Source organism: Metopolophium dirhodum, chromosome 1 (assembly GCF_019925205.1).
Source record: "Metopolophium dirhodum isolate CAU chromosome 1, ASM1992520v1, whole genome shotgun sequence".
NCBI classification, from domain to species: Eukaryota; Metazoa; Arthropoda; class Insecta; order Hemiptera; family Aphididae; genus Metopolophium; species Metopolophium dirhodum.
Window position 1 is genome coordinate 30,374,941 of NC_083560.1, and position 55,829 is coordinate 30,430,769.

At 28.3% G+C, this 55,829-nt stretch overlaps 4 protein-coding genes across 7 annotated transcripts; 2 read left to right on the forward strand and 2 right to left on the reverse strand.

Annotated features, from left to right (window-relative positions):
- Window positions 1–10,999: 10,999 nt before the first annotated feature.
- Window positions 11,000–21,886, reverse strand: LOC132936023 (cell surface glycoprotein 1-like). Its single transcript, XM_061002688.1, has 13 exons — window positions 21,731–21,886; window positions 20,807–20,890; window positions 20,448–20,738; window positions 20,188–20,253; window positions 20,010–20,087; window positions 19,856–19,909; window positions 19,702–19,755; window positions 19,548–19,601; window positions 19,394–19,447; window positions 19,240–19,293; window positions 19,086–19,139; window positions 18,896–19,012; window positions 11,000–11,236 (listed from the first exon to the last, which is right to left on the reverse strand). Exons 1-13 carry the CDS (start codon window positions 21,884–21,886, stop codon window positions 11,000–11,002), a joined length of 1,353 nt encoding a protein of 450 aa, XP_060858671.1.
- An 11,029-nt stretch (window positions 21,887–32,915) lies between these two features.
- Window positions 32,916–35,181, reverse strand: LOC132936034 (small ubiquitin-related modifier 3-like). Its single transcript, XM_061002697.1, has 3 exons — window positions 35,161–35,181; window positions 34,012–34,194; window positions 32,916–33,035 (listed from the first exon to the last, which is right to left on the reverse strand). Exons 1-3 carry the CDS (start codon window positions 35,179–35,181, stop codon window positions 32,916–32,918), a joined length of 324 nt encoding a protein of 107 aa, XP_060858680.1.
- Window positions 35,182–43,306: 8,125 nt separating this feature from the next.
- Window positions 43,307–45,856, forward strand: LOC132936042 (uncharacterized). Its single transcript, XM_061002709.1, has 8 exons — window positions 43,307–43,507; window positions 43,629–43,742; window positions 43,820–44,102; window positions 44,175–44,442; window positions 44,516–44,902; window positions 44,997–45,382; window positions 45,466–45,699; window positions 45,783–45,856. The coding sequence occupies exons 1-8, from the start codon at window positions 43,307–43,309 to the stop codon at window positions 45,854–45,856; spliced, it is 1,947 nt and encodes a 648-aa protein (XP_060858692.1).
- A 2,192-nt stretch (window positions 45,857–48,048) lies between these two features.
- LOC132936509 (kelch-like protein 2) lies at window positions 48,049–52,706 on the forward strand. Of its 4 annotated transcripts, none has more exons than XM_061003246.1 (11): window positions 48,049–48,167; window positions 49,244–49,391; window positions 49,450–49,678; window positions 49,752–49,927; window positions 49,996–50,092; window positions 50,211–50,367; window positions 50,455–50,552; window positions 50,615–50,920; window positions 51,002–51,145; window positions 52,104–52,356; window positions 52,441–52,706. In XM_061003246.1, the coding sequence occupies exons 2-11, from the start codon at window positions 49,285–49,287 to the stop codon at window positions 52,626–52,628; spliced, it is 1,755 nt and encodes a 584-aa protein (XP_060859229.1). In that variant the 5' UTR covers window positions 48,049–48,167; window positions 49,244–49,284; the 3' UTR covers window positions 52,629–52,706. The 4 variants fall into 4 exon arrangements, with proteins under 4 accessions (XP_060859229.1, XP_060859231.1, XP_060859232.1 ...); XM_061003248.1 differs by having other exon boundaries at window positions 50,461–50,552; XM_061003249.1 differs by lacking the exon at window positions 52,441–52,706 and having other exon boundaries at window positions 52,104–52,427.
- Window positions 52,707–55,829: the final 3,123 nt, after the last annotated feature.

A 55,829-nucleotide genomic window follows, 5' to 3' on the forward strand; every position in this document is an offset into this window, starting at 1 on the left:
ATTAATCTACAATTCCCATATTGCAATAAAGTTTTTGGCCAAAATGGTGTTTTATATAGAGGTTTGAAATAATGTCAAGCGTTTAATATTACATGTACACAATTATTATAGTTTGAAATATTTGAAAAGGGGAAAATATTTTGAATATTTTTTTTTCAGGCGTTTGGTTTACCTATTCTTTAATTTCCATATTGTAATTTTAAATATTATATATGTAAATTCTATATTAAGTATATTACATTTTAAATATATAAAAGTAGGTACCTACTTTATTTTTATTTTTAATCCACCTGATTATTGTATTACAAAATTAGTTATTTTATATCCGAATCATAGAAACCCAATTTGTATAATTTTTGGAATATTTGTATTAGTTAATCTAAATATGGAATTATTATTTTAAAATATTGAACACAGACCAATGAATGCGTATTTCAGTGTTTAATTATTATTATAAGTTATTATTATTAGTAACTTATTATAAGTTTGCTTTCAAACATTATGCCATTATGGGTACTAGAAAGTCTAGAATATGATGAGCCTTTGATTAAGGTCTAACAATTATTATTTTCAACTTTCTCCAACATTTTTAGATTTTAACCTAATTGACTAACTGATTTCACAAAATAATACTTCTTTAGTATTTGACCAAAAATCCCTTCTTTTATATATAGATATATAGGTACTAATATCTATCTACGTTTTAAATTATAATCATTAGTTATTATCAGTCTCATATTCGCATATATCTCTTTTTTTTTCACTCTAGCTCTGTCAGTAGGTTTCTAGCATTTAAATTGTGTTACATTTATGTAATAAGATGATTGTTTTATGCCAAAATCCATCAAAATTACTTTTTACTTTTGCATATTATCAGTTAAATTATCTGGTTTTAATCAAATTAATCAAAGTTTTTGTTTTTATATTACTATTATCATAACAATTTTAAAAAAACAATAGGTACAATATTATTAAAACATTAACATCAATATAGTTAAAAGTATATTGTTTAGTAATACAAAATATAGTTTTTATACATATTAACTTTCATTTTGTTAGAATATATTATTTAAAAAAAAAACCTTAAAATAAAACTGTGAAAAAAATTGACCAATTAAATATTTATAACATTATACATAACATAATATATTAATATGTTGTATTAATAAATACATAAATTATATGTTAACAATAACAACATAAAATATATATTTATTAAAGGGCTCTGCGCAAGAAGCAGACAAGTCCATTACAAAAGTAAAAAATAACAATCATATAGCTGGTACCTAATTAATTAGGAACTTATTCAATAACTTCAATTACATCTGTGACTAGTTCATAGTGGGTATTATTTTGGTTTATTAGGTACAAATATTTTACTCCACGTTTGGGTTCATCTTTTAGATTAATATTCTGACTAAAGAGCTGCCAAGTGTTTGTTTGAGTACTAAATACATATATTGAAGTTTTAAAATAAATAGCAGCAACAAATATTTCGGTATCAGTAGCCCAAACTCCTATTACAATGCTCTCTAATTTGTTCAGAAACTCGATGAAATGCGTGAACAATACATGTAACGTGAATCATTTTCGTATAAAATATATTAATCGATTTTCCCGCTTTAACCATGTATGGTGCCGCGTCGCTTAGAAATAATAAAATATCATCATGTCGTACACCTTCAGGCCATAATATATGCATAGAATTATCAAATAATTTAGCGATTGTAATGTGATTTGATTTCTCTAGTTCTGCACAGTTTAATAAAAACACGTGACCAGGGCCATTAAGTTCGAGCGTTCCTACAATGAGATTTGCGATGTAACGACCTGCGGAAACTGTCGTCTCATCGATCGAAACCCAGATTTTTTCCCAAATATAAAACTTCTAATTTTCACTAAAGTGTTTTAATAAATGTCATTCACATAACCTTTATGAAGTGTAGTTTGATTTGGAATTTCTTTCGAACTATATTTTTCCAAAAATGACTTAAAATTATGATTATTTAATTTATTTAATGGAATGTTAGCCAACAACAAAGCATAACATAAATCTTTATTAAAAAAAGGCTTTTTTGTGTTGCTTAAAAGTTGTTGAGTTTTTTGATAATCAAATTTGCTTTGTTTTCGTTTAATAGCTGCCTTATGTTTAGGTATGTTAATGTGTTGTTGAACGTTGAATTTTCTGTCACTTCCAACTTTTGAATCGCACATTTTACAATACAATATTCTGCCGTCAGTTGTAAATACTGGACCACTACATTGACTAAATTCCGACACATAACTATTTAAACGAGAAGCCAATGATTGTTTTTCCTTTGGCATATTTGACAAAAATAAATAAATATTACTAAAAAAATTTGAAAGAAACGAAATAATTACTCGACGAAAGTATTTCACGCAGTGTGCACAATAATACGAGTACGCGACGAAATACGACAGACAACTGAAATTCATTACTTATACGCGTTTCGGTTTTATCGATTTTATCGATTTTATCGGTCAGATAGTAAATTACCTAACCGATACTAAAAATATTATTTTGAAATGAAAAATTTACCACTTTGTTCTTTTTTGTCCGAGCTAATTTAAGAACTTATTTCGAAAATTGCCAAATATGTTCTTAATTTTTCTAATATACTCAAATATGCATTTTTAATGCAATGATGACAAAATATGCAAAAATATGTGAAATAAAATTTTTAATTTGATCTCCTGGTGTTATGAAACATATTTCTTATTCACTAGAATTTTTCTACGATCTTTCCTAATTATTAAGTATTCATCGACTATCGTATTTAAAGATAAAAGAAATTATTCATATTATATTCATTAATAATTGTATATAGTATATAGTATATACTTAATACTTATATTATATCATGATTAAAACATTTTAATTTTGGTACTTACCCTTTACTGAGTCGTAGATTAACGTTGAAGATCCTTATGAAAAATATTTAACAATTTAAATACCGTAGGTACACAACAAATATGTTTACAATAAAACATACAGATTAAAAAATGGACTGTTAAATGAAACGCGTATGAAAATAATAATCTAAAATTAGACTAAATTCTAAAATATCCTTAAATGTAAGTATATTAGTATATCATAGTATAAATAGTATTATAATAATATTATTTTTGCTTTCGTCATTTAATTAAGTATACTACTATTTTTTTAATGACCTACGAAAATATACTTGATACGTGGGCAACGCGCGTAACTTACTACAAGACACTCAACGTGTTCAACTTCAACAAACATCGCTTCGATTCGGTTAAATATCTATTTACCATGCTATCGTATTGGACTTCACCTCAGAGGCTTTTATTGACATTTTAATTAAAACGCAAGTTATGAGCATTTTAAAACTGTAATTGTTTTGTACAAATTATTATCTGTATTTTTTCCCCACACAAAAAGTAAACCTCAGATTGAACCAGCTACTATGAATTGATTTCGACTACCCATAAATAATGTATAAAATTAATATTCGAAAAATTAATCATAATATAAGTACTATTAATAACAAGTTTACCTTCCAAAAATGTTAGCTTCTTTGTTGTCAAAAATAATACAATAATTATTACTATGACCAAAATGATATCGACGATGGTAATTTTTTTCAACATAATATTCCATCACCAGTAGGTACCACCTTTGCATGCTGTTGCGTGAAAGCTCCACCAGAAAAGTCAGTCGCGCGAGCTACGAAAGTACGAACCACAAAACGTCGCGCGTCGGTCGCGTACTTGTCAGCCGTCGTCCCGATTCGTCCGTCGTCGGTCCACAACAGCCCGTCGTCTCACTGGCCACTCTCGTAGTCTCGTCGCTCGTCTAGTCGTGTGTTCCCTCGACTGTCGTCGTCTCTGGTGCACCTCGCGTACCGGCAATCGGCATTTCGGCGTTTTACTTTGAACCATGTGGTTTCGCGATTTTCGGTATAATAGTCGCCCGCGGGCTTTGCTTTTTTTCTCCGCTGTGAATTGGCTTGCGGTCCGCCAGTCACACGACCGATGCAGAAAAATGATTTTCGTGCGGTTTTTTTTTTATTTTATCGGACGTTTTAATGATCGCACATTTGCCCGAAGCATGCCGAACCACTCGCGTACACGTTTTTTAAGTTTTGTTTAATCCGCGACGCGACGTATATTATAACTGCGATTCGGCGATATTTTGCATACCGTTTTTGTCGCCGTCCACCGTACCTACCATTTGGCCCGTTCCCGAATCCTGCGGAATCAAACGCCGCTGTAACGTCATGTAATGCTTGTGGTATAATAACTGATGCACAACTATCTAATTCATCTTCAGGTAATTTTTTTAATACACAATCTCTATCAATAGGATACAATCCGGTTGCTTTAAAACCTGATTTTATGTTGTCTGACTGAGAAGCTGATTTGTTTTCCAGTGTTTTTTTTTAAAGTCTGGGAAACATTTCCTTTGCATTGGGCCTTTCTTACTCTTTTTATGAACATCTAATACCTTACGCCAAGCAATTTTAAGTGGTCTAAAACAAGACACATCTAATGGTTGAGTCAAGTGGGTACTATTAGGGGGCAGAAATATAAATCTAATGTTATTATCTTTACAAAGCTGAATTATTTTAACTGATATGTGACTAGCTAAATTGTCTCCAATAACAGCTTGGGCCCTTCTAAACGTCGACAATGAGGTATAATAATTGATATGAACCAGTCTTCGAATAGGTACTGATCAAACCAACCAGAAGGTGATCGGTTATACCTGCATCCATCAGGGCCACCTGAAATCCAAGAGTTCCATAATTATTGTAAAGATTTATACACTAAATACGGTGGTAACATAGAACCAGATGCATTGACGGCAAACATAACAGAGACTGAGGATTTTGAATAATCCGCATAGTTCTGAAAAAAATATGGACATTTAGCGGATTCCAATAAATTATTAATATTTTGATTTCCAATTAATTTGTCAGATTCTTTCAGTGGTGAGATAATTAAATTAGTATCATCTGTATCATAATCAGTAGATTCTAAACTTTGTAATTCAATTTGTATTTTTCTTCATTTATTACTATAGCTAGTGATGAAAATTTAAATTATTATTATAATCTGTAATCAAAAAAGAAATCTACTTTAAATTTTATTTAAAAAGTCTATGTATTATCCTAGTAACTATTAAAATATGAGAATAAATAAAATATAAATTATAAATACAGATTTAATTTAAATGAAAAAAAATTAATATTAAATAAATAATTAATACAATTTATAAAATAACAAACTAGGTATATACTTATAATCTCGCTTATAATGTTATATTGAAATTATTTCTACTTTCATCACTATATATAATATTATTTTAATTTCAGTACTACACATCACATAGCATATTATAATATTATATAGGTACTTTTTTTATCAATAAAATTATAAAGAACTAAAGTACTGATACAATTTGTTTTCATCCATCAAAAATCTTAATTATTTTTGGACTTTTGTTAAAACATAATATATTTAGAATAATAATTATAATGAATAATTAAATTAACTTAACCCTGGTTTTTTAATAACAAATTGCCATTGGTTTTTGATATGGAGAGTGAACTGCTGGCCAAATTATTTACATATTTACTTACATAACATAGTTTTTTACAATGAACCTAAATTAAGAGCTGACACTTTGACAATAGACACATTTTGAAGTGTCGATACTTTCGTATACTTTCGATCTAATAAGAAAAAATATTTTATACTTCATACAGACATACTGTTAGGTTATTATAATTTGTTGTATTATGCTCGTTTTAAATTATTAATTAAAAAATGGTTAATAAGTCACATATTATAAAAGAAAAAAAATTATGTACCTACCTTTCTTTTTTTATTACCAAAGATGTTCATTTGTATTATCAATTGTTTGGCCTATAGTTAATAATTTATAATTACATTATTAAAACTATTATAAATATATTATGCACTACTTTTATTTATGTTATTATTACGTATAAAATGTATTTTTTGTTATGTTTGAATTATATTATGTTTAATGCTTATATTATAATATGTTGATTCTCATCTATCGTCACAAGGTTTACTTTTTAGTGATAGGCAAAGCCATAACAATAATAAAAAAAAAAATGTTAAATTTACCTACTGTAAACTCTATTAGGTACCTACGGCTAATAAATAAAATTAGAGATAATCATTATAAGATGATTCCTATAACATTGTAAAGCATAGTTGGGGCCATACTTATAATTTATTTGTTGCAAACATTATTGTTGTGTAAAAAAAATAAAAAAAATATGAAAATTATACTTATTATTAAATGAATAATGCATTAAACAAAAAATACAAATTATAAGGTGGTGCCTATGCTATAACTTATAGTTAATTTATTGAAAACATTTTTGTGAAAAAAAAAAAAAAAAACAAAAAAAAAAAATTGTAAAGTGATTGATTAAGATAGAAAGTAAGGTAGGAATTATATGATATTAGAAATTAAGTTATTTTAATTGTACTATTGTAGGATAATTAGTCATAAAGCAAATACATCCTCAATTAATTACCACTGTTTGTTGATAAGTTTGAGAACCTTTAAAAATACTGTAAAAAGGCCATTCAACTGTAGAGCATAGATGGATCATACTCATAATTAATTTATTGAAAACATGAATTATAAAAAAAAAAAAAATATATGAAAATTATACCTATTATTAATGTATATTATAATAAGTAATAAAAGAAAAAATAGAAAAAAAATAATAAGGTGATTCCTATGCTATTAATAATTAAGTAATTTGAATTGTATACATTGTAGGAATTAGTATTGAAGTAATCGTCCTCGACCAATCACCACACCTTCAAAAAGATCATAAAGACCATTCAACTGTTTGATTTTGTTTTTGAAAAGAATTTATCATGAATTGTCAAAAGAGAAGAAATAAGCTTGCGTGAATTAATAGTTATTTATTAATTTGGGAACATAAGACTGCAATAAAAAAACAATTGTACAAAACTTAGTGTTTTGAGCACGTATAAACTCAACTGAATAACTTCAATGAACTATAAACCGTATCAATATCTTAGGACAATGATTTAATTAATAGCACAGTAGCTGGACAAACATTTAATGTTGGTATTCAAGAGTGGGAATCATATTTTATTTATTCGTACAGATGTTATGTTCCACAATAATACCCGTTTGACAATTTTACAGTGTACTGCAATGGGTATACTTAGTTAATAATATTTGTGTGCTATTATGTGACAAGTGGATTTTGAACTACAATTACCTGTCATATATTACCAAAAATGAATGTTACTGCTGTTTCAACACAACCTATTGATACTTGGATGGACATACATCAGTATATTTCATAACAACAGTTAATAAAGTCATGTCAACAGTTAATTAAGGTTACCTTTCAAACAGTGGCCCAGTAACTTTGGGTAATCAAGGGTAAATATTTTGCAGTACAGTTCTTAAACAACCTTGTAAAGGACTACTCTACCAAACGTGTGACATAAGTTCATGAAAGAGTACCTTGACATAGTAATATAAAACAAATTTGAAATACTATGCTTCTCTACATTACCGGTTTGTTATTTACCTCATCATGCCGTGTTAATGTAGGACATCCTCACTACTATAACATATTAACAATTACGCATCATCAGTTTTTACATCATGTCCGTCTTTGAATGACATCTTGTGTAATGGGACTGAAAGATTGGCCACCGCTGTGTCGGAGATAAAACTTTGATTCTGAAAAACTGTGACACATGGGACTAAATTGACTCCATTTTTAGCCACAATATGTAAAGCAAACTTTGAAAACAAAATATGTGACAAACCTTCAATAGCCAGAATCATTATAAATGATTTTTGCAAGATCGAATATCGTCATAACAGTCAATAACAGTATAATAAAATATTAAAGTGTAATTGGAATATAAAAAAATCACATCTCACCTTGAGTAAATGATGTTTAAACTTGTCTGATAGTCTTATGTACTGTCTGACCGTCCATTGCTGGTGCAACTTATATTCAAACTTCACCAGAATGATATGGGCCAATGCTTAAAGTTCAACATGACAACCTTGTTACAATTTGTCAAGATGACCAAACATAAATTGCTTTCAGTTATACTTAAAAAATATGATCCATTGGTATATATTACATCAATATTGAACAATGAAAATATATTTTTGCAACTATTATAAGCAATGCGGATACTATGCTGTCCGCAGACCTTCAAACATGTTGGTCTTTATGTTATAAGCGTACCTATAAGTCAGTAGAAACTCTGTATTTCACTTCTAGTTATACAACGCTGATATTATCATGGTGTATACCAGACAAGTCTTTTAGATCTTGAATATATTTTCAATTAAATGCCACTTACAAAGGAAAACAGTTGAATGTCGTCATTAATATGAAACCAAATATTATCATTGTGAATTTTTATAAAGTTCAATATCATCAGAATATTATTATTTGTTATTATTGTGTATTATATAAACTGTAACTGCATTTGCATTTTGTTTTTTTTTTTAGATTTAGTCTTAACTGGTAGATAAGGTAGGTTTTTTAATGTGCAATAAACTTAATATGGAAAACATAATTTAAACTTTGGTCATACCTAAAAAAAATTTTAATTTAGTGCAAATATTATTGTTAATATTAATGTTGGTGTCAAATGTGATATCTTTGGTTTCGCAAACAGTACTTTTTTTATAATAAACAGGGTTGTTATATTTTAAACAACTTGTTGAAAACATTAATTTTAAACATTTGCTTACAACATTTTATAAATTGACCAAAACTGATTAAAGTTAAATTAAATATTCCTTTTTGTTTTTAATATTTTATTAATTTTATTGGTTATTTCATCAAATACAACTAAATAATAAAATAATAGATATAACATCTTGAATCATTATTAATTTATGTAAACTACCTAAATAATAAAACTTAAAAATTTAAAAAAAAAAATAATAAACTAAAATTATCTAACATTAACAATTCAAATAAAATAATATGTCAAACAACTTTATTAGTCTTTATTGGAAAATAAAAGTTGAATAGTAATAAATTGATAAATGGCCACTAGTCTTCAATTTAATAATAAACATAATCATATCATAATATCCAAGTATATTTTATATTTTATTGGTACGGATTTTTTTTTTGTCAGTATTTAAATAAAAAAAATACAATTTATATTTCTCTTGGATTTATAATATTTGGTATTTTATAACATAAAAAATCATTGCTAAAAGGTAACTTAAAAACTATGTAAATACCACTGAAACTTTATGAAATATTATGAGAGTGCAGAATTTGCATTTTTAGGGCCTTTCTTTGATACCATCAGGAACACTCATAGGGTTGCCGCGGTCTCACTATTTTTCACTATTATTCTCACCTTTTTTTTAATGTTCTTAATATGAATAATTTAAATGGTACTTGTGATACATTTTTTATATTGTTAAAAATGTATGTGATAAACACTGTACATAATCAAATTGTGTTATTTTCTATGATTGCCACAGTTGCATTTGTTTTTTGATTTCTTTATCTTTGTTTTTGATATAATTTATTGTATTAATAATATGAGAACTTCTGATATATGTTTCATGTTATACATTTAACAAAGCGTTTATAAATTGATAAATGTTCATATTTTTTTGGAAACGTAAGTTAGTACTTAGCTAGTTGAATAATTTAAAAATATTTTAAACATTTTAAATTCAGTTTTTTGTATTATTTTAACAATTACATTAAAATTCTTTAGATTTTTATCCTATGATTGTAATCCTTATGATTTCCGAAATATTTTTTTTTTGGTATCATTATTTTTAAAACGTTGAAATACAAAGGTTCCCTAAAAACAACTAAAATGTTGAGTGGGTGCTAAACAAGTTCTGCTTGACACAAAAATGTTCCCTCTATAGATGCAAGTTGTACTAGCACTGGGCGGTTCATTCTAATCGCTATCAGTAACCTCCAGAAGATTCTTACTCAATATGAGCTGCAGTCTCATGACTGATAAAATTTACCAATAAAATAATACAAATTTTCGGCATTGGTCTAACATGTAAAAAGTCAACTGTTCACGATTTCACATTTTGAACATTCAGAGATAAACAATAGTTTTATTATTATTGGTACTTAATATTAAATATATTGCTAGATCATACATCATTCTGTAAACGTTAAAATGCAGATTACCAACAATTAGAGCTATAAATTTTCATGAACATTTTTTTATTTGAAAATTTTCAATAATCTTGAAAATGTTGAAAAAATTTTTTCATATAGATTTTTTAATTACAGACCATTTGTTAATTGTACATTTATACACCAAAAACTTAAAAACTTACCGACTTACTTGAAAAAATATAAATACTAACTGGTTAGTATATTTTAATAATTAAAAATGTTCTGTTCCAAATTAAAAAAAAAAAATTGAATTTCAAATTAATTAAATCTTTATTAGGTAGTTAATTACAGTTAAAGTTATTACATCTTACATAATATGTAAAATTTATTAAGGTATTATATAATACCTTAACGACTTAACCTTATGTCCTTATATATTATTTTAAAATAAATTTTGAAATTTGCTTAAATCATCTGAAAATGTATATAGTTTTCTTCTTCCTATAGTTGGTGTACTTAAAACACATTTTATTTCATCAACAGTGATTGATGATGTTTCTTCAATGAGTGGAAAAATGAAAGAATTAGTTGATGGCTTCTTTTTCATAAACTTCACACAGTACTCTGAACAAGAATCTTTTTGTTCAATCAAACCAATGTATTGCTTAGTTGTTTTTTTTGGGGGCATCTCAATCACTATAAAATCTCCTACTTTTAAAGTGCTCATATTTATATAATCATCAGTGACAACCATTTCTTGTTGATTCACAGTTGAGTTTAATTGTGGTTAGTTTTCACAGTCTTCTTGTATATCATCAATGATCGAATCTGATTCAAGTACATGTTTTTTTTTTGTTCTTGGGTACTGAAACAATAGCTGATGAACTATCTGACTGATTGTAAGAAAACGTATCAATAGACATAGTGCTTGATGAATGGTCACTTGATTCTGAATCATTTACATTGATAGTGTCTATATCCAAAATATATTCTTTTGCTGAGGTAGATGTCTTAAGTGATAATACAGTTTGAAAAGTTGTAGGCTTATTTTCAAGATTTTTTGTAAGAGTCTTAAGTTGTGGTTTATATATACTAACTTACCAGCATGGTCATTTGTCAGACAATTTCGTTTTACTGTATGAATATTGCTGTAACTGCTAAATGTTCGCTCACATGTGGCTGATTAAAATGTTTTTAAATTTTAAAAGTGCATCGGTAAAGATTAAAAAGTAAAGACTTAAGTCTTAAAGACTAAAGTGAAAAACTATTTCAGATTTCTGGAGTAAATAAATAATAAAAATAATCCAGAACTCAGAAGTTTAACATACAATTGTAAAAAAAATAAAATTATAAAATACATATAAGAATCAAAATAAAAAAATTTGCACTTAGGCATTGATACAAAAATAATAAATACTAAATACCAGCAAATAGTAAGTACTAAGTACTAAGTACAAAATAAAGATAAACACTGATAAAAATAAAATAAAAGAAGCTGTTTTTTATTTAATGTACCACATGATCAACAAAGAATGATAATTACGAGTTACGGGCAGTTATATTTGTTTTATAATTTTCCCTCGATATATTAACGCTCGTAACAAAAGTTGAATTGGTGCTTGAGTAAGGAAACTGTATAATCCTAAGGACACTGCTGTTTTGTTATTATTAAAAATGAATGAATCAAAGTCGTCTTAAAATAGTAAAAATTTGTAAATATATAAAAAAATTGATTGAGTCGTACAATAGCTACCCATTATATGTGACCTTATATTGTAATTCATTAGATATGTATTGTTCAAATCAAATTTTTGATCTATTTTACGCTTCGAAGAACCACGAGAACATACCCAGACAAAATATGTACCTGCTGTTGTATCGTGTATCATTAGAGAGATGGAGTAATACTTAAACTTAATCCTTTACAGTTGTAAAGACATCATATTTTTCCCACTAAACCAACTTACTCCCTTTGTACATGATCATCTACGAAATGTTCTGCGTCCTGCACAACCATGGCGACGAGAAGCAGATGTACAACATAATTCTGTCTACAGAAGTTATCGTAGAGACATTTTTCATAATTGTAATATCAACTGGTATAATCAACTGATGTGGAAGATAGTAGCAGCGATGCTTCTACGACAAACAATGTTCCAGTCAGTTCAAGTGAAGAAAAGTTAAGAAGGTGTTAGCTGACCCAATAGTGAACATAGTAGTGTAGCTTGTTTGACCTAACGGTACACTAGCTGCCACATCCAAGAGAAGAGAAACGTTATAGATTTCATCACGATAAAACACGGCAGGTATTGCAAGTATTACTCACAATTAAAATAATTACACATATCATTCAGATAATGGTATTAAACTGTTGTAAACCAATTTTTGCAAGAAAAAGTATCCATATCATTTAACCATTGGACATTAACCACTGGTATTTTAAACTATGTAGTAAATTATACAATTTTTAATAACTATTATCTAAATTCAAACTGTGTGTAAAATACTTTTCATAGGTAATTAACCTGTCTCATACTCATATCCATCATCACATATCTATGCTCTTAATATTTTAAAGCTTTTAGTTCCCTCAGTTCCTAGTACATTTTCAATAATTTATTCTCGAAAACAGTTGTTCAATACAAAATTATTATGCTACTAATAATTTATATTTAAATTAGCTGTCCCGCCCGACATACAGTAGTAAAAATACGAATAAGTAATTTTATTAGTGTTTACTACCTAACGACCCAACATTATACTTTAGTTGTCACAGTGTTGTACCGTAACAAGGTACCACACTACCACCACAGTTAGTCCATGTATTTGTTACGTCCCAACCGACGTCGATATATACATCAACGCGGAGATAAAATACGTGATGTACTAGGTATGATGAATGTTTATTAACGTAATACAAAAATACAATGTTATAATATAAAGATAGAATATAAACTGTGAGTGGTGTTACGACCTGACTCTGAATGTCCCTAACCGTCTGAAGAGCTCTTGTCCTGTGCTTCTATATATATGATTATGTCCTTTGGAGTGGGTGGTTGTAGTAGTGGCTAAGCTCGGTCATGAGACAGAGTTCGGGTCTCGTATTTGGTATGCTGGTCGACTCGTATCCTGCGTATGGGCGTTGGCTTTCCAGGAAAGATGCGTATGTGACGGCACCTTCTATAGGTTAATTGTTTTCTCTACGATTTTGCAACGACCTCCGCATGTTATACTATACTAATTGCCTTATTAGTTATAGTGTCGAATATTATTAGAAACGTGCGGCGCGCTGTACATAGTTAATATATAACTACTTAATACGTGGGTACGTAACATATTCACATTTCACATTCAGATTTCAATGTTCGGTGTGTTATTACAAAATATATATTATATACGATTTCCTGAATTTAATTTAAAAATGCATATTTTGGGTAAGTATTTTCATCTTCAACATTGAATTTTCTTTTTTTTATCGTTGAAAATTTCTTTGATCATTTCTAACCCAGTAATTCTTACTTCATATTCTGGATTTAACAAACATAATTTGATTCCATAACTCAATGTAACTATTAAAATTTTGAAATCCAGTTAACGATGGTCTGTAAACCATTATTTCGTGTTTCCCTTTTTTTCAAATTGTTCAGTATGCACACAAATTCATAAACTATTTTCATTTGGCAATATCTAATATGCAACAATATTGCTTTATTTATTTTAAGCCTTAATTCATGTGTATCATAGTTGCAATATATTAAAAAAAATAAATATTGAAATTGAATATAACACTTTTATAATTTCAAACGCTCTTATGCTTGAACACGAGACAGCCGTGTTCGTACGCTTACCGCAGTACGTAGATGTTCCCCCAGCTGCCGCGCTGACTCGTACGTAGATTCGTCCAAGGGACACGTGTTGTCTCAGAGGTACTCCAGACACTCGAGTTGGCCATTGCCGGCTGCTTTCTCGCACACATCTTTCATGGATAACCCTGTTCAAACAAAAAGAGTACGATACCGCACAGATTTATAAAAAGATATAGCCAATTGCGCACACATCAAATAGTACCACATAAATGTATTAAATATTAACATTTAAAAAAATATTACTATGAATTAAATAATTTAAAATAGCATCTATACAGTTATAATTTGTATTAATATAGTAACAGTAGTAAAAATGTAATAATTTAAATATGAATATTGTAGGCACCTATAACGGTTTAAAATTTAAACTTGTTTTTATATATATTCCATTGTAGTCAGTTTGTTTGTTAATAAAATCGAGTACTGATATACCAAATTTGCTTCTCGTTCTCGATCACATTTCCGCTGTATTGCTTCAGACCCCGTCATAAAATACCCAAATAGTTTCATTTGTAGAAGAAAAATGGATAAAAACGTGGATTAAAAGTAGATCTTACTAGGTACGAAACTTTTAAGTTGCGTAAGAGTATGTCGTGCACATTTTGAAGGATACTGTTCTAATTACAGGAATAAATGTTGGGAATGAAATCAAAGATCCTGAAATTAATGTAATGTCTCCTCAAAATAAACGTGTACAAGATACGGGGTTGGCAAACATCGAAGAAAAGCCTCATAAATACGATATTTGTAATCAAGCTTTTTTTCTGAAAAAAAATGTAAAATGTCATATAATTACATACCGGCGAAAGGCTATACAAATGTGAAATAAACCATAGTAGGTATTAAACACAAGAACTCTTCAGTATTTTTTCAAAATGTAAATTTAAAATTGCATACTGCACGGTGTCATTCCATCGAAAGTCCTTAAATGTCAGTTTGGTACAAATTATTTGATCCTCAGTTGTTATTCTGTGTAACTAATGTCACTATTATATTCATGATTATGTTCGCAAGCTGAACTTAAGCAACTTAAGTATATAAGGCTATAATAAATAATAAAAATTTAAAAAATCCAGACTGATAAACTGTCATTAGAAAAACTATATTTATTTTCCCAACCAAACTTTATGAATTTATATTTTTCTGATAGATAATATCACACTGTAGTACGATAGATATTTTTTTCCTAAATTACTTCGAAAAAATGTATATTGTGATAATCCAAAATATCGTAATTACAGTGGTTTCTTTTTTGAACATAAGTCTATTTACCCTTTAATTTTTACCCAAACTTTATGAAATTATATTTTTCTGATAGACCATTTTATGACGAATAAATACATATGATTTTTGTCATAGTACTATAGTTATTTTATTTTTTTAATTACTACGAACCATAATAATTTGTGACGATCCAAATTAACGTCATTTTCACCCTATAATTTCGGTCTTAGGGTTGATAAAAATTTTCCAACGGTAAAATATGAGTAAGAATACCATTCCGAACATTAAAAAAAAAAAATCAAGTCGATATGTGCAATATTAAAAAAAATAGGTTTTCATAGATTTTTGTTTAAGTCCAGGCTGCTTACGCATAGCTGTGAATACGTTGATTTTTACCTCTGCGCACAAAATGTAGTAGAAAAACTGTATTTCTCAACAAAACTCTATATAATTATATTTTTCTGATAGATAATATCACACTGAATCTTTATATGTACAAAACATGCCTTAACTTCAAATATTTTCACAGAAATCACATTTTGAACGTAAATATTTGGCATATTTTCATCGTTTTAGAGGGTTATTTTTTGTTTGAACATAAGACTATAAAACATTTATTTCTTACCTAACCTTTATGAAGTTGTACTTTTCTGATAGACCAGGTCATGACGGTTAAGAAAATATACTTTTTGGTATAGTACGAAAGATATTATTTTCCTAAATTACTTCGAAAAAATGTATATTGTGATAATCCAAAATATCGTAATTACAGTGGTTTCTTTTTTGAACATAAGTCTATTTACCCTTTAATTTTTACCCAAATTTTATGAAATTATATTTTCCTGATAGACCATTTTATGACGAATAAATACTTATGATTTTTGTCATTGTACTATATTTATTTTATTTTTTTAATTACTACGAAAAAATATTTTTTATGACCAACCAAAATATCGTAATTTTCACCCCATTTTTCGGTCTTAGGGTTGATAAAAATTTTCCAATGGTAAATTATGAGTAGGAATACCGTTCTGAACATTTTAAAAAAAAAATCAAGTCGATATGTGCAATATTAAAGAAAATAGGTTTTCATAGATTTTCGTTTAAGTCCAGGCTGCTTACACATAGCTGTGAATACGTTGTTTTTTAACTCTGCGCACCAAATGTAGTATAAAAAACTGTATTTCTCAACAAAACTCTATACAATTATATTTTTCTGATAGATAATATCACACTGAATCTTTATATATACTAAACTTACCTTAACTTAAAATATTTTCACAGAAATCACATTTTGAACGTAAATATTTGGCATATTTTCATCGTTTTAGAGGGTTATTTTTTGTTTGAACATAAGACTATAAAACATTTATTTCTTACCTAACCTTTATGAAGTTGTACTTTTCTGATAGACCAGGTCATGACGGTTAAGAAAATATTCTTTTTGTCATAGTACGAAAGATATTATTTTCTTAAATTACTTCGAAAAAATGTATGTGATAATCCAAAATATCGTATTTACAGTGGTTTCTATTTTGAACATAAGTCTATTTACCCTTTAATTTTTACCCAAACTTTATGAAATTATATTTTTCTGATAGACCATTTTATGACGAATAAATATATATGATTTTTGTCATAGTACTATAGTTATTTTATTTTTTTAATTACTACGAACCATAATAATTTGTGACGATCCAAATTAACGTCATTTTCACCCTATAATTTCGGTCTTAGGGTTGATAAAAATTTTCCAACGGTCAAATATGAGTAAGAATACCATTCCGAACATGGAAATTGTGGAATACCCGGTGTATATTAAAGAAAATAGGTTTTCGTAGATTTCTGTTGAAGTCCAGGCTGTTTGCGTGTAGCTGTAAATACGTTGTTTTTTAAGTCTGCGCACCAAATGTAGTATAAAAAACTGTATTTCTCAACTAAACTATATAAATTTATATTTTTCTGATAGATTATATCACGCTGAATCTTTATATATACAGAACTTACCTTAACTTCAAATATTTTCGCAGAAATCACATTTTGAACATAAATATTTGGCATATTTTCATCGTTTTAGCGGGTTATTTTGGTATTGAACATAATCCTATAAAACTTTTATTTCCTACCTAATCTTTATGAAGTCTTATTTTTCTGATAGACCAGGTCATTACGATTAAGAAAATATAACTGTTGTCATAGTACGATAGATATTTTTTATCCTAAATTACTTCGAAAAAATGTATATTGTGATAATCCAAAATATCGTGATTACAGTGGTTTCTTTTTTGAACATAAGTCTATTTATCCTTTAATTTTTACCCAAATTTTATGAAATTATATTTTTCTGATAGACCATTTTATGACAAACAAATACTTATGATTTTTGTCATTGTACTATATTTATTTTATTTTTTTAATTACTACAAAAAATTATTTTTTATGACCAACCAAAATATCGTAATTTTCACCCCATTTTTCGGTCTTAGGGTTGATAAAAATTTTCCAACGGTAAAATATGAGTAAGAATACCGTTCTGAAGATTTTAAAAAAAAAATCAAGTCGATATGTGCTATATTAAAGAAAATAGGTTTTCACAGATTTTCGTTTAAGTCCAGGCTGCTTACACATAGCTGTGAATACGTTGTTTTTTAACTCTGCGCACCAAATGTAGTATAAAAAACTGTATTTCTCAACTAAACTATATAAATTTATATTTTTCTGATAGATTATATCACGCTGAATCTTTATATCTACTAAACTTACCTTAACTTCAAATATTTTCGCAGAAATCACATTTTGAACATAAATATTTGGCATATTTTCATCGTTTTAGCGGGTTATTTTGGTATTGAACATAAGCCTATAAAACTTTTATTTCTTTTCTAAACCTTATGAAGTTGTACTTTTCTGATATACCAGGTCATTTTCACCCAATAATTTATTACATATAATTTTTGTCATAGTACGATATTAAAATAATTCAATATTCATATTTCATAAAATGTACTAATTACTAATGTCTAATACAGAACAATAGATATTTTAGGTTCATTTTTTAATTTTTTTGTTAATTGTTGTTATTATTAGAAAGAACTAGATTTAACAAGTAGATATACAACATTAGTACCTAGTACAAATCGTATTAACTAATGTCTAATAGTAAAAAATAACAATGGCTCTAAGATTTAGCTATTTTACCATATTTACCACATTATTGGAGAATTTACGTAAAAAAAAATATCGGTAACCGATATTTTTTTTTACGTAAATTCTCCATCTCTAGTAATTACAAAACTTAGCTCATCTACTACTACTACTACTAAATAGGAAGAAGAAGAACAGTTTTGGTTATATTTGTTTATTTTTATTAAAAACATTTTTTTCCCATTCAAATATTGTTTTCAAAAGTTTTGACGTAAGATTTTTTTTTGATGTGACATGGGTTTCCTATACAAACAAATTCATTGAAATAAATTAATTATTTAGTTTATTAATATACAAATTCATTGCAATTAATTAATTATTTAGTTTATTAATATAATTTTCTACATTTCGTTCATAATCTTTAATACATCGTCGTTGATGTTTTGATAGGTCTTTTGCTTTCCATTTTATGGGTTTAAATTTTCCATTAATTACCTGTGTTTTAAATTTTTTTAAATTTTTCTTTGGATATTTGTACGGCGTTGTGTCTGTTGATTCAGGAAATATAACTGTTACAAATTTTTCGTCACATCCTTCCTCAAAATCATCACTCTAAAAGGTAAGAAAGAGCTGTAGAGATATCTCATATACAATTTGATAAATATCTTATATACATTATACTTACATTTTCAGTCTGGTTTTTTGTAGGCGGTGGTTCGTCGGGTTCAAATGCAGGCTCCTGTTAAACATAATGTCTAATTATTAATACTGATTTTAACATACATTTTATTTAAAAAATAAACCTGAGCTGATAAATATCTTATATACAATATACTTACATTTTCAGTCTGGTTTATTGTAGGCGGTGGTTCGTCGGGTTCAAATGCAGGCTCCTGTTAAACATAATGTCTAAGTATTAATACTGATTTTTACATACATTTTATTTAAAAAATAAACCTGAGCTGATAAATATCTTATATACAATATACTTACATTTTCAGTCTGGTTTTTTGTAGGCGGTGGTTCGTCGGGTTCAAATGCAGGCTCCTGTTAAACATAATGTCTAATTATTAATACTGATTTTAACATACATTTTATTTAAAAAATAAACCTGAGCTGATAAATATCTTATATACAATATACTTACATTTTCAGTCTGGTTTATTGTAGGCGGTGGTTCGTCGGGTTCAAATGCAGGCTCCTGTTAAACATAATGTCTTAGTATTAATACTGATTTTAACATACATTTTATTTAAAAAATAAACCTGAGCTGATAAATATCTTATATACAATATACTTACATTTTCAGTCTGGTTTTTTGTAGGCGGTGGTTCGTCGGGTTCAAATGCAGGCTCCTGTTAAACATAATGTCTAATTATTAATACTGATTTTAACATACATTTTATTTAAAAAATAAATCTGAGCTGATAAATATCTTATATACAATATACTTACATTTTCAGTCTGGTTTTTTGTAGGCGGTGGTTCGTCGGGTTCAAATGCAGGCTCCTGTTAAACATAATGTCTTAGTATTAATACTGATTTTTACATACATTTTATTTAAAAAATAAACCTGAGCTGATAAATATCTAATATACAATATACTTACATCACAACGATTGACGACCTTTTTACTCTGCTTTTTTGTTGGTTTTGTAGGTGGTTTGTCGGGTTTAACAACTGGCCCCTGTTAAACATAATGTCTAAGTATTAATAATGATTTTTACATACATTTTATTTAAAAAATAAACCTGAGCTGCTAAATATCTAATATACAATATACTTACATCACAATGATTGACGTTTTTACTCCGCTTTTCTGTAGGTGGTTTGTCGGATTCAACCACAGGCGCCTGTTAAACATAATGTCTAAGTATTAATAATGATTTTTACATACATTTTATTTAAAAAATAAACCTGAGCTGATAAATATCTAATATACAATATACTTACATCACAATGATTGACGTTTTTACTCTGCTTTTCTGTAGGTGGTTTGTCGGGGTCAGAGTTTTCATTGTGTGCATCTTATGTGTGGTTAAATCACACATATGATGCGTTTAAATCTGTTCCTGGTTTCCAATTTAATATTTTCGCTGTTTGATGGCAACCCTTTATAGTTTGTATCTAAATAGGTCCACTTTTTTTCTGATGGATTTTTTGGTACACCATATTTTTCTATTATCAATTTCATTTCATTTATGGTCGTTTCACTGGGAATTATTTGTAACCCAAGTATATACCACTTTTCTATTATAATTTTCTTATAGTCCGGGTACGAATGGGTTCCTTCCATAGGGCGTTCTCTACAGCCAATATGTGCTTGTTGAAAAAGGGTCTGAAAAAAATAAAAGTGTCAACTTTAGCTGTACATTAAGAGGACGCTACCCAGTGGCGGCGGGATACAGGGTCTAAACTATTAAATACTTCTTCAATAGCTTCTGTTGTTTTTTGGGATGGGTTGATTTTTGCTGCTAAAATGTACCAATCCTTTTTTTGATGTTGTAATTAGGATAATTATGCATTCCTTCAATGGACGATCCCTTATAATGTATTTATGTTCGTAGAGCGTCTGATAATTAATCAAGATAATTTTTAATAGATCACTTTTAAGTAATATTATTATTTATTATTTGGGAACAGATTTATATGTTATAAAAATACAGAAATATATACATATATATGGAAGTATAATTTATAAAATATGTGCTAAAAACATCCAATATGTGGGGAAAAAATTTAATTAAAAAAAAAAAAATTACAATTATTAAATTAGTAGAAAATATGTGCTAAAAACATACAAATATGTGGGGGAGTGGGGGAAATTACAATTAAAAAAATACAATTATAATTCTTAAATTATTAAATGTGATTTGTTGCATTGAATTATTACAATTTTTTTTAAATTATCAAATGTTAAATGTCGCCTAAATGTCTCAATTTAATTCTAAAACGGCTAAATGATCGTTCCGCATCAAACAATGAAATTTGAGCATTGAGCATAATATCAGAAGGCGATAATTCCAAATTTTTAGAAGGGTGTCTGCCATTCATTATGTCATTGATTGTTTTGAAATTGGATTTGGACTTTTCCAAATCAATTGATTAAAAAATCAAAAATTACTAAATATGCACAAAATATGTACTTCTTTACCAAATATGTAAAAATATCTAAATAAAAGTAGCATCATTTTCATAGGAATGATTTAAATCATCAACATTTTTTATCAAATCTTAAATATTTTGTTTTAATAAAAATATGCATTTACATATAAATCCGTTCCCTATTTATTATTATGATATAATATATTATTATACTAAACTACTTACAGAAGTTAACGGTTCCACCCTGCGTATCCACATCGCGATTACATTTGTGGCAGCGTCGTCCACATTACATGATTGGCATAGGATAATTAATAATTCTCTCACTAATTGTGATACTCTCCCACGTGTATGTCTCAAAGTTTTAAGGAAATTTGCCATTTCATTAAATGTAACATCATTGAGATTTTTCTTATATATTACTGATAAATATTCGGAAATTATTAATCCTACTAGTCTTCGTAGGTAAAGAGACATTTTAGAAAAATGGTTTGACGGTTATAAATTATAATATATTGAACATGAGAAAAACACGAGGCATACACGACAACGTATACATAATAGTGTCAAAATTGAAATAACAGTGTTGAAATGAAAGTTTGGTTATGCATCCAATTCTAAGGTAATTTAACGTAGGATAATTTTATTGAATTACGGTATACATAGGCGGACCCAGAGTTTTACATTTGAGTGTGCCCGGCCTTTTGTTTGTAGTTATTTTTTTTTTTCTATATATATATAAATTAATGTAAAAATAAAATATTTTAAATTTCAAGTATGCGACACTTGTTTACTAACCAATACTATAACTTATTGTATAATATTTACCTATTGCTAGCTTATTGGTGATGACAATGTACTTTTTTTTTTTTTTTATTAAAGAAATCAAAAGAAATGGTTACAAATTTACAAGTTTAAACAAATACAGTTTTAATTACCTACCTCCTGTAAGCTAACTATTTTACTATGTAATATGTAAGTATTGATTATAACAATTTATTGTTTAATTTTATAGTAAATTAGTTCATAAATCATTAGTAGTTAATAAATAAATTAAAACAACACTAGTATAATTGTTTGTATTAACTTATAATAACAATCGCCTTTGAAATGGCACAATACTTTTAAATTTGTCTACAACTTCAGAAGGCTCAACATTGGCCGTTAATTCCTGTTCGACATATAATAACATGAGTGATTCCAACCGATCTTGTTTCGTAGTTGACCTTAACTTCGTTTTCACGTGAGTCAATTTAGAAAATGCTCTTTCGCATGAGCAACTTGTCACGGGGATGACAGAAAATGTTTGAATTGCTGCATTAAAAGCAGTGTAAATTTTATATTTTTCATTTTCTTGCATCCACTGGATCCATCCACTTAATGTTGTAGCTGAATTTCCAGTTAGTACAGTCTGATCTGTTTTTAACAATCTTATTTCTGCCATTAGTTCATCTTGAGAAATTTTGAATTTTTCTTCTAAAACAGCTGCTTCCTCTTTATTTAATTTTAGATTTAATAGATTTCCCACAGCATTTATAATTTCGATTGTTTCCTGTTGAAATCTTAAATCTAATGACGCTACCATATTATCTAACATTTGATAAAAACACAAACTTCGTAATTCTTATTCCTTAGTTTCATAATAATGTTGTGTTTTGGCAAATTCATCGAATTTACTTGATACCTTCCATTTTTTAACTAATGGAATATCTATTTCTAGTTCTATGCACAAATTTTTTGCTTCATTAAAAATGTTTTGAAATTCTGTCTGATTTCTTAAATTTAAAAAAGTTGCTCGAAGAGACTTTATGCTGGCCATAGCATTAATCAGATTAATATCGGGACTTTGCAGCAATTTACTTACTTTAACAATTAATTGAAGTACTGGGTGTATCATTGTTAACACGAATATAAAATTAAAAGATTTTACTTGATGTAATAAACCAATTCCTTTAACTTTAACATCACTTTGTTTAGTTGTTTCGATAATTTCAGTAAGAGATCTAAGGATGGCTGAATAATTATTTTTTATCACGGCAACAGCTTCCGCGCGACAAGCCCACCTAGTCGTGAACCGATTTCCTTTAATATTTTTTCAAAAGTTGCGTGCCGTGAACAACTCTCTTCTATAAATGTGTGAATAAATTGTACAATCCCAAAAAAATCGAAAATCAATCTATTTCCTTTGTCTAGTGTTGTACACTTGTGCATCGACTAAAACTATAGGTTCAAACAATGTGCGTAACAATGAACATAAACAATATTGTTGTTTAATTCTTTACACCTCATCTGAACTCCTGATACACTTCCTGACATGGCTGCCGCGCCATCAAAGCAAACGGATAACACATTCTTCCAATCTACTTTCAATACGGAGAGAACAACTTTTAACTCATTGAAAATAGCTTGGGCGTCTACAGATGTAAGTCTGCGAAAAGCTTCTAAATGTTCTACTGGAGAATTAAGCTTATCATCAAAAAATCTCAAAACAATTGCCATTTGTTCATGATGTCCACAATCACTTGTTTCGTAAGCTATTATTGAAACAAGTTTATTCTGAACGGAATGTGATATTTTTCGTAATATGATGTTGCTAATGCTCATAATAATGTCGTTTTGGATTTTCCCTCAGTGTATAAAGCATTTTGGGGTCCATTTGTTAGGTGATCTTTTAAGGTAGGGTCATATTTTGACACTAAATCTACTAAATCTAAAAACAGTCCTCTTCCAATGCTGATTTTACTCTTGTCGTGGCCTCTAAATGGTCTACCTCCTTTTGCTAAGCAAATAACAATATCAATTAACCTTTCCATTATCTGACGATTTTTTATTTTAACTTGATTTTGCTTTGAAATAAACACTTCCTTTTGCTCATCTAACAAAATATCAACCGATTTGTCTTTTGTATAACTATTTCAAGAAGAAATGCTATGTTGATGGCCTTTAGATTTTTCGGTATTAGGACAAAATATCCTATACTAAAATATCCAAGTCAAAATATCCAAGGTTAAAATATCCAACGGATAATATAATCAATGTATAGGACAAAATATCCAAATAAAAAAAAATTATTAAAATCTGTATTTTTAATACTCATAATTTTGTTGATTATAAATTTGTTAATTTTTAAAGCACATTTTAATAACATAATACTTTATGATACAGTAGCTGGTAATAAAATAATAATAAAAATAATATGTTGCGTTATATAATAATTAGTTTTTATAAAATTTATATTATTTAAAACTATATAACTTATATTATTATAATTTAATTATATAAATATCGTATTAATATCATATAAGTTATCGTATTATATTTGCTATTGCAATTAAAAAAATATCTAAATCTTTTTCACCATTCATATATCCAATACAAAGAAGCTTAAGTTTTTCTTGCATCTTTACATATTTTGGTTTTTTTGTGGTGGATCCAATGTCCCTAACTCTCTTTGTGCAATTTTCGTTTCGTCGGCGGCTATCTCCAGGTGCATTTTTTTTATTAGAGTCCAAATACTTGGATGATTATATGTTACCTAGAAATTGAAATTTTAAATATAGGTTAGAATAATATAACGACAATAATCTTGTATAAATATTGTATGCCTAAATACTAACTAAATTTGAAAACCTATGATTCCATCCTTCACATTGATTATTTGTCCGGTTACCATCACGTAAAGTTGTTTCCATAACATTCCATACCGATGGCGAATATAAAGCTGATATTTTACGTTGTTTACGTCCTATTCGTTTAGTACAATATATGTATTTTCAAAATATGTAACCAGTTCTTTGGCTTTGTCTGGCATAATATCTTTTAAATGAAGTAATTCTGAAAAAAATAAAAATATATAAGTACAATAGAACAATTAATTAATTTATAATTGTATGCATGTTAATTACCTTTTTCAATATCGTTGACAGGGAGAAACGCAAGCCCGTTTAACATCGCACACAATTTACTGAACGTCTCATCTTCTCTGTAATATGTTTCCAATCCCAGTTTTTGTACTTGCCGTTGTGTACTTTGACATAAATGATAAAAGCAACCCTGTATTTTAATATCGTCTCCGAATGTGATTTTTATCTCATTTATAACCAGGGCATTGCACCCGATTTAACCCGAACCCCTAACACCCCTAAACACCTTTAAAAAATCAAACACCCGAAACCCGTATAACCCGAATGATTCTGTTTTCAAAACACCCGTGTTAACCAAAACCCGAATAAATATTCGGGTTAACCCGAAATCCCGAATAATTTTTTTTCTCATTCTTCATGCGACATAATATCATTTCGTATGTATTTCTTGTGGTGAGTTCGATTTTGTGGAGTTAAATAATCAACAATAATAATAACAGGAACAATCTAACAAACAATCATAGGTAATTTCTTGAAAATAAAATCCATTAAAATGTTTAATAATTTAATTGATTCTGATTAAAATATTAAGTATTTAATTATTTCTCATACCTATTATATGATATAATTTATTACTTTATTACTTTATTATTAAAATAAATCCAAATATAGCCATTAGCAATATAAAATAGACGTGGTCTCAACAAAACTGAAAGTATTGACAGCTGTGACCAAAATACCAAACACTAATAACTATAATAATAACTTGTGTTATTTCATTATTTGCGACGAACTTCCAAAGCGGAATTACCTATGTCCTATAATATCTAATTTAGTAACTCGAATATCGTAATACGCGGCTATATTTATTATTTACCAGTTTTTCGGTAATCACGAAATCATAATTTATATTTTATTTTATTTGTCTATGGCTCAACAGTCAGCGCCCCTATGGCCATCTATTTTAAACATTTTAATATTTTATTATTTATTATATCCATCGACTTGGCATGTGGGAAATTGTACATTTGTAATTTGTATCACATTCGGTTTACGAGTCTACGACGCGCCTCTCACTATACGTACCTACTCAATTTTCAATTTTATTATTATTTCATCGTACAATTTGTGAATACCTATATATTTTTTATATTACCTTTTAGTTATAGTATAATAATATTATTCATAATATTTATAAAGATTATTTTTTTAAATTTTTAAGTCATCACAAAATAATCAATACCTATTCTGTTATATAATAGGTACGTAACATTATGCAAAATTAAAATATCAATCTGTTGTAACTGTTGATTTTGCAAAATATACCTATTCATTATGTTTTTGTATTTACTTTTAAATGGGATTAGGCTCTAGTAAGTTAACTATTTTTTGACCACAGAAAGCCTTGTAAACATTTTGATTTTTGATGACTGTTTTTTGTTTGCTTATCAAATAAAAATTTTCTGAATATTTTTAATAAGTACCTACAATTTTTTTTTTTAAATATGCTAGTATGTTATTTAATTCCAGTACCTATTTAGATTTTAGACATGTTATATAGTAAAAAAAAATGAGTTACGTGGACTCTAATGCCTATAATAAAACGAATAGGTAGTCAAATAATTACTTTCCCTTTGTCTTATTTCTTATAGTTCATAGAAAAAGGTAACTACTGTACATTAATTAACCTAGTTTAGTTAAAAACAAACGTTGCGAATTTGGGTAAAACATTTATATTTTATTATAAATAACATAAACATGAACACTTTCTGTTTTTTTTTTTTTTTGGGGGGGGGGTCATCAAAAGTTCTGTTTTATCCAGATTTCTCAGCACCCATATTAACCAATATTAACCCGAATAATAACGGTTTTGAAAACCCAAATGTTTGTTTAAAATTTTTATTCGGGTGTTTGAACACCCAAATACATCCAGCACCCGAAACCCGAATAAATGATTCGGGTGCAAGGCCCTGTTTATAACTGCTTCTTCAAAATCACAATTTATAGTATTTGGATCCGGATACATTTCTAGTTCTTCACATTTTTCCATAATAATAGATAACATCTTTTCATATGTTGTTTGTGTTTTTTTTTTCTAATAAAATATAAATAGCCGTAATGAAAACATTATTTATTTCTACTCTTATGACATAAAGTTGTTGAAATATGTTGGGTGCGAGGGAAAAATTTCCATCCATATACCATGTAGACGATTTAGTTAAATATCGAAGACCGTTATCAGTGGCAAATATAACAATTCGTTCTTCTGCCATTACACCATTGTCGTACAACAAAAATCTTGTTAAATTTGTATCACCAAGAGTACACCACTCGGAATCAACTTCGAATACTAAATTAGCTAAACTAATTGGATTCACATGATTATTTTTTGATTTTTGTCGACGTAATCTTCGTTTTACAATTTCTTCCGGCGGTATTCGTGCTTGAACTTCTCGTGATAAATTTGCAACTTCTCTGGCAAATACTTCAGCTGGTTTTATTTCATTCGTTTTAATGGTTTTTAGCATAATATCTAAACATTTTGTGACATCTACATATATCAGGAGCATTGCATTAAATTTTCATAAAATTTTTACTAGATTAAAAAACTTGAAAATGTAATACAAGTTCTTGTGAGTTGTTGTTAGCTTAAATTAAAAATAAATTTGAGTGTAAATCCACAATAATTTTTTATGATCGCCCGAATAGAATTTTGGTAAAATTGGTAAAAAATAAGACCATTTGTAAATTATTTTGTGTTGGAAATTCATAAAAATTTTTATTTTTATATATCTAAGATTTTAAATTTATATACAAAATTTATCAAGAAGAAAATTTTTACCGGATATAAAATTAAATATTGATGAGCGTTGGAAGCTCAAATTTTTACAAATTGGATACCTATGCACTCGTTTTCTTATGGAGCTTCTTATTTTTTTATTGAAAAACGAATAACCATGGATATTTATTTATTAATCACTTTATTATTGTATATATAACAACTATCAAGTAATAGTTGTTAACATTTTCAAAATATTTTGACTTGTTTTGTGCTTTTTATGGGCGTTTTAAATTTTCTATTGGTTTTTTTCTATTAGTGTCGATAAAATGTTATTCTTTGGGACAAAAAGCTTGAAAATGTAATACAAGGCTCCTCGTAAATTGTTACAATATCAGTTAGAAATATTAAAATCCACAGTCAATATTTTTATTTATAAGCATTTAAAGTTTAAATGTTGATATAATGTATCAAATTGAAAATTGACAAATTATTTTAGAGTTAAAAATGTATAAAATGTTCAATTTTTATAGCTATGAATTAAAAAAAGGTGGATAAGTGGATGTCGCTCTGCTGTACAGTAGGTTACATGTGGGTCACTGTAATGGATGGTGTTAAATTTGAATTCAATGATATAATATCATTGTATAAGAAAAACGATTCTGAGCGAAAACGGTCAGTCAGCCTATGATTTTACCAAGTATATTTGATGATATTATTGTGAATAAAGTAATTAATATATATAACCCATTTACTCGGAGCCTTGTTTTAAATTTTCAATCTTTAGCCATAAAAGTTAAACATTTTATACATTTTTAACCACAAAATAATTAATAAATTATAAATTTGATAAATGTTGTCAAAATTTGAACTTTAAATGCTTATAAAAAAAATTGTGCATATGTATTTTTAGTATTTTTCAACTGCTATTAGAACGATATATCAGGAGCCTTATATTATATTTTCACGCTTTTTTACCCAACAAATAAAATTTTATTGATATTTATAGAAAAAAAACTAAAAAAATTGAAAACCGACAATGTCCGTAAACAGCTCAAAAAGAGTCAAAATATTTTCAACATTTTATGGTGTATAGAAAATGCTAATATGAACATTCAGTGAAATTTTCAAGTATCTACAGTCATTCGTTTTTTAATTACAATAAAATAAGAAAATTGTTACATGAGAAATCGAGTAAATATCAAATGTTGTAAAAATATAAATTTCAGACGCTCATAAAAATTTAATTTAAGTTTCTTCTAGACATTTTTTTTTTTGATAAAGGTAGACAAACTTATGAGTAATCTTATATTACATTTTCAAATCTTAGATTTGAAAAGAAAAATTTTTATGAATTCTCAATTCAAAATAATTTGCTATTTTTCGTGATTTTTCCGTATTTTGTCAAAATTTGAACTTTAAATGCTTATAATTAAAAACTGTGACTAAGGATTTTTAATTTTTTTCATCTGCCTTTGAAACAATAACCTAGGAGCCTTCTATTAAATTTTCAAGCTTTTTTAACCAACAGATAAAATTTTATTGATATTTATAGAAAAAAAAACTAAAAAAATTGAAAACTGACAATGGCCGTAAACAGCTCAAAAAGAGTCAAAATATTTTGTAAATTTTATGGTGTATAGAAAATGCTAATATAAACATTCAGTCAAAATTTCATGTCCCTACGGTCATTTGTTTTAGAGTTACACCAAAAACCAAAATCGATTTTCTCAAAAACAGATTTTGCGTAAAAATTCCCGTTTTTCCTTAATTTTTCTTTTGTTTTTCACGTCGCTTGTGAAAACTACTGGGAAATTTTTACTTTTGACCCCCCAAAGTACCAACTAGATTCACTTTCCTATCAGAAAAGTTACTATTGAAGAAAATCCAAGCACTTTTACTGTCCTAAAAGGTGATGACAGACACAAAAATAAAAAAAAAAACACACATCATTGTAGAATCAATACATTCATCGCTTCGCTCAGAATCTAAAATAAAACAAGATTCAACGTATGTATTTAAAATGTTTATTGATATGTTAATGTTTTATTATTATCATTGAATAATATAAATAATAATATTTATTATAATCAATGGTATTATGGTAATACGTTCAAAAATATTGGTAAATATAAAAATAAATACATAATAGGTACATATTAATACATATACATATGTCTATATTGATATTTTTACAAACTAAATTTAAATCGTAAGTTATTGTACGCTATTAAATATTGTTAACTCAAACATACTTAAAATGTTTGTACAACAATTAAAGGTACAGAAGATATTAGATTTTCTAGCCTACATAATATTGTTATATACAAATAGGTATACAATTGGGCAGACAGTGGCTTTAAATCGCGAAAACACTTAACAGCGCATTCTCTTGGTCATTGCTCGGTTTCGTTTGACCGTGTGGCATCCTCTTGATTATTGCTTCTTAATAACTCCATTAAAAGATGTAAACTTTGCCCGTATCTTTCTTTACTCTTTATTGATAACATTTATTTTTCGACCTATTAACAAACCACAATAATTAAATCATTGAGCCGTTTAATTTGAGGTTTCACACGCTATTTGTTAAAAATGGATAAAATGTTCAATTTTATATTATAGCTATAAAGCTTTAAAATATTTTGAAATAATACAAAGTATCTCATAAGTATAGTTTTTTCTGAAACCAAAACATATAATTAAATATTTAAACGAAGAATTACAAATTTAATTGTCATTGAAATTTAAAATTATCATCGGCAGGACTTGAAATATTTGCGTACCTATATAATAATCAATAAATTATATTTACACACCGGTTAGGTACCTACTATATTAGGTATACAATAATATTCTATTTAATATTTTACTGGCAACGAATAACAAATAGGTAACGTAATTTTAGATTCTGAACAGAGCGATGAATTTTTTGATCTTTCAATATTGACGTGTGTCTTACTATTCTTACTATTTTTATTTTTTTTGTCTGTGTACACGATAAGTAGTTGAAATAATGCTTCGATTTTCGACTTCAGTATCTTTTCCAGTGAGATAGTGAATTTATTTCGACGTTGGTGCATTGGGAGGTCAACATTTCAAATTCCTAGTAGTTTTAAAAATGACAGGAAAAACACACAAACAATTTAAGGAAAACGGTAATTTTTATATAAAATTGGTTTTTGAAAAAAAATCGATTTTGGTCGATTTTGGTATGAAATTAATAAATTATTGTGAATTAGATATTCAAAAAAATTTTTGGTTTTATATCTAAGCTTTGAAAATTTAATACAAGATCCCTCATAAGTTTGTCTACCGGAAAGTCAACAAATTCTATACATGATAATATATAATATTAATTGTATAGGTTAGTTTATAGGTTTATGTCCTAAAGTCGTATACTATGTATTCAATCATATATTGTTACTTTATTGTTAATAGTTTAAAATACTCAATATCTACACTCGACGTTTTTCTTTTTAAATCTTAGGTTTGAAAATTGAATACAAAATTCCTCATAAGTTTGTCTACCTTTATCAAAAAAAAGTGAGGGGACTCGACCTCGGCGGCTTGGTGAGTGATATTATTACTAGAGATCATGGTAACCTTTTGTAAAGTAAAGTTGGTACCTACTCAACAAAGGTATACATGTACTATTATTGATAAAATATTATTACAAATCTTATTATATATCGAACATTAAATAATATATATTTTTTATTTTATAAATTATATAAATTATGGTTACTGATCGGGCCGTGGTATGTTGCACTAGCACTATGCATAAGCATTTGAAGTTAACATTTTGACAACAACTGTTCAAATCACAATTACGCAAATTTGTATGTGGTAACTACCAACTTGTATATAACTTGATTCAAAATCAAAATATAAAAAACCTACATGGTGACCTAGATTAAGTCTTACCTTAAAATTAGATAATAGATAAATTTACACATGTTGGTATAACAATTTCTTTATAATGAACAAAATATATGTCTAAAACTTCTATTCCAGCCTTAAGTGTAGAAATAAAGGTATTCATTTTTCAAAATATTGTTTTAATCGTATCTTAGGAATTATTGAACATAAATATTGAATTGGAGACTATAAGTTATTACGGTGCGTCCACATTTGAGCAAATTGACATTGTTTAGTAATTAATAAAAATAATTAAAAGCCCAAGGGCCAACAGATTGTGTGTATAAAAACTTGTACGCACAATGTAAACTTTTACTAGTGTGGATGCGGCTTTATGAAGTTTTGGGTTTCCATTGTGTGAAGGATGTCTCTGCTCAATATTGCCTAATGTATGCAATATGTGGCATAACACCTATTTAGAATTAGATTGAGTAAATAACTTTAATAATCATATTAATAGGTAATTATAGTAGTATTTACTATTTACACTATGTAATGAAATATTTAAATTATCAGTACAAACTAAAATACATCATTAATTTTTAAGCTACAGAAATTTTAAAATGTTTATATACAAAGTATTATCATTAATTATTTTATCTAAAATCTGTTCAATACACCTTTATATATTTATCTGATTAATATAGTTCATTCTATACAACGTTCTAGCTGATTATACATATGTATGATTTATAACAATTTTTTTTAATACAACCAGCTTTGTAAAAAATAGATATTGTATGGTAGGTTAAATAAACTAAGATGATTTAGGTAGATTGTTGCATATAATTCATATAATATAAACATACATGTTTACATCCATCATTGTTATACATTAACATGTATCTGTTTAAAAATCATGAAGTGCTTCTAGGAAATCGCCTTCTTCCATCTCTAGAGATAAAGGTGTATCAAGCCTACAAACTTGTATTCCATTGAACCGCAATCTGACGCCATTCAAAGGCAAATCCTAAAACATTAAAATTTTGAATTAATTAATTGTAATTCTAAACATTAAACTGGCATTTAACTTGGTTAATATAGATAAAATAAAAAACAACACTAAAATTTAAAGTTTAAATTACATAATTTTTTAAATATCATAATTCAGTATTGACAGTCTTACACATATAATGCTATTACTGTATTGTTATAAAATTTAAAAGGACATCACATCCAAATTCCTTGAAAGTTATCAATTTTATCTAACAAGTTTTATATTGCTAATTTTTTACATCAGTTATTCATCAGTGATGAAAACTACAAAGCAGAGCAAAATACTAGAAATATTACGTAGTTATCGTGCTTGTCTTATCTATGTGATAGCAAAATACCTATCTGTTAATAGGTATTGATTTTCAGAACTAATTTCAAATTATGTGATAGTATCAATAATGTAATTATTGTACCCAATAAATATACGCAACTCATGTTTATTAAATAATACATATTTATATTATTACTAATAAAATAATAAACCTCAATTACAATGGCAATATTTACTTGCTACTCGCTTCTACCAAACTTTCTTAATGTAATAGAATAGGCGTACTAGCACAAGTAAGAGATTGATGATCATTGAACAGTTTAATTTTTTCACTACTTAATTGTTAGAAATTGTACCTACTCTCTGGCGAGTGAATTTTTTTTTGGAAATCAACATTGCTATAAAAATGTCTTGAGTGCTAACAATTAGAAGTAACCTCAAACGTAATTAAACTAGTCGCTCATGACTTTGTTTGCTGACAATCAAAGATTAAACTTGCACAATGTAATTAATACCTACCTAAGTAATTCACTTATTAGGTAGGTAGTTCTTGATTAAAATACATTATATTTCTAAATAATTTATGATTTAAAATATTGCATGGTAATTTAGTCTAAAATTTAGTAACTGTAATTTTAAAAGTTACAATTGCAAATACTTTTTGTTAGTTTATACTTACAGATCTTGTACAGTACGTTTTCATCAATCTATCAAACGGTGTAGTCTTTTTGATCAGAAATTGAAGGCTTGTGCCGTCTTGTCTGCATACTTTGATATTTATATGATTTTGATATGGACCATTGGCTGGTCGAGCTTCTGCAGGTGGAGAATCTGGCGATGGGGCATCTACTGGAGGTGTGTCCTATAACACAAGCCATTTTTTTAGTATTAATTGGGGTATAAAAACTAACAAAATTTTAATTTGTACCAAACAGTTCAAATGTTCTAATTTTTAATTGACTGGGAACATTGAGCGATATAAACACTTTTTTGTAGTCAATCCATAATTGATGATTCGTATGAACCACACAATTTATTAAGAGTTTGTCATACCCACATGTGTTGCTTTACACACACATTAGTTGTCAGAAGTCAGTCAAATATAATCAACGTCAACGATAATCATAATAAAATTGTCAATAATAGTATTGAGATGAGAGTCCATGACGGTGATAAATTTCCGGTTCAAGGTAAACAGTTTTATGAATGTTAACTTATAATAATATGGTGAATGTCATCACCCCAACAATTCTGGTACTATCGACACATTATAATAACGACCATAAACAAAGACAAGATGAGCAACGGGTGCTCAGACCTGAATACCTGATGCACTATTGACATTTTCGACCGTTTGGCGAGACATAGGTAGTTAGCTGGTGGGTATTTGTGAAACAACCGATTGTGCGGTGTATGTAAATTATATGTAATTTATATATTATGATGTATGAAAAAAACACGTCTGCCTGCTACAAGCCGGACGGATGCCGTCACCGCGAGATACTATACAATTGCGGTGGAAAAGACGGAAAATGAATCGAGAAAAACGATGGCGTGGCCCAATTTCATGCAGTTGATGTGCCCGTGGAAGGCGGCCACCTCCAATATGTTGTTGATCAGGCGGTAGTTGGGGTGCACTTTGGCGAACATTGATCGCCTATGGCCACCGGGTCGAAAACGATGGGCGAACGAGTTGGACTTGATTATTTTCAATATCGAGTCGCAACACTCCTGTAAGTCGACGGCCGGGACGGGCAGCCCGTCGTACCGTTTCCGCTGGTCACGGTCACACGCGTAGTAGGACAACTCCACTAGACTGGGTAGTTACCTGGTCGTCCGCTGCAGCCATCGCGGTTGTGTTTTTCAATAAAGATCGCCGGAAGAGGGTAGCTATATAGCTCACGCTTGCCCACTGTAAACATATAAAACCAAAACGTTAGACGACGATGGACGTCCAAACTATATCCGTCCATATTGACGGGATACACCCAGGGCTTGCAAACGTTAAAATATTACGTTGTATTTTGACCAAAAACGATTGAGATTTGTAAACGTTATTATAACGGAAAGCGATAATCAAAAATAATTAAATACCACTAAACCAAACATACCGATTGACAAAATATTATATCGTATATAATTAAACAAAACATAACACAAAACGTAATTTATAAAATATTTTTATCCAACGAAAAATAACGTTAAACGAAAGAAGTAATATTGGTTTCGTAAAAATATTTTTTTCACGCAAATGGACATTAGAATTGATCATAATATTATATTCTGTATCCGGGCCTTTATATACCTACCCGCATTAGTTAGTATTAATAAATTCAATAGGTTTTAACACTATTCTAAATAACGATAAATGCAAAACTTGTATAACGTTTTGATTCTGAATAACGATGAACGCAAAACTTAATAATAAACTAAACTAAATATTTTTGATATTAATTAAAAGCTTGAGAGGTTTAAAACCCCCCTCATATACGGTCTTGGAGGCAGTGGCGTATACATAACTTTTGTATGGGGGGGGATCAGTTGCAAACAAATTATTATGGAACAAAAATACCTAAACCTAGGTATGTGCACATTTAAATACCTAATAAATGATAAAACATATATATTCAATACATTTTATTTTAAATTCTACAAGTAGTTATATGTAGTTATGACTTGTTCGTACAACTGACATAATATTTGTGGTTGTTTTTTGTTTTTAGATAATAATATTTATTATTTAAGCTATTTTTAGCTATTTTTATATTTCTTTTTCTAATGTATAGGAAAATGTACCTATTATTATACGCACGGACATGTGGGCGTCGTCTCCGCCGCGTTGATATCGGTGACGGTGGCGACTGGCGACGGCCCGTGGCTGGTCTGCCACATATTATTATCTTATAATAATTTATTATACTTGTATAATATATAATATACATATTATCAAATATCACATAATACGATTATATGAATATGAAATAAATATATGATTACTGATTAATATTAAGTAAATTATTTTTAATTAATTGTTGAATGTGTTAAAATAAAAATTTACAAAAAATCCTTGCCATTTTTTTTTCCTTGTAATTTCCTTACATTAAGTCATTAAGAACACTATTTTATAAATTTTAAAAAAAGGCCTATTGGGGGGGGGGGATCTGACCCCCACATCACCCCCCCCCCCCTTGTATACGCCCCTGCTTGGAGGTACATAATATGAAGAAAACACTGCAGCGATACGGGAAGTTGAGATTGGATTTGAAAACAAAATCTTTGATAGCTAAATTACTAATCTAAATTTTCCCCGTTCGACCGTATTACTAACAACGAAATATAATATAAATTATAATATAATTAAATACCTATTATACTTACCGATAGTAATTTTGGTGTGTTTACTGAATGTTGATTTGAATCTCGTTCGAAGATACCGTCCTATGGGTTCACCGATTAAAACTGCAGAGACGTACCTATAAATAAATATGAGCACAAGTTAATTTTAGTCTAATACCTAATTCCCAACGAAACATTATAATAGGTATGTATCATAATTAAAGACCGGATTTATATTCTCTTAAAATACCTTAAATATGATGCTAATATTCTCGAAAAAACCTTAAAATATTCTAACTCTAAATCATATATATTGCTACACCCTTAATCCGTAAAGGTACGCCTAAAAACCAATGTTTGCAATATAAAACTCGCTTACGCCATCGGTAAAGCGTAGACAACTATTTTAGAATTGTTGTACCATATTATTAAATGCTATTTCGACGTCCGCCATTAAATCGTTTGTAAATACACGTGCTCAGCCGTCGAAGAAGGTTGCTCGTCGTATATAATAGGTATATACAGTCAACTCGCGGTATAACGAAGTTCGATATAACGAAAATCTCGGTATAACGAATACAATACTGTCGTTCCCTTGAAAATCTCGTGATATAACGAAAAATTAAATGTATTTTTGGTCCTCTCTATATAACGAATATTTTTTAGGCAAAAGTTCTGGCATTGTAACGAATTGTTATAATTTTGGAGATTGATGTTACAAATTATACGAGTTTGTTTCGGCTATTATTATTTATTATGCGATAAGATAATGTTGATGTCGTTGCTTATAAGATACACGTCAATATAATTTAAGCTATAACGGAGTTTATTTCAGCGATTATCATGCGATAAAATAAATGACTCTACAACGTTATTGTAACCTCTACGTTATGTCGTTAACGTTTTAGTTTAGTTTCGTTGTTGTGTCAAATTTGGAGAACACTATTGACCGCATAAGCGCAAGTAACAACAAACAAAAAAAAAATAACCGATATAAAAAAAAAAAATATGTCTATATATGTAATAAACTAAAAATAAATTGTAATTAATTAATAAATAATATGTATGTATGCATCTAATAAAATATGTGATAATATCTAGGTAATATGTATGTATGTAATTATACAAATCTAATAAAACCTAGATTTATTTTCTTTTAAGTCTCGTTTAAACGAATTTTGTTGATATATATGCTTCCGATATACCGAACTTTTTTCTCAGTCCCTTGAAATTCGTTATATCGCGAGTTGACTGTAGTTTACTTTGCTTTTCTTCGCGACGACAATGAGAGTAGGTACTTATACACAGTGGCGGAACTACGATCATTGAGGCCCGTGGATACAATATTTTTGGAGGCCCTATATCTGTAATTTAAATTTCTAAACATTTGGCTGTTTATTTGTATGGAATAAAAAAAAATATATTTATAGTAAATTAATAATTTATTTAATTATAATTTCGGAAACAGTAATAATAATATTTTATTTACATTGATAATGATTTTTTTCTGCTACGGTCTTGAGCAACCGTCTTCACCAATAACGATAGTTTAAGTTTTGAGAATGTCCTTTCTGCACTCGCCACAGTAACCGGTAATGTAAGGAACAAGTAAAATGCCGTTAATAAGTCAAGGAAACTAGTAATCAAATTATTATTTTCAATTATTAGTAATTTAGTCATATCAACAACGCTGTTACAAGACTTAAGTTCAGAAGCAAACAGACACTTAAATAAAGCCTCCATGGCGCCATTAAAAATATGAACAAAATGTTTAATATATTATAATAATAAGTGACAATCGCGTCCAGGACAATATTAATATATAATATAACGTGACGATTTGCGAACACGGTATAATAATAAGATTGTCGATACTCGATATGGGATTTCGCGTTCACGATATATTTAAGAAAAGTAATATGGCAACTCACGTGATTGTACTAACTATTTATCATCAAATTTTAAATCATAAGGTTATTTAATTTTCTTTAAAATTTAATATATTATGTAGATGAAATATATAAATATGTTCAAAACCATTAGTTTTAATAATTATTAATATTAAATTTCTAGTATTTACGTAACACCAATGACTACAATGATTCAATGATTGTATACGAATCACAATTTAATGTTGTCTTTCAATGCAAAATAATTGTAAAACTACTTACCTACCTATAATTAACTTTGATGTTGTTTCTGACACCAAACACCGTCAAACACCCAATAACACCACTCTCATATTAAAATCAGAATAAAATTAAAAAAATAATTTATTTCTTGGGCCGTAGACCGTAGTATATAATAATCTATTTCTATAATTTAGTATACCAGCTATTATAGGCCCCACTCTGAGTTACCGCGTATCGCCGCCGCATGCCCGCATATCGCGATAAGACATGACAATATTATTATACTCGTTTAATATTATTATTCACATTAATTATTAATAGTACCTACCTACTAAATACTGAGTATGGTGTATGGTTATCCGCTATCAGTATACTTAGTATTATTTCAGTATTCAATGATTTTATTTACTTGAACCAAAATTTTTTTTAAAAAGTACATTTTGCTGCGAGGCGCCGAGGCCCCTTTCACGATGAGGCCCGCGGAAAATCCCGCCTTCAATCATATGTAGTTCCGCCACTGCCTATACACATTGTACCCCGGGAGTCATATCAACACAATATTCTCGGAACCAAGACGTTTCGATTGTGTCCGTAAAGCCAAAAAAAAAAAGTGGATAAGTGGATGTCGCTCTGCTGTACAGTAGGTTACAAGTGGGTCACTGTAATGGATGGTGTTAAATTTGAATTCAATGATATAATATAAATGTATAAGAAAAACGATTCTGAGCGAAAACGGTCAGTCAGCCTATGATATTACCAAGTATATTTGATGATATTATTGTGAATAAAGTAATTTATATATAACCTATTTACGTGGAGCCTTGTTTTAAATTTTCAATCCTTAGCCATAAAAGTTGAACAATATAAAATATACATTTCTAACTACAAAATAATTATTAAATTATAAATTTGATAAATTTTGTCAAAATTTGAACTAAAATGCTTAAAAAAAAAAATTGTGCCTATGTATTTTTAATATTTTTTAACTACTATAAGAATGATGTATCAGGAGCCTTATATTAAATTTTCACGCTTTCTAACCCAACAAATAAAATTTTATTGATATTTATAGAAAAAAAAACTAAAAAAGATGGAAATTAACCATGTCCGTAAACAGCTCAAAATAACTCAAAATATTTGGAAAATTTTATGGTTTTTAGAAAATGCTTATATAAATATTCAGTCAAAATTTCATGTCCCTACGGTCATTTGTTTTAGAGTTACACCAAAAACCAAAATCGATTTTCTCGAAAACAGAATTTGCGTAAAAATTCCCGTTTTTCCTTAATTTTTCTTTTGTTTTTCACGTCGCTTGTAAAAACTACTGGAAAATTTACCAACTAGATTCTCTTTCCTATCAGAAAAGTTACTATTAGTTACTATAGCATGACGGGCTTCAAAACCCTACGCGGCGATATTTACAGGCGGGATACCTAACTGTTATACAGTGACCCACTTGCCCACCTTCTAGATTTTGTTTGGGTGGGTAAATGTCGGAGGAAATATTGCTGCGGATATTGGTGGAAATTATAAGAACAATAATGTAATTAATATTTTTATATGTTAATATAATATTATATATCAATTAGTTACAAAATATATTTGTTAAACTCATATAATTCTTTATTATTTTAGCAAAGGTGAAAAAAAATCGTAAATTATTTACAGTGATGCCCGTATAGCCACTCGCTCGCTGCGACAAAAAAAAAACGAAATTATCCACCAACTTGTTGTGCAACACCACCTTAAGTTGGTCACAGGCACGAATTAAGATATACTGGATACGGAACGGAGCAGGTGATAGCTTATAAAATGAAACTTAAAAGTGCTAAGACAATCATGTCCATGAATTTGACCCACCCACTTTCTATGATAAGACCCAAACCAATACCAAAAGTTAGCAAATAGTTAGCAAATAATAGCAAATTTCTTTAGAAGTTAGCAAATCATTATTGAGGCAGTTATAAGCATTATTTATTTGGGTGGGCCAAGTTCAGGTAACCCACCCACTTTGTCCAATCGTCTCCAAGCAAACGCCGTTAGTTAGCAAACAGTTAGCAAATAATAGCAAATCAATTTTTGAAGTTGGCAAATCAAAATTCTATTTTTGGCCGATTTTGGAAAAAAAATTCCAGCCCACCCACTTTGTCCGATCGTCTCCAAACAAACACCGGTAGTTAGCAAATAGTTAGCGAAATAATAGCAAATTATTAATTATTATTTTTGCATGACTCTTTTATATTATTTTTAGATTATGAATTACGATAATATCCATAATAAAACTCATATACTCATATACGATATTAGTTATTACTTATTAGGTGTAATTTTTAGTGTTTTATAAAATAGATACGTGTATGAGTATGATTTTTCGTATCCTTGGTGATATGACAACTTCTAAAATATTCTCAATCTGCTTGAGTAGCGTACATAAGCCTTTTTTATGGGTGGGGGGTTACAAAAATATTTTCATGTCTACATTATATGGGATTTGACCATGTTACAAATAGTATAGTTAATACCTACTTCACTTTCACGAACTTCTCGCTCGTGTATTATTTGGCTGTAATAATATTATATACTAATTAGTGACATAATGCAAATAAACGTGTTGTGTTATTTTACCACCTCAATCCAAACTAACACTACGACCGGATCATGATCAACCAGTGTTCAATCATCGTGTATGCATCACACTCTGTAGTCTGTGTTTTTTTCACACGATTAATGTCTTCTGGTATCATCACATATCGTGGTTACTGCTAATAAGATGAACACGACAAATTTAAATCTATTAACGGACTAAGATATTAATATTATACAGGATTATGGAACACAAATAATATTTGTTGGGGACTTCAGCACTTCACCACTAGTTTGGATTGAGGTGGTAAAATAACACAACACGTTTACTCATAGTCATACTCATACACGTATCTATTTTATAAAACACTAAAAATTACACCTAATAAGTAATAACTAATATCGTATATGAGTATATGAGTTTTATTATGGATACTATCGTAATTCATAATGTAAAAATAATATAAAAGAGTAATGCAAAAATAATAATTAATAATTTGCTATTATTTCGCTAACTATTTGCTAACTACCGGCGTTTGATTGAAGACGATCGGACAAAGTGGGTGGGCTGAAATTTTTTTTTCTAAAATCGGCCAAAAATAGAATTTTGATTTGCTAACTTCAAAAATTGATTTGCTATTATTTGCTAACTGTTTGATAACTAACGGCGTTTGTTTGGAGACGATCGGACAAAGTGGGTGGGCTGGAATTTTTTTTTCTAAAATCGGCCAAAAATAGAATTTTGATTTGCTAACTTCAAAAATTGATTTGCTATTATTTGCTAACTGTTTGCTAACTACCGGCGTTTGTTTGGAGACGATCGGACAAAGTGGGTGGGCTGGAATTTTTTTTTCTAAAATCGGCCAAAAATAGAATTTTGATTTGCTAACTTCAAAAATTGATTTGCTATTATTTGCTAACTGTTTGCTAACTACCGGCGTTTGTTTGGAGACGATCGGACAAAGTGGGTGGGCTGGAATTTTTTTTTCTAAAATCGGCCAAAAATAGAATTTTGATTTGCTAACTTCAAAAATTGATTTGCTATTTTTTGCTAACTGTTTGCTAACTAACGGCGTTTGTTTGGAGACGATCGGACAAAGTGGGTGGGTTACCTGAACTTGGCCCACCCAAATAAATAATGCTTATAACTGCCTCAATAATGATTTGCTAACTTCTATAGTAAATTTGCTATTATTTGCTAACTATTTGCTAACTTTTGGTATTGGTTTGGGTCTTATCATAGAAAGTGGGTGGGTCAAATTCATGGACATAAGACAATCAGCTGCTGTGTCAAGAATACTAGCGCTCTCTAGTTATATTATACTCTCTAGTTGTATGAAATTCCCGCACTTTTTTTGAATATATATTATATATATTATTGTATTGGATTTGTGTCACAGAAAATGTGGGCAAGAGTCAAAATATTTTGAAATTTAAATGATGTATTTTAAAATGCTAATACAAACATCTAAATAAAATTTAAAATATTTGTGGCTAAGTTTTTTAGTTGCATAAAAAAAACTAAATCTATTTGGTCTAAAGCTGTTTCTGCCTAAAAATCCGAGTCAATTACGACCACTCAAAAGTACCAACTAGATTATCTTTCCCACCAGAAAATATTATGCAGTTTAAAATAGAAGCATTATTTCTATTAGCATAAATGTTTATTGCAGATAGAAAAAAAACACTCATCATTGTAAAATAAATGTTTTTAAAATAGCAATATAGGCATATATTTATATATATATATATATATATATATATTATAAGTTGTTTAAAATAAAATAATGTATTTTTTTGATAACAATAAGAGGTAGTTAGTTCTTATAACACGTGATTACAAATTGTTAATGATAATTTGCATTTTCTCATTATTTTATTAAATATTTTTAAACATATTTTATATACATTTATACGTCTACCATGGTAAGGGAGAACAAATGTTGTATACAAAACTGTCCAGGGTTACATAAATCTGGGTTTAGTGTCCCACAATGTTCCTTCAATGAATGGCAAGAAGCAATTGGAACATCTTTAAGCAAAAGATCAAGAATTTGTGGAGCTCATTTTTCTAAAAATGATATTCACGATACTTGGACTTCCGGCGAAGGGTTGACCGAATCAGTATTCGGTAAGTTATAAGTTTAAATTTTGATTATAATCATTGTCCTAACATAATATACTTAGTATAATGCTAAATTACATCACTGATGCTTACTAAGTTTATGTTCTAAAATATATATAGATATGCTTAAAAAAGCCAAGATTAAAAGATGGAGCAGTTCCTAAATTACTTTTAAATGGCAATGCTGGAAATATTGATACACCCATCACTCTCAATACCTCAAGTAGTTTTAATGTTGAGTATGACTAATGCGTGTACCCTATATTTTTAAATAAAAATAATAATTATTTAATATATATTTTATATTTTAGAATACTAATGAAAATATGGAATGGAGTGTATCTTCTGATATTAATACTAGTTATACATCTCAAACCAGCAGTACAACTTTGTCAACTAATTTTAATGAAAATTCGGAATTATATAATCTTTTATCAAAGAAGAGTCATAACATAAAATTACCATCTTATTGGTTAAATGATCTTACAACTAAAAATAAAAAACTTAAAACTAAATTTATATCATTTTTTAAAATGGGATGTTATGGCAACAGATGTCAACGAATTGTTGAAAAGCAACTAGTAGTTACTGAAAGTATGTATTATGAATAGGTACATAATAATTTGAACTAAGAGAATTTACACATATTTTATAATATTTTTTTAGAGTCTGAACTTATTATATATGTACTCGACGTACAGCTCTCTGTTGAAGAAATAGAAATGTTTTATCCTACTTCATCTGTTACTTTAACAAAGCCCACCATTTTTGATATTGAAAAAATAATAAGTACCATTGATAAAGCGTATGTATGTTATGGTGCAGCCTTGGTTTCTGACTTTCCAAATGTAAAACCATCTTTTGGATTTCAATATACCATGAGCAATGGTTATTGGAAACATTCAAACTGTAAAAAAATATCAATTGAAAATAGGTAAGAATAAGTAAACTGTACATTTTAATAAACTATTATAGTAGAAAACTGAAATTGTTAAACTTTTGTTTAGTGGTATGTGTTCATGGTGTCAACGCCTATATTTTTCATTGAAAAGAAAATACAAGAGGTTAATGGATGGAGACGAAATAAACATATTTTTCTCACCATCTAAATTAAAACCCCTAAATAAACTAAGACATACCAAGAGGATAGTGAGACAAAAGGCTGCAAGAGCCAATACTAGAATCATGAAGCTTCAAAATAGTTTAAGGCAGGTACAAAACCAAATGAAAATGTTTTCTGAAGAATCATTAACAGATATAGTTGAAAAATCTGGTATTTCACAAATCCAATCAGTTTTATTACGTGAAATATTTGCAGCTGCAAAACTGAAAAATAATAAAAGTCGACGTTACTCAGAAAATTGGATGCTCTTATGCCTATTATTTCAAATTCGGTAATTTTTAATTGTTTAGTGTTATTTTTTTAATATAATCTTATTTTTATCACAAAAAAATTAATTCATATTGTATCTATTTAATTTTCTACAGATCTCCTACAGGATATAAATTTTTGAAAGAACAAGGAGTTTTGCCATTACCATGTGTTGAAACAATTAGAAGACATTTGCTAGCAGTAAAAAATGGATGTGGTTTTGACCTCTCATTTTTTAAGCTTCTGAAAAAAAAATGTTTAAGTTATACACCGAGCCAAAAAAAAGGAATTTTGCTTCTTGATGAAATTTTTTTGAGAAAAAATATTCATGTCAACAGCAGAAGTCTTACTTACAGTGGATTAGAGGACTTTGGAGGAGAGATAAAAAATAAGGTTGGGAGTTCTGAAGAAGCTGACCATGGATTAGTGTTCATGTGGCAAGGGTTAGCAACCAACGTTACTCAGTCTATAGCTGTATTTGCGTCCAAAGGGCCAGTTAAAGGTTTTACTATACTTAACTATTTTATATATTTTTCACATTTTTTTTTTTTTTTATATATTATATAATGTTTGTTGAAATTATAGGTGTTGATTTATCTCAATTACTTATTAAGGCTATTCTTTTGCTGGAAGATGCTGGGCTACAGGTTTTAGGTGTAACATGTGATGGTGCTTCAACTAATAAGACTATGTTCAAAAACCTAGGAATAAATGGAAGCAAATCAGAGTTAAAAAACTATTTTATTAATCCTTTCGACGAGCTTAGAAAAATATTTGTTTTCAGTGATGCTCCACATGTAATAAAGAATATACGAAATCGTTTAGTTAAAAAAAAACTGTTGAAGGTATTTAACTTTTTAATTATAACTATATTATCTAATTTAATTAAATACATGTTTAAGAATATTTCTTGAACTTTTTAGCTTCATCCATTGAAGGATTATGTCAAATGGGAACATTACTGTTCTGTTTTTAATAACGATTCAAAAACCATGTTGAAAATATGCCCAAAAATAACTAAAGCCCATATTGAATTAAACAATCTATCAAAAATGAAGGTGAAATATGCCACACAGGTAATAGTTTGTTAGGGATTAATGTAGTAATATGAATAATAATAATTTAAAAATATTAATTGTATAACATTGGAAAAAGTGTAATATGTCATCCACTAAAGAATATTATTTATGTGTCTATTGAAATAAATTTAAAATACTCATGTTTAAATAGATATTTAGTAATTCAATGGCCATTGGTATCCGATTTTACCGTGACCGGAAATTAAAAGGACTCGAAGATTCTTTAGAAACTGAAGAATTCACATTATTCTTAAATAATATGTTTGATGCTCTAAATAGGAAATTTCCTGCTGAAGGCATTAAGAAACACAGCAAAGATTTAGAGGTTATTTATGTGTTTCTGTTGTGTGTGTGTTGGCCATGAATTAAGATATCTTAATTTGTGGTATTGGCTAATGGCATTTGTTCTTTATATGTGTCTGTGTTTTTATGTTTAACTATTTATCTATAATTTGTAGTACTTAATATCTTAATAAATCTAATAGGTTAGGTTATTTAGAGAAATTGGTTGATTATTTGTTTATTTTATACTAATAAATGTTTAATATTAGTGTGCATAACTTATATAAAATTGATTAGCTAATTACATTTTTTATTCTAAAAAAGGTATTAAACCAAAGCCTTATTTGGTTAGATAATTGGCAACAACATTTCATAGATGGTAAAATACTGGAAAAAGAATTTCTAACTAGAAATACAGCAGATTCTTTGAGATTGACTTTAAAATCTAGCATCGATTTAGTTACATATTTACTTGACGAATGCAATTTTCAGTATGTTCTAACTTCCAAGTTCAATCAAGATGCGATTGAAGTAAGCAAATCATTTCCAGTTAATTAGTGTGTATTAAAAGTCTTAATGATATTTATTGCAGATTTTTTTTGGTATTGTGAGACAAACAGCAGGACCTAATGACCACCCTGCTACTCCAACATTTCTACAGCTATACAGACTATTATCTGTATACTCGTTAGTCAAACCACCTAAATCAGGAAATTGTACATTATCAGAAGGTACGATTAAAATTTAACTAACTATCTAATTTAATAAATATAATTAACATACCTAGTACTTACTTTAGATTCCAACTATAGTCCTGCATTAACAATAACTGATTTGAAAGAAGCAGCTATGAAAAATCCATCACAGCGAGTTGAAAAAATAAATCAACTAAAATCTCAGATAGACTTAATTGTTGAAGAAGGTAGATGGGACCTAGATGATATATTTGAAAATGCTGACATTAGTAAAGCTGACACATTTGACTGTGTTGTTTATTATTTAGCAGGGTAATATATATTATTTATTGTTAATCTGTAATACTACTTTTAGACTACAGTAGTATAGCCAAAGTATAATATACAATTTATAATTTATATTTATCTATTTGATTAGATATTTGGCCAGACGGATTGCAAAGAAAACGGATTGCCCTGACTGCTTAGCTGGGATTTAGAGCTTCGATGAAGTTACCATAAATCATGCTGAATTAGTCAATCTAAAATCTCGAAGCTATTTAACTCACCCAGACAGTAATTTTTATGTACTACTTAGGAGGATTGAGAGTTCATTCATGAAACATGCAAATAGTGCCAATGTGTTTGATGATACTGTAGAGGATTTCATATCAAACAACTATATAGTACCATTTCCTTGTGATGTCCATAAAGAAAAGGTCATATTGGATATACTAATATCATATATCACAATGAGAATGCGTCAACATTCTTATATGACTAATAAAAAACTAAAAAGTCAAAACTTAATAAAAAAGAAACTGTCAAAGTTAGTTTCCAAATAGTGTTACGAACAATTTATTTGGAAATAATTGTATACAATTAAAAGTTATAATTAATAAATAAAATATGTATTAAAAATTTGAGAAATTTAAATATTTAATTAGGGACCTGGCACAGTGGCACATCGGTAACATAAATAAATGATTTTTGAATAATTCTCTGTGATAGACGATAGTATTGATAATAAGTACATACATTATACACCAGGGCTAAAATAGCGCTAGTTGGTTTGACACATCTTAGCAATTAGTGTATTCAGTTTATCACATTCCGTTCCGTATCCAGTATATCTTAATTCGTGGTCACAGGTTAACCACCGTAGAACCACTCTTACCATTTTCTCTTATCACTCACGGACACCCGGGTATCTAGACACGGTCTTTATTTTTTCGGGTCATTTCTTTTGAAGGTAAGTTTTTATTATTTTAATACATTATATTAATTAGACGAAAAAATACATATTCTGATATTTATTACTTGTATAAAACTTGTCCATAAGGTATTTTTATTAAATATTTACCTTAAAATTGATATTTTGGACAGTATGAGACGAGGCACAATAAGACAGTTTTTTTTTGTCTTATACTCTTCAAAGGCGTTCTTGTCGTTCTTGATGGCTGCTTAAGTATCGGTTAAGACTAAGCGTCAAAATGCATCGGTCACTAAAGAAATCCTGTTGTTTATTGTTATCAGAAATTTTGAAAACGGCCCGTCTAATGTACCATCTAATGTGTTAAATTTTATTAATAAAGCGAATATTTATTAATACTTAATTAGTGTTCTTTTAGGGCTAGTAATGGTTAAGAACCTAGTCAGAAAAACCAAAAATGGAAGTTTTAGTGTTTTAAAACAAAATAAATTGAATGAGATTTGTCTCTTAGAAAAATGAATGTCTCAATGTGCCACTCAAAACCCCTCTCCCCTACACATTCTAAGATAAACAAACTGTATTACTTATTTTTTTTGGCACTTAAACTCTTATTACTAGCATGGGTGATTAAACATCAATTAGACTATTTAAATTAATATTCATATAATTACTGATTTTAAGTTAACACTGGGTGTATAACTATAAAGGTAGGAAAATAACACTAAGTTTGTACCTAAATAGGATTCAAATTCAACATTTTTTCACTAAAATAATATACTGTACAAACAATCTCAAAACAATATGTTGGTAACGGTGTACAAAAATGATTCTATAATATTTTAGAATCTTTCCATTTTTCATTAAATATTATGATCTGATTTATTTTGTATTTTTTTGAAGATATTATTGTTATTATAAATGTGTTTTTAGTTTTTTACTATATGGCTTAAAATTTAAATTTAAATTCAATTTTTTGATTTTAATTTCAAGTTTGCTTATTGATATTAGTTTTTTCTGCTTTAAATTTAAAATAATATATTTTTTACTATTTTTTCATAGAGTATTATTAATCATTTATAACGATAATTATAATTTATTTATAAATGTCCTTTTAGTTTTAAGGCATTCAAATCCTGGGCTTAATATACAATTTACAATGCAAAATTCAAAGCAAATACCAGAAACCAGGAGATGTAAACCAGCCAAATTATATGAAAAATCATCATTTGTTGATATTTATGAAGTATTGCAATCCTTAAGAAAGTAAGTGGTAAGTGATTTAAACTGATAGATAAATATTAAAAACAAATTTTGTTTTTAGTGGTGAAGTTTTTTGTGATATTAAACTTGAAACAGATGATAACAAAATAATATTCGCACATAAAGTAGTTTTAGCATCGGCTAGTCAATATTTCCATGCTATGTTCACAAAATTTCTAGAAGGGAATCTTGATCTTGTAGTTATAAGACAGATAGACTCAACCGCTTTACTGCACTTGGTAAATTTTATTTATTCAGGAAAAATCATGGTTACTGAAGAAACCGTCCAGGTAATAATAGATAAAGTTTGATTTAACTATGGAAAACTAAATTATTTAAATTGTATATTGTTTATTTCTCAAGGTTTTGTTACCAGGTGCTAATCTCTTGCAGTTAGAAGAAGTAAAACAGGCATGTTGTGATTTTTTACAGACACAACTCTGCCCTGCAAATTGTATCGATATAAACGCAATAGCTAATTTATATAACTGTACGGAATTGTTAACAAGTTCAGAACAATATATTCAACAACACTATTCGTACGAAATATTATTTATTATTATAATTCTATACATTTAATTTATTATTGTTATATTTTGATTGTTAGAGAAGTTGTTGGCAGTGAAGATTTCCTATCTTTATCATCGGCACAAGTAATTAAGTTGATCTCCAGTGATAAACTTAAGGTTTCATCTGAAGAAAAAGTAGGCAAACTCGAATTGATGATACTGTTATATTTTAGTATTGGCAAAGAAAAAATTCAGTAACCTTCTAATATGTAATATGAAGTCTAATTTTATTAATTTATATTTATTGTTTTAGGTATTTGAAAGTGTTATTCGTTGGGTAAAACATGAATTAGGTTCAAGAAAATGTTTTTTACCCCATTTACTGGAATACGTACGTTTACCATTAACATCAAAGAACTACATAATAGATAAAGTTGTTGAGGAACCTCTTCTTAAAAATTGTTTTAAATGTAATTTTTTTCTTTAAATATACTTTTACTGTGAATTAATTTATATTTTATAATATATATATATATTTATATTACTAATTTATTAAGGTAAAGATTACATAAGTGAGGCATTAAATTTTCATATACTCAAGGCAGCAGAACTTATTCCACAAAACATCCGGCATCAACCTAGATATGGAGATAAAGTATAATTTTGTTATCATTTATTTCTCTTTTCAATATATTTAACATTTTTACATTATAAAAGGTGATATTGGTTGATGGTGGAATGGATACTAACGTAAGTAAGGGTATAGAATGGTATGACCCAAAAACGGACCGATGGCAGTATGCACCAGAAATGTTTACAACCCGTGAAGGAGCTGGTCTAGCTGTAGTGAAAGAAAATTTAGTGTTTGCTGTGGGTGGTGTTGATAAAAATCATGTTGAAACTCTTCGTTCAGTTGCTGTGCTGGATGTTACTTCAGAATCACCATATTGGATACAAACAGTTGACATGATAGTTAAACGAGAATATCCAGTAGTTGGTGTAATAAACAATTATCTATATGTCGTAAGTAATGTTGTAATATAATTAGTACTTCTATATTTATGTTATGAAGTAGTTAATAATGAATTATATAATACATTTTAGGTTGGTGGATTTAATACTGATGATGGAGATTTAAATAGTGCAGAAATGTTTGACTACAATACTCAAAAATGGAGTATGATATCTAGTTTACCTTTTATAAGATGTTCCTTTGGGGCCGGAGTCCTGAATAATCTTTTATACGTGGTAAACTATTTTATTATATGATTTTAAATTTGTAATATATTTGTTATAATAATAATAATAATAAGTGGAGTAAATTAAATTCTCATGAAAACGAAATATATCTACAAAATAAAATATTTCTAGACAGTAGGATTGACTATTTCACGTACATAATCCCTATCAGTGGAGACATTGTCACCATTTGAATTGTAAGCCACAGGTAGTAATAAAGTTATTCCAATTATCAGAAATTTACGAAACAATTGTATTTTGGATCTCCTGAAATCTTTCTTGAGTGTTAAACCAATAAAAATAACATTGAATGTAAAAGGCAGGCACCATCACCGATAATTTGTGTATCTAATTGAGGTGTCAACATTCCATTGACAAAAAGCTCTTCAATCAAAATATCTGAACAAATTCATTGAATAGGCACATTTTTAAATAATTAACCAATAAAACGAATAAAATCGATATAATTCAGTTCAAATGAAAGAAAGTTGTTATAATAATATACCGACTATGTTTTATGAAGATATTAAAAAATAATAATGGTCATCATGGAAATAATAACAATAATAAAGTTCATTGTATATAGGTATACAATTTACACCTAAATTTTGTTCTTTGCTGATTTTAACACCTTAGACTCAACATTTTGCAAAAATCCTTTCTTAGTGCACAGTGAAATTATAATATTCATCAACCCTATAGCTCTAATAGGTTTGGCGTTGTTATGAATCAGTCACTCAGGACAGTCTCGTTTATACATACAGATTAATAATTTTGAACTTATGTCATATTTCGATTGAAATGCTAATTTATAATACATGTTTGTAATTAAAAATAATAGTATTGTGTTTATTCAACTTTTCATAAATGATATGTACTCTATCACTTTTATTGAAAACGCTATGCGATAATATTGTATTTTCGGTTTTTTTTCTACTTCACAATTTGTATTAATTTTATTTTATAGGTAGGAGGATATGATCAATCATTACGGGATTTAGACACTGTTGAATGTTATCATCCCAGTTTTGATACATGGAAACCAGTTGCAAAAATGTCCGTGTGTCGCAGTGATGTCGGAGTAGGAGTTTTAGATGGTGTACTGTATGCTGTAGGTGGTTATGATGGATTGAACTACCTTAGTAGTGTTGAAACATACAGACCAAGTACAGGAGTTTGGACTTCTATAACAGATATGCATTTGCCTCGAAGACATCCTGGTATATCTTGTTGTTTAATAATTCTAAATTATTGCAACAAAATGTTTGTCAATATATTAAATTTAAGTTAAATTTTCAATATAGGAGTAGTTGCATTAGACGGTTTATTGTATGTTGTCGGTGGACTCGACGACTCTCACTTTTTGTATTCTTCAGAATTTTACAACCCACAAACCAATTCTTGGACCATGGTCACAACATCAATGAATGATGAACGGATTCATGCAGTAGTACTAGCCATTAATAGGCCAAGACATTTTACAACTTGTTAGCATTCATGATGTTTATTTTATACAATTTATTAATGTTTATTATATTGTATTATAGTATCATTATTGATTTTCCATTAATTTTTTAGTTTTTAAATGTTTTGTTAAAAGGTTTTCATATTATAACCGTCATTATAATGAAAGTTTGCAATTAATGATTTATAACTAGTTAAAAATATATAGTTACTTTAATTTCTATTTTACTTTTCCATTGCTAAAAATTGAACATTTAAATTAAGGTTTGTCATAATTCATGAGTAGTTAATATTGTAACCAACAATTATAATTAAACAAATATATACTTAAACGCAATTTTCTTCATATGTATTTTTAATCCAAATTAGGATGAAATTAGAGAGGTATTTATTTAATTATATATTAATTATAAATTTAAACTGGAATAAACCTAAGGTAACAATTTTTATAGTTATTAATATAGTAGGACTTACATCTATTTATGTAGACTGAATGACAGTAAAAATAACCACTCAGAATCTAAAATATTCAATAATTATAAATTTAATTATTATAGTATTATTATTGATATTAACTATTGAGTCTAAATACCACATAGGTTAGATTAGGAACGGCCGTGCTGTTTCACTTTTTGACGCTGCAGGGAAACCGTAGTCTATAGCTTAATAGCAAGACTGAACGGACTGAGAACTTCTGTTGTAAAATTACATTATGAAGTCTGGTCATGCCAGATCTAATTTTAAAAGGTTAGTTCCATGAACAATCACAATTTTTTAAAGTGTTGTCATTTTTTAAGGGAAACGAAGTGCACAGGGTCAGCTAGTTGTTCATAAATCCAATAACGTACAATCATACAATCATCTACATAATTACTACTGTACCTACGCACAGACTAAATCATTTTTTCGAGTTAACCCGAAACCCGAATTAGTTTTGTTTTTTACAAACTCTTCATGTGATATATCATTTCGTATGTATTTCTTGTGGTGAGTTCGATTTTGTAGAGTTAAATAATCAATAATAATAATAACAGGAACAATCTAACAAACAATCATTGGTGATTTCTTGAAAATAAAAATGTTTAATAATTTAATTGATTCTGATTAAAATATTAAGTATTTAATTATTTCTTAAACCTATTATATGATATAATTTATTACTTTATTACTTAATTAGTAAAATAAATCCAAATATAGCCAATAGCAATATAAAATAGACTTGGTCTCAACAAAACTGAAAGTATTGACAGCCGTGACCAAAATAAGAAAACACTAATAACTAATAATAACTTGTGTTATTTCATTATTTGCGACGAACTTCCAAAGCGGAATTACCTATGTCCTATGTACTCAAATATCGTAATACGCGGCTATATTTATTATTTACCAGTTTTTCGGTAATCACGAAATCATAATTTATATTTTATTTTATTTGTCTATGGCTCAACAGTCAGTGCCCCTATATTTTAAACATTTTAATATTTTATTATTTATTATATCCATCGACTTGGCATGTGGGAAATTGTACATTTGTAATTTGTATCACATTCGGTCTACGAGTCTACGACGCGCCTCTCACTACGTACCTACTCAATTTTCAATTTTATTATTATTTCATCGTACAATTTGTAAGTACATAATGCAGTAATGTGGAACATAAAATTACTAATTTAGCGAACACTGGATTACTGGAATAGCTGATGAAAATAAGAATTAGTTTGACGTGGTGGTAAATGCAATTACCGCCATGTATTATTATCTATGACCGTGTTACGGCGGCTTATCCCACCACTTTGCTCCGGCGGGCGGCAACGCGAATTATTTTATGAGATTTGTGAGTTTTGAATAGGTTGTGACTATATTATACGACTTCTGTAACAATTATACTTAATATGTTCCTCGCCTCACTGAGCTGAATGGCTGAAAAATGAATAGTTGTCCGACCTTATCTTCTAAGACCGTGTACGCATCGATGTGAAACAAGCCTCAGCCCGACATTTATATGCTTGTACATTAATACTTGAATATTTTTAAATAATTAATTAATAATAATTGTTAGTGATAAAAATAAGGGATAACTAAATTCAAGTTTTGTTGCGATAAACCTTACAGAAATAATTTTTGTACCTACGCAATAATTTCCTATGGACGCAAATAAAAACAACATTTTCAAAATCCTGGAAATTTTCTTTATTTAATTTACACATAAATTTGGGTGAATTGACTAGTTTTTATTTGCGCGTTAAAAGCAATATAATACAAATTTTCAAAATTTTCATAGTTATCAAATATGTTTGGGTCTTTATTGTATATTTCTTCTTTGTTACAGTAAATTATATATTATTATTATTTAAATGAATCATCAAGTTTTAAAAATATGTTTTTTAAAAAGAAATTTTTAAATATAATTTACCTATTTGAATTTCTGTTGGTTTTGACAGTGAGTTTGGTATAGTAGTAAGTACAGTTGTGTTCGACAATGATTTTGTTGTAGAAATCAACGTGTTTTTTGGTGTTACTATTCTAGTTTGGAACCTTAGTCAAAGTTTTCTTAGTTAAAACTAAGAAAAAACTAAAAATTTCTAGTTTTACAAGTTTTTTTTAATATTTTCGATATAAATTTTTTTGTAGGTCAAGAAACTTGAAAATGTAATACAACGTTCCCGATGTTAGTTGATGATCGTGAAAATTTAAAAAAAAATTGAGTCCACATAAATTTATAAAAATCACGAAAATTGTCAAATTATTTCAAGTTAGTAATTCATAAAAAATTTTCTATTTACATTTAAGATTTGAAAACTTAATAATATATAGATTCTCCTTAAATTTTTCTATATTCAACCCAAAAAAAAAAGTTTCCCGGAAAGTCAGATTATTTTTTACGAGCTTTTGAAACTAGACATAATTGTATATTAACCCTAAGTTAACAAATTATCGTACAACAGTTTTATTATTTTGTTGTTATTTAAAACTATAATAACGTAGGTAATTCGTCAAATGTTTATTTTATAATTTTCTATACATTTAAAAACATTTCCACTTGTTTTGAGTTATTTATAGACGTTTGACATTTTCATTTTTATATTCTAGCAATGTCAATAAAACTTTATTTGTTGGGTCATATAGCTTGGAAATTTAATACAAGGTTACTTATAAGTTGTTATATAAGCAAATGATAAATATTAAATATCCATAGGCACAATGTTTTTTTATATCACGCTCACATATA

Excerpts from the sequence above, each read along its gene's own strand:
- LOC132936042 (XM_061002709.1), top strand. The coding sequence starts at position 43,307 with ATGGTAAGGGAGAACAAATGTTGTATACAAAACTGTCCAGGGTTACAT. Across the intron at positions 44,903-44,996 it reads TGCCTATTATTTCAAATTCG|ATCTCCTACAGGATATAAAT; the intron begins GTAATTTTTAAT and ends AATTTTCTACAG. Across the intron at positions 45,700-45,782 it reads AATAAAGAATATACGAAATC|AATATTTCTTGAACTTTTTA; the intron begins GTTTAGTTAAAA and ends TACATGTTTAAG.
- LOC132936509 (XM_061003246.1), top strand. The coding sequence starts at position 49,285 with ATGCAAAATTCAAAGCAAATACCAGAAACCAGGAGATGTAAACCAGCC. Across the intron at positions 49,679-49,751 it reads TTACTGAAGAAACCGTCCAG|GTTTTGTTACCAGGTGCTAA; the intron begins GTAATAATAGAT and ends TTATTTCTCAAG. Across the intron at positions 51,146-52,103 it reads TGAATAATCTTTTATACGTG|GTAGGAGGATATGATCAATC; the intron begins GTAAACTATTTT and ends TTTATTTTATAG.
- LOC132936034 (XM_061002697.1), bottom strand. The coding sequence starts at position 35,181 with ATGGCTGCAGCGGACGACCAG. Across the intron at positions 34,195-35,160 it reads TGGCTGCAGCGGACGACCAG|GACACACCTCCAGTAGATGC; the intron begins GTAACTACCCAG and ends CTTGTGTTATAG. Across the intron at positions 33,036-34,011 it reads AAACGTACTGTACAAGATCT|GATTTGCCTTTGAATGGCGT; the intron begins GTAAGTATAAAC and ends TTAATGTTTTAG.
- LOC132936023 (XM_061002688.1), bottom strand. The coding sequence starts at position 21,886 with ATGGCAAATTTCCTTAAAACTTTGAGACATACACGTGGGAGAGTATCA. Across the intron at positions 20,891-21,730 it reads GGGTGGAACCGTTAACTTCT|GATTGGTACATTTTAGCAGC; the intron begins GTAAGTAGTTTA and ends CATCAAAAAAAG. Across the intron at positions 20,088-20,187 it reads AAAACGTCAATCATTGTGAT|GGGCCAGTTGTTAAACCCGA; the intron begins GTAAGTATATTG and ends TATGTTTAACAG.